Here is a 72,089-nt window from a genome sequence, read left to right as displayed (position 1 = left end):
CTTTGCCCTGGCCCCTAGAAGTAGAATTGCAGCTACAACCCAGCCCCTGAGCCCAAACTGCTAAAGGTGCCTCAGAGTCCCAGATCACGGCTCTCTGGACAACCTACATCCAATAAACACAGAGAGCAAACCTGCACCACAAGATCCAGGTGCCACAATAGGTTTGTGATACACTGAGCCTAGGACCCCAACCCCACAAATGCTCTAAGCACCTTCACCTGGAACCTAGTACCACTGCAGCTGCATGTAGGCCATGTCCGACCTGATACCGAGAAGGATTTTCTCAGCTAAGTCTCCACACTGTGGGGGAAATAAGAATAAGAGGACCCCAAAAGCCCTCGCTCATGAAGACTTTAACAACCTCCACCACTACTGCCACCGCCACAAACTTCTACAACCTAAGTCATTGAGGCACCCACAGTTATTCAGTGAGCCAACAAATGAGGAAGCTGCATAGAGATTATATCACTCAACTTACCCAAAAACAGAGTTGTCCTCACCAACCAGCACACCAAGACCAAACTGCAGGTGAAAGTCTTTCTCTGCAAAGATGATTCTAGAAAGTTTGGAAGAGGTAAATGTTCCATCAGATGCACAGATACAAGAAACATCATGCAGAGACAGAAGAAACATAAACAAGCAAGGAAATACGACACCACTAAAGGAATACAATAACCCTCTAGTAACAGACTCTGCTAAAAATGAAATTTAAAAATTTCTGGAAAAGGAGTTCAAAATAATGATTTTAAGGAAACTCAATGAGATACAAAAAATACAGATAGACAATTTAACAAAATCAGGAAAACAATTCATGATATGAATGAGAAATTTAACAGAAGGTGGATTTTTTAAAAAAATAAACAAACCCTGAAGCTGAAGAATTCAATGAATAAAATAAATAATACAATAGAGAGATTCAACAATAGACTTGATCAAGCAGAAGAAAGAACTCTAAATTCAAAGACAGATCATTTGAAATTATCCAGTCTGAGAAAAAAAAAAGAATGAAAAATAGTGAAGAAAGCCTATAAGACTTATGGGACACCATTAAGTGAACAAATATTCATAGTGTGGCGCTGGAAACACTGGATATCCACATGCAGTAGAATTAAACTAGATCCCTATCTCTTATATACAAAAGTCAACTCTGAATGAATTAATGACTGAAATATAAGACCTTAAACTATGAAACTATTGGAAGAAAACAAAAACATTGTATCAGAACATTGGTGTGGGCAAAGACTTTGTGAAGAGGACCTCAAAAGCACATGGATCAAAAGCAAAACTAGACAAATAGGATTGTATCAAACTAAAAAATTCCTGCACAGTGAAAGAAACAATCATCAGAGTGAAGAGACAACTAGCAGAATGAGAGAAAACATTTGCAAACTATTTATTCAACAAGGGATTACTATCTGGAATATACAAGGAACTCAAACAACTCAAAAGCAAAAACCAACCAAACAAACAAAAAAACCCACCAACAATCCAATTTAAAAATGAGCAAATGAGCTAAATAAACGTCTCTTAAAATAATACATAGGAATAGACAACAGGTATATGAAAAAAATGCTCAAAATCACTAATCATCAGAGAAATGCAAATCAAAACTACAATGAGATATCATATTAATACAGTTAGAATGATTGTTATCAAGAAGACAAAAAGTAAATAAATGCTGGTGGGGATGCAGAGAAAGGGAACTCCTATACACAGTTGGTGGGAATGCAAATTAGTGCAGCCATTATGGAAAACAGTACGGTGCTTCCTCAGAAAGCTACAAATCGAACTACCACATGATCCAGCAATCCCACTACTGGATATATATCTGAAGGGAAGGAAATCAATATGTTGACGAGATGTCTGCACTCTCATGCTTATTGCAGCACTATTCACAATAGTCAAGATATGGACTCAACCTGTGTCCATCAACAGATGAATGGATAAAGACAATGTGGTACATATACACAAGGGAGTACTATTCAGCCACAAAAAAGAAAGAATCTTGTCATTTGCAGCAACGTGAATGAGTCTGGAGGACATTATTTTAAGTGGAATAATTCAGGCACAAAAGGACAGATACCACATGTTCTCACACATGTGAAAGCTGAAAAAGTTGATGTCATAGAAATAGAGAGTAGAATAGAGGTTACTAGAAGCTGGGAAGGATGGACAGATGGATAGCCTAATTTTGGCTAACAGATACAAAATTACAGCTAGATAGGAGAAATAAGTTGTAGAGTCCTAGGGCAATGTAGGGTGATTATAATTAATGACAATTTACTGTATATTTTTAAATAGCTAGAAGAGTATATTTTGAATATTCCCAACACAAAGAAATGATAAATGTTTGTGGTGATGGATATGTTAAGGAACCCAATTTGATCATTATACATTGTATACATATATTGAAATATCACATTGTAAGCCATGGAGAGGGGCCTAGGTTGATGACTTCATCATAGTTATGAAAACTCTGGAAGCCACTAAGGATCTAAAAGATGAGAGTCATCCTGGAATCCAAGTTTGGCCTCAGAGAGAGGCCTATTTGAGCTCTCTACTCTCTTTGGTACTTGGAGGAGAGAAACCTCCATAGGCACCAGAGTTCTCTTAGTTTCAGATTCATCACAACTGTAAGGCATCCCATTTTACAGATGGGGAACTGAGATCAAAAGAGTTGCCATTTATGTTGGAGATCCCACAATCAGTAATTATCAAATTAGAAATAAACCACATATTATAAAACAATATCAATTGTGTATTTTGTATGCATATACTAAAGTATTTATGCAGTTGTTTCCATGTGGAAGTATAACCAGTGATTTATGTTTTCATCTATATTCTATATCTTGTACATTCAGCAGCCTGATAAGACTTTTCTGAAGCACAGACGTGATCAATTCATTTCCTAAATGGTTATCCTTTCTTCTCAGAAGGAGATTCTCATTTCGTATTATGGCTACAAGCTTAAAAGGAATGAAAGAGTTTAGAACAACTCATGGTGGAAAGTCTAACAGGAAAATGTCATGAAAATGCAGGACTTCAAAAGACCGAACCTTTAGTGTATTCTCATTCATGAGAAATACAACTGCCAAGAAACTGCCTGATGCACACTTGGCTCTGGGGAAAACAAAAACAAAAACAACAACAACAACATCAAAAGACAAAACAAAACCAAAACAAAAAGCTCTTCTTGAGAATTTATAACCATAAATCAGTATCACATTGTGATCCAAATTCATACAACCTGTGGTCTTCCTAAAATTTCAAATGACAAATGAGGTTTCTGAGGACAACCTGATACATGAAAGCACATTGGGAAGTTCCTCCAGTCAATTAGAAAAAGAAAACAGAAGACCTCTCTAAAAGAACTCAACTACAATTCAGGCCTTAAAGAATTTCCACAAATAAGCTCCCAAGGCAAGTGGCAACTCACAGTCAAAAATCACAAACAAATCACATGAAAGTGCCAGAAGAAATTACAGACAGTAAAGTCACACACACATAGACTTTAGCACTAGAATTATCAGATAATTATAATATTGCCATGCTTAATAGGATTAAAGACATAAAAGAAAGAATTGACAACACAAGTCAGCATCAAGAAATGAAAAAATGACTATGAAAGTAGAAAAACAAAATATCAAATAGATTAACCTTAAATGTAAATGGGCTAAATGTCCCAATTAAAACATATAGACTGCCAAATTGGATAAAGAGTCAAGACCCATTGGTGTGCTGTATTCAGGAGACCCATCTCATGTGTAAAGACACACATAGGCTCAAAATAAAGGGATGGAGGAATAGAATATTTACCAAGCAAATGGAAAGCAAAAAAAAACAAAAACAAAAACAGGGGTTGCAATCCTAGTCTCTGATAAAACAGACTTTAAACCAACAAAGATCAAAAGAGACAAAGAAGGCCATTATGTAATGCTAAAGGGATCAATTCAATAAGAAGAGCTAACTATCCTAAATATATATGCACCCAATACAGGAGCACACAGATTCATAAAGCAAGTCCTTAGAGACCTACAAAGAGACTTAGACTCCCACACAATAATAGTGGGAGAGCTTAACACCCCACTGTCAATAATAGACAGATCAATGAGACAGAAAATTAACAAGGATATTCAGGACTTGAGCTCAGCTCTGGACCAAGCAGACCTAATAGAAATCTACAGAACTCTCCACCCCACGTCAACAGAATATACATTCTTCTCAGCACCACATTGCGCTTATTCTAAAATTGACCACATAATTAAAAGTAAAACACTCTTCAGCAAAAGCAAAAGAATGGAAATAATAACAGTCTCTCAGACCACAGTGCAATCAAATTAGAACTCATGATTAAAAAACTCACTCAAAACCACACAACTACATGGAAACTGAACAACTTGCTTTTTAATGACTACTGGGTAAATAAAGAAATTAAGGCAGAAATAAATGAGTTCTTTGAAACCAATAAGAACAAAGACACAACATACCAGAATCTCTGGGACACAGCTAAAGCAGTGTTTAGAGGGAAATTTATAGCGCTAAATGCCCACAGAAGAAAGCAGGAAAGATCTAAAATTGACACTCTAACATCACAATGAAAAGAACTAGAAAAGCAAGAGCAAACAAATTGAAAAGCTAGCAGAAGGCAAGAAATAACTAAGATCAGAGCAAAACTGAAGGAGATAGGGAAATGAAAAACCCTTCAAAAAATCAATAAATCCAGCAGCTGGTTTTTGGAAAAGATTAACAAAATACATAGACTGCTAGCAAGACTAATAAAGAAGAAAAAAGAGAAGAATCAAATAGACACAATAAAAAATGATAAAAGGGATATCACCACTGAGCCCACAGAAATACAAACTACCATCAGATAATTCTATAAATGCCTCTATGCAAATAAACCAGAAAATCTAGAAGAAATGCATAAATTCCTGGACACATACACTCTCCCAAGACTAAACCAGGAAGAAGTCGAATCCCTGAATAAACCAATAACAACTTCTGAAACTGAGGCAGTAATTAATAGCCTACCAATCAAAAAAAGCCCAGGACCAGACGGATTCACAGCCAAATTCTACCAGAGGTACAAAGAGGAGCTAATACCATTCCTCCTGAAACTATTCCAAATGATAGAAAAGGAGGGACTCCTCCCTAACTCATTTTATGAGGCCAGCCTCATCCTGATACCAAAACCTGGCAGAGACAAAACAAAAAAAGAAAATTTCAGGCCAATATCCCTGATGAACATTGATGCAAAAATCCTCAATAAAGTACTGTCAAACCGAATCCAGCAGCACATCCAAAAGTTTATCCACCATGATCAAGTCGGCTTCATCCCTGGGATGCAAGTCTGGCTCAAAATACGCAAATCAATAAATGTAATCCATCACATAAGCAGAACCAATGACAAAAACCACATGATTATCTCAATAGATGCAGAAAAGGCTGTCGATAAAATTCAACACCCCTTCATGCTAAAAACTCTCAATAAACTGGGTACTGATGGAACATATCTCAAAATAATAAGAGCTATTTTTTATAAACCCACAGCAAATATCACACTGAATTGGCAAAAGCTGGAAGAATTCCCTTTGAAAATTGCCACAAGACAAGGATGCCCTCTCTCACCACTCCTATTCAACATAGTATTGGAAGTTCTGCACAGAGAAATCAGACAAGAAAAAGAAATAAAGGGTATTCAATTAGGAAAAGAGGACGTCAAATTGTCCCTGTTTGCAGATGACATGATTGTATATTTAGAAAACTCCATTGTCTCAGTCCCAAATCTCCTTAAGCTGATAAGCAACTTCAGCAAAGTCTCAGGATACAAAATCAATGTGCAAAAATCACAAGCATTCCCATACACCAATAATAGACAAACAGAGAGCCAAATCATGAGTGAACTCTCATTTACAATTGCTACAAAGAGAATAAAATACCTAGGAATACAATTTACAAAGGATGTGAAGGACCTCTTCAAGGAGAACTACAAACCACTGCTCAAGGAAATAAGAGAGGATACAAACAAATGGAAAAAAATTCCATGCTCATGGATAGGAAGAATCAATGTCGTGAAAATGGCCATACTGCCCAAAGTAATTTATAGTTTTAATGCTATCCACGTCAGGCTACCATTGACTTTCTTCACAGAAGTAGAAAAAACTACTTTAAATTTCATATGGAAACAAAAGAGATCCTGTATAGCCAGGACAATCCTAAGCAAAAAGAATAAAGCTGGAGGCAACACACTACCTGACTTCAAACTATACTACAAGGCTACAGTAACCAAAACAACATGGTGCTGGTACTAAAACATATATATCGACCAGTGGAACAGAACAGAGGCCTCAGAAATGATGCCACACATGTACAACCATCTGATCTTTGACAAACCTGACAAAAACAAGCAATGGGGAAAGGATTCCTTATTTAATAAATGGTGTTGGGAAAACTGGTTAGCCATATGCAGAAAACTGAAACTGGACCCCTTCCTTACACCTTATACAAAAATTAACTCAAAATGGATTAAAGACTTAAACATAAGACCTAAAACCATAAAACCCTAGAAGAAAACCTAGACAGTACCATTCAGGACATAGGCATGGGCAAAGACCTCATGAATAAAACACCAAAAGCAATGGCAACAAAAGCCAAAATTGACAAATGGGATCTAATTAAACTAAAGAGCTTCTGCACAGCAAAAGAAACTATCATCAGAGTGAACAGGCAACCTACAGAATGAGAGAAAATTTTTGCAATCTATCCATCTGACAAAGGGCTAATATCCAGAATTTACAAGAAACTTAAACAAATTTGTAAGAAAAAATAAACAACTCCATCAAAAAGTGGGTGAAGAATATGAACAGAGACTTCTCAAAAGAAGATATTTATATGGCCAACCAACATGAAAAAATGCTCATCATCACTGGTCATTAGAGGAATGCAAATTAAAACCACAATGAGATACCATCTTACACCAGTTAGAATGGAAATCATTAAAAAGTCAGGAAACAACAGATGCTGGAGAGGATGTGGAGAAATAGGAACGCTTTTACACGGTTGGTGGGAGTGCAAATTAGTTCAACCATTGTGGAAGACAGTGTGGCGATTCCTCAAGGATCTAGAACCAGAAATACCATTTGTCTCAGCAATCCCACTACTGGGTATATACCCAAGAGATTATAAATCATTCTACTATAAAGACACATGCACACATACGTTTATTGCAGCACTATTAACAATAGCAAAGACCTGGAACCAACCCAAATGCCCATCAATGATAGACTGGATAAAGAAAATGTGGTACATATACACCATGGAATTCTATGCAGCCGTAAGAAAAGGATGAGTTTATGTTCTTTGCAGGGACGTGGATGAAGCTGGAAACCATCATTCTCAGCAAACTAACACAGGAACAGAAAACCAAACACTGCATGTTCTCACTCATATGTGGGAGTTGAACAATGAGAACACATGGATACAGGGAGGGGAACATCACACACTGGGGCCTCTCAGGGGGTGGGGAGCTAGGAGAGGGATAGCACTAGGAGAAATACCTAATGTAGATGACGGGTTGATGGATGCAGCAAACCACCACGGCATGTGTATACGTAGGTAACAAACCTGCACGTTCTGCCCATGTATCGCATAACTTAAAGTATAATTTTAAAAAAATAAAATAGAACTTCTAGAAATTAGTAATATAAAAATTGGATTTAAACTTCAGTGGATAGATTAAACAGATGATTAGACACAATGGAAAGAATCTAGTTAACTGGAAGATACATCTGAAGAAATTACCCAGAAAGCAGCCTCAGAGACAGAGACGAGACATAAGGAAAAGGTTAAAGAAATAAGGATGATAGAAGAAGAGGGCTAACATATGTTGAATTAGACTTCCAGAAAGAGATAATACTAAAAGTGATAATGAGAGCTAATAATTTTATAGTACTTACTATGTGCTCCTATTGTAAATCATTTATATACATTAAATTATTAATCTTCACAGCAAACCTATAGATTAATAATGTTATCCCCATTTTACTGATGAGGAAACAAACATAACAGAGTTACAAAATCTGGCTAAGGTCCCATAGGAGAAATGCCAAGTAGCCTGGTCTTGTGTTCTTCACCGTTATGTTAATATTTAAAGAGATTATAGCATTAAATTGTTTAAAAATGTTAAATGATGATAATTTTAAAATCTAGGAAACTCCACAAATCCCAAACATGATTTGAAAAAGAGTCACCAGATACAATTTGGTGAGAATGTATCATAGCAGAGAAAAATAAAAGCTCTTAGAGGAAAAAAAGGCAGATCACCACAAGCAAATGGCAACCTGACTGATGGCCGCAACAGTAACCCTGGCAGTCAGAACATGGATCTTCAATGTGCTGGAAGAAAGAAACTATCACCCTACAATGCCATGCCTGGAAAAACCATCTTTAGAAGACGAGGGTGAAACAATGACATTTTCAGATAGATAAAAGGAGGCATTTACCATGCAGAGACTCTCACAGAAGGAACTCCTGAAGAATGTGTTTTGAGAAATGGAAGATATGAGATGTAAAATGGGAGGATGAGCAAAAGCATTGGTGATTATGTGGATAAATCTGAATAAACACTGACTATTTAAAACAATAATAAGTGTTTCATTTGTTGGAGGGAAACAGAATCAAAATCAAATAATAGAGCACAGTAGGTTAGACAGTAACAGAAGTTAAAGCTTTCTAAGGTCCTGCTGCTGCTCATGAGGAAAGCAGATTTCTGGGGACAAATGCATGGTTTACCCACTGCACCAAAGTATAATACAAGAAAATGCTGAGTCTCAGAACTCGCCTCAATCAACACATGTTCCCTGTCTGAGGTCACCCAGCTGCTCTGGAATGCAAAGGGGCATGATCTTGTATGGTGTTCATCATTGTGTCTTCATTGCCTGGAACGGTACCTGACATATCATAGGCAAACAATAAACAGTGTTGAATGAATGAATAAATGAGTGAATAATTTCTTCTGATTGTCTTAAATGCTTCATAATTGTTACTTATAACTCAATTTGGCTGCAGCATAGGCACATGAAAGGAAGTCATAGGAGATAAGGCTGAAAATATTGGTTGGCTCTAGATGATCTAAAAATAATCTAGCTAATAAATATCATGATGTAGAGGGAGAAACGTGACAGATGGTGCATGTGATGTGCTAAGTCCCCTATATTTTATAAGGAGACTCAATATATCTAGTTGTTAACATCGATAAATCAAAAATAGAAATGTTGTTTTATTACGCAAAGCTTTTTTAAAAAAAAGAATGGAAACTGTATGCAGTGGTTGCTTTTGGGGAATGAGACTTCGAGAGACTTTGCATTTCATTTTATACACCTTAGTGTCATTTGAAATAAACCTGATTTTGAAAGGTCAAGTAAGCCAGGGCCTTGAATGCCAAGCAGAAGAGGGCAGACTATTCTTTAGCTATGAAAGCTCACGTCGCTTGATTGGTCTGCTTCCTGGATGCTCATTGTGGGCAATGAAAGACTTCAGGACGGTGATTCCTTGCAGGGAGTGGGGCCGGAGAGGGTAGGGGAGAAACCAAGATAAGTGATTGGAGTCAGGGCAAATGCTGAGAAACATCTCATGTGGTTTCCTGTGTCATACTCTTATTTTCCAGCACCCTCTGTACAGGAAATCACAGGGTTGTTGAGCATCTTGATAAGCTTCACTCAGTCATCAGGTTTCACTCCAGATCCTGCAGGCATCTCCCCATCCTCAGCTGTTTGCCAGTCCCAGGAAAGCACTTCTCAACTCACCAACTCCAGTAGAAAGAAGGGTGTTAAGGTAAGAGTTTGTTCAAGAACCATCTTCTTTCAAAGGCAGTTTTGGTTTTTACCTTAGTCCACATCCTGATGAATTCATTAGGAAAAGAAGACAGGAAGCTCCTTTGAGGAAGCTTTGGATGCTGGCAGCTTAGATGCTGGGAGATCCGAATGGGGTCAAGCAGGTTCGTCCCACTTCTCTTCTATCTACCAATATTCTCCCCTTCTCTTCGACCATTCAAATCTGAAACTATGGAGAGAAAGATTTTGCTGATTTTAATTTAGGGGCAGGCTAGAATGAAGTCATTACTTCCCTAAGCTAAATTGTTATTTAAAACCTCAGGTTGCACTGATTTTCTTGTTATTCAAAAGGTTTTTCCTTCATATCTGTCATTGTCCCAGCAGAAAACACACATCACACACTCTAAAGGGGTAGTTTAGAGGAGTTTAGTGAAGAGACTGTTTACAACGGCGTGAACAGGGATTAAGGAATGATGAAGCCCTCAAAGGCAAGTGATAGTGGAGGGCTGTTACCGTTGCTAGGTCTGAAGTGATAAGGAGAAAGAGAAGTTCTGAGAACTCAGAATGTGCTGTAGCGGTAACTGTAACTGTAACTATAGCTGTGGCTACAGGAAAGGGCCACCAGGCAGGGCTATGTCCTTAGGTAGAAAAACACTGCCACTGCCAACTCACAGCCCTTCAGGGCGCAGGGAGAGAGCCAGGAAATTTTTAAAAAATCATCCCCCAATCTACTGTCAATGTGTCCCTTTGGCTGAAAAAAAAAGTCACCCTCCAATCTCCTGTCAATGTGTACCCTTTGGAGCCTGAGTGAAAGACAGCCCATTGACGAGGCACAGACATGTCTCCTCCCAGGATGCAAAGGCAGGTAGAGAAGGATGGACATGAGATCCTAATAGCAAATAGGAAAGTCCATTTCTTCCCATAGCCTCTTCTCAGTTTGTCTTTCCTGAGACTTTCTCTATTAATGTGATTGAATCAATTTCTCATTCTATCACCTCCCTTTTTTTTAATTGTTTGACCTTCCCATCTAGTGTCACTTCTTTGGACTAGTCTCTCACTATCATCATAAATGCCTTGAGAATGGAATGTGGTTGGGAAAAAAAGGGATTGGGAGTACATAGGTACTCCCAGCTATAAGTACACAGGTATGTGTAATGTAAGTTTATGATTTTGGCTTCTCTAAAAAGAAACCTATTATAGTGATAATCAAAAAGAATGTTTACTAGACTTGGGCTGATAACTCTAAGACATCAAACATCAAGGCTCCTTCCAATTTCTATTTCCCCATCCCTAAAGCGGTACCCTTACCCTCATGGTCCTACATGGCTCCCAAACACATCAGCATTCCAGCCAGAGAGAAGAGAAAAAAAGAAAGAGTACAGGAGTAGCTGGTTATATCACTTTCTCTCACCTCCCCTTGACCATCACATATGGTTACATGGTGCCATTAGCATAAAGGGAAGCTGAGAAATGGGCCTTTTTCTGATCTAAGACTCAGAATTATTATGTGTGAGAAAAGGAGAATGGCTTTTGGGGCAACAAGCAGTCTCTATAGCCCGATTCTCTTTTAGCATCTGTGCTCACCTGGAGATTTTTCTCAACACTGCCTCACAAATAGTGAATGATGTAGACATGGAACAGAAATAAACCTAGGACAGGGCCCCAGGAGACTGGAGCTGGTATTGGACCTGCTTTTCACCATGTGATTCAGGAAACTCTTTTGTACACGTTAAGCCTGTCTTTCTTTGTTAAATGAGCGTATTACAATAGATGGCCTCCAAGGGATATGTGTTGGAGGCTGGGGATATAATAGTGAACAACCACAACAAAAATGTTGAGCTTAATGAGGGAAGTAAAAGAAAAAACAGACATACACTTAAAAATACAGGTGCAGGGCCGGGCACGGTGGCTCACGCCTGTAATCCTGGCACTTTGGGAGGCCGAGGCGGGCAGATCACAAGGTCAGAAGTTCGAGACCATCCTGGCTAACACAGTGAAACCCCGTCTCTACTGAAAAAAAAAATACAAAAAATTAGCCAGTCGTGGTGGTGGGCACCTGTAGTCCCAGCTACTCGGGAGGCTGAGGCAGGAGAATGGCGTGAGCCCAGGAGGCGGAGCTTGCAGTGAGCCGAGATCGAGCCACTGCACTCCAGCCTGGGTGACAGAGCGAGACTCCATCTCAAAAAAAAAAAAAAATACAGGTGCAAACTGTGTTCAGTGCCACGAATAAAAAGGCCAACCTGCCCTGAGGGAGGACAACAGAAGTGGTTTTCTTCCATATCCTCACAAGGCCAACCAGGGCTACAGGAACTAAGACAGCATGTGATGGATGCATTCAGTCCTTGATGCCAATTCTGCACCCCCATGGAGGACACATTCACTTTCCCCTTGGAGGCCTCCAACCCATGAGAGTTTTCTGCAGTGTGGAGTGATTGACGGCTGTTTTTCTGAAGCAAGAAAGAGCTCTTGCATTCAGTTGCTTATTCTCAGTTGGCTTCTATTCATATCTCTTCTCCTTATTTGATTAATCTCTCTTCCTTACTGTTTCTTAAAGTTGCTTAATCTAGGCTTAAAAAACTGCAATTTCGACATTCCATTTTGGATTTGATATGAGCATTACTTGTTGCTTTTCTCCTTTCTTCATGTGTAGTTGGTATTGAACCCTTGCAATGGGGCTGCAAGGCTGGTTAAGAACAAGCCCTCTGACACAGACCTGTGGGTTCAAATGCAGGCTCTACCACTTGTTTGTGAGACCTGAAGCATATTACTCAATACATTTGTGCTTTAATCTCCTTCTCTGTAAAATGGGACTAATAATAGTACTGACCTCACCAGGCTCTGAAGAAGATTTAAAGAGGCTATACCTGAAGAGCATTCAGCCAGCTGCTATTATTCACCCCATTATGAGTAAGGGCTCCTTCCCAAGTGTAATTTGCATAAGCATCTGCCTTTTCCCCTCAAAGCCCTGCACAGTGTAGACATGGTTCTTTTTTCTAATTTCCCACTCCTTTCCCCAAATAATCCTGTTCACAAATGCTTTAATTTGCAAAGAAAGCTCAAAATCATCTGGGGGAAGTAATGGGTCCACCTTAGATGTATTCATACCACAACACCCTCTAGTTACCTCTAGACACTAGACACTCTCAATTGCTGCCTCTCTCTCCTTTTCCCAAATTGCCCCCTTTTCCTCCAAGATGCAGAGAAATTCAGATAAACCCTGAATCCTCTCCATAAACTGGAAGTTTAAACTCTTTTGGGTGCTGAGCAAAAGCCATATACTAGCCCTTCCTGGATTGAAGATATGACAGTGGCCATTATTCACTATCTGTGTAGGCAGAAGCAATCCCTTCAAATACACCAGAGCTTTCCCAGAAGGAAACATGAAGAATGATGTTTTCTTCATTTCTTTACATGTGTGTTTTTTAGTGACTAATTTCATTTTAAAATGTTGGTGTTCCACTTAGCCCAAATTTTCAACTACTCTTGGCTCCCCATGCATGCATGCATGCATTCATTCATTCATTTATATGTGGTACAAACTTCTTGACCCTCCACTATGCCCTCACATTGAGCTAGGCACTGAGGACACAGAAATGGATAAGAGAAAAACTCTTTCTGTTTTCATAAAGCTGACCCACTGAGCAATTTCTAGTCTGACAGGCCTGGCTGTCCTCAGACCTGTCCTAGCAAGAAGTCACCTCTCCGTTATGACCCTAAATCACAATCTCCATTCTGACTGTTGATGGACTCCTCTCAGTCATTAAGGGTGGCCATGGGTCATGGCCTGGGTCATTTCTTCTGGCCCCTGAGAGGAAATCTGTATGCCAGGATAAAAAGAATCCTGAACTCAGAGTACTGTCTCTTGCTGCCCCACATATTCTGCCTAGACTTTTCTCTTCCTGCCTCCAGGAGACATGACACAGTGACAGTGAGTGGGGGTGTTTGGGCCTTAGAATATTCCCATACCAGCAGAGGATCTACCTTGTAATAGAAAGAGCCCAGGATTTAGAGTCAGCAAGAAATGAGTTTGAATCCAGGTGCTAGGACTCCCTGGCCCTTAATAAATGACTTAATCTCTTCAAGCCTCTGATTTCCTCTCCTGTAAAACAGGGGCGGTAATTACCACATAACAGGCTGGTCATGAAAATCAGTGAACATGCAGCAGGTGCTCAAGTCTTGTTTTTGTTTCCAGGGGCACCAGTGGAGGTTTTCTGAGCATGGATCCAACCACCCCGGCCTGGGGAACAGAAAGTACAACAGTGAATGGAAATGACCAAGCCCTTCTTCTGCTTTGTGGCAAGGAGACCCTGATCCCGGTCTTCCTGATCCTTTTCATTGCCCTGGTCGGGCTGGTAGGAAACGGGTTTGTGCTCTGGCTCCTGGGCTTCCGCATGCGCAGGAACGCCTTCTCTGTCTACGTCCTCAGCCTGGCCGGGGCCGACTTCCTCTTCCTCTGCTTCCAGATTATAAATTGCCTGGTGTACCTCAGTAACTTCTTCTGTTCCATCTCCATCAATTTCCCTAGCTTCTTCACCACTGTGATGACCTGTGCCTACCTTGCAGGCCTGAGCATGCTGAGCACCGTCAGCACCGAGCGCTGCCTGTCCGTCCTGTGGCCCATCTGGTATCGCTGCCGCCGCCCCAGACACCTGTCAGCGGTCGTGTGTGTCCTGCTCTGGGCCCTGTCCCTACTGCTGAGCATCTTGGAAGGGAAGTTCTGTGGCTTCTTATTTAGTGATGGTGACTCTGGTTGGTGTCAGACATTTGATTTCATCACTGCAGCGTGGCTGATTTTTTTATTCATGGTTCTCTGTGGGTCCAGTCTGGCCCTGCTGGTCAGGATCCTCTGTGGCTCCAGGGGTCTGCCACTGACCAGGCTGTACCTGACCATCCTGCTCACAGTGCTGGTGTTCCTCCTCTGCGGCCTGCCCTTTGGCATTCAGTGGTTCCTAATATTATGGATCTGGAAGGATTCTGATGTCTTATTTTGTCATATTCATCCAGTTTCAGTTGTCCTGTCATCTCTTAACAGCAGTGCCAACCCCATCATTTACTTCTTCGTGGGCTCTTTTAGGAAGCAGTGGCGGCTGCAGCAGCCGATCCTCAAGCTGGCTCTCCAGAGGGCTCTGCAGGACATTGCTGAGGTGGATCACAGTGAAGGATGCTTCCGTCAGGGCACCCCGGAGATGTCGAGAAGCAGTCTGGTGTAGAGATGGACAGCCTCTACTTCCATCAGATATATGTGGCTTTGAGAGGCAACTTTGCCCCTGTCTGTCTGATTTGCTGAACTTTCTCAGTCCTGATTTTAAAACAGTTAAGAGAGTCCTTGTGAGGATTAAGTGAGACAGTGCCTATGAAACAAACACTAAGTGCAGTGTCTCTGGAACTGCCTTACTCACAGGCTTCCACCACAGCCCTATGAGAGCTTTGCCAACTCTGCGGTCCATGACTGTTCCCACTTTTAATGAATCCTACCTTTCGCAGAAGGCTGAAAGCAGGGCAGAAAAGATCTACATTTCTTTGGACACTGCACTTGATAGGGACTCAAAGAATGTTATATTTTTAATTAATTTCTTTTTCTCTTCCGTACAATTTCTGTCTCAACAAAATTAGAAGAATTAAATTTAAAACTAGCTCCAAAAGAGCAGTCGTCTTTCATTTTGGCAGACCTTAGAATATCCCCCTAGCTTAATAAATCTTTGTTGAATGGCTTAATGAATGAATAAACTGGTTAATGTTTAAGTTAAACCTCTGAAAAGTCTCCATTTACCAGATTTGAGTCACTAAATTTATTGCTTTCACTACTTTTGAATTTTGCAAACATGAAATTAAGTTTTATAATTAGATAAATCAATGTCAACACATATTTAAAGTTTGAGGTACACTGTCTTCCTGTGGTTTCCTTTCACATGCCATCCCTTAAAATCCCAGCTACACGCCTTCCCATTCCTTCCCCTTTGCCTTTGTTCTAATCTTCCCTCTCTGGGGGCTCTCTAATTCGTCCTGGAAGTTTCCAGTGGTCTTATAGACTCCATGTTCTTGGAGGACAGGCTGTATGTCAGATTTACCTTTTATTCCGAAGAACTCGGAGCATTTATTTTGTTAATTAAATTGCACATATTTTTAAAAGTTACGTGTTCCACAGAATAAAATACTAATTGTAAATGCTGCATCTTTTAATAATTTTTTATTATTTTTAATTAAGGTATAATTAAGAGAATGATATGCACAGATCATAAATGTACAGCTTAATGAGTTTTGTTAAATGAATACACCTATGTGACTCAAACTTCATTCAAGACAAAATATTTTCATCATCTCTAAAAGTTCCCCTGTGCTTCCTCATTCTTCCTGCCCCCAGAGGCAACCATTGTTTCTATTTCAATCAACAAATATTAGCTTTGCCTGACCTTTAACTGTATCTTTTTAGAATCATAATATGTGTATTTTTTGTTTCTAGCTCTTGCACTCAACATAATATTTTGAAGATTTACCTATGTTATTGCATCACATGTATCAGTAGTTTGTTCCTTTCATAAAGCTGAGTACTATTTAATTGTGTGAGTGTACTATGGTGTAACTATTTTCATACTGACAGATATATATGTGATGTGTTATGAATTTTTTGGCTATTATAAATAAAGCTGCTGTGAACGTTCTTATTCAAGTCTTTTTGTAGATATATGTTTACATTTCTTTGTATAGACAACCTGGAATGAAATTGCAGGATCAAGGAAAGATGTATACTTAATTCTATAAGAAAGTACCAAGCTATTTTCTAAAATGTTTGTACCATTTCACATTCCCACCAGCAATGTATGAGAGTTCCAGTTGCTCCACATGTTCCCAACAAACATGGTATTGCCAGTCTTTGAATTTTAGTCATTGTAATGAGTGTTAAATAGTATCTCATTGTGTTTTAATTTGCATTTCCATAATGACTTATTAAATTGAGCATCTTTTAAGTGCTTTTTAGCTACTCTTTTTTTTGGCAGTGTCTGCTTAAGTTTTGCCTATTTTTATTAAGTATTTATCTTTTTCATTATTAATTTGTATACATTTTTTCATATGCTGAACGATTCTTTTGGTAGTTATGTGTATTATACTTATCTGGTTGGTGGTTTGCCTATTCATTTTTACATATTTATTTATTTTTAACAATTACATATATTTATGGGGCACGATGTGATGTTTTGATCAATGTATACCTTGTAGAAAGACTAAATCAAGCTGATTAAAATATCCATCACCTTACCAACTTATTTGTGTGTGTAATGTGAATGTTAAAAATCTATTCTTTAAACCAACACCACATGTTCTCACTTATAAGTGGGAACTGAACAATGAGAACACATGAATACAGGGAGGGGAAGAACACACACTGGGGCCTGTCGGGGGGTGGGGTGAGGGGAGGGAGAGCATTAGGAAAACTAAGTAATGCATGCTCGGCTTAATGCCTAGATGATGGGTTGAGAGGTACAGCAAACCACCATGGCACATATTTACCTGTGTAACAAACCTGCACATCCTGCACATGTACCCCATAACTTAAAATAAAAATAAATTTTAACATCTATTTTTTTTTAGATATAGTCTCACTCTGTCACCCCAGCTGGAATGCAGTGGCACAATCTTGGCTCACTGCAACTTCTGCCTCCTGGGTTCCAGCGATTCTCATGACTCAGCCTCCCAAGTAGCTGGGGCGGGGATTACAGGCGTGCACCACCACGCCTGGCTAATTTTTTAAAAATTTTTAGTAGAGATGGGGTTTCACCTCGTTGACTCTGCTGGTCTTGAACTCCTGGCCTCAAGTACTCCACCTGCCTGAGCCTCCCAAAATGCTGGGATTACAGGCATAAGCCACTGCACATGAACGAATCTCTTCTTCTTCTTTTTTTTTTTTAAACTTTTATTTTAGGTTCAGGGGGTACAGGTTTGGGGGGTACATATTTGTTACATAGGTAAATTCATGTCATGGGGGTTTATTGTACAGATTATTTGAACACCAAGGTATTAAGCTCAGTACCCAATAGCTATCTTTTCTGCTCCTCTCCCTCCTTCCACCCAATGCCCTCGAGTAGATCCTAGTGTCTGTTGATCCCTTTTTCGTGTTGTGAGTTCTCATCATTTAGCTCCCACTTATAAGTGAGAACGTGTGGTATTCGGTTTTCTGTTCCTGCATTAGTTTGCTAAGGATAATAGTCTCCAGCTCCATCCATGTTCCCACAAAAGACATGATCTCATTCTTTTTTATGGTTAAATAGTATTCCATGGTTCATATGTTCCGCATTTTTTTAACTTTTATCTTAGGTTTGGGGGTACATGTGAAGATTTGTTATATAGGTAAACACGTGTCATGGGGATTTGCTGTATAGATCATTTCATCACCCAGGTATTAAGCCCGGTACCCAGTAGTTATCTTTTCTGCTCCCCTCTCTCCTCCCACTCCCCATCAAGTAGACTGTGGTATCTCTTGTTTCCTTCTTTGTGTTCATAAGTTCTCATTATTTAGCTTTCACTTGTAACTGAGAACATGTGGTATTTGTTATCTCTTCCCATGTTCATTTGCTAAGGATGATAGCCTCCAGCTTAATTCACGTTCCCACAAAAGACATGACCTCATTATTTTTTATGGCTGCATAGTATTCCATGGTGTATATGTACCACATTTTCTTTATCCAATGTCATTGATGGGCATGTAGGTTGATTCTATGTCTTTGCTGTTGTGAACAGTGCTGCAATGAACATTTATGTGCATGTGTCTTTATGGTAGAATGCTTTATATTCCTCTGGGTATATACCCAGTAATGGGACTGCTCAGCTGAATGGTAGTTCTGCTTTTAGCTGAGTATTCACCATACTGCTTTCCACAATGGTTGAACTAATTTACACTCCCACCAAGAGTGTACAAGTATTTCCTCTTCTCTGCATCCTCGCTAGTATCTGTTCTTTTTTGACTTTTTAATAGTAACCATTCGGACAGGTGTGAGATTGTATCTCATTATGGTTTTGATTTGAATTTCCTTAATGATCAGTGATATTGAGCTTTTTTCATATGCTAGTTGGCAGCATATATGTCTTCTTTTGAGAAGTGTCTGTAAATGTCCTTTGCCCACTTTTTAATGAGGTTGTTTTTCTCTTGTAAACTTGTCTAAGTTTTTTACAGAAGCTGGATATTAGACCTTTGTCAGATACATAATTTGCAAATATTGTCTCCCATTTTGTAGGTTGTCTGTTTACTCTGTTAGTAGTTTCTTTTGCTGTGCAAAAGCTTAATTAGATTCCATTTGTAAATTTTTGCTTTTGTTGCAATTGCTTTTGGTGTCTTCGTCATGAAATCTTTGCCCTTCCTAGGTCCAGGACAGTATTGCCTAGGCTGTCTTCCAGAGTTTTTATAGTTTTGTGTTTTACACTTAAGTCTTTAATTCATCTTGAGTTGACTTTTGTATGTGGTGTAAGAACAGGGTCCAGCTTCAATCTTCTGCATATGGCTAGTCAGTAATCCCAGCACCATTTATTGAATAGGAAGTCTTTTCCCCATCACTTGTTTTGGTCAGCTTTGTCAAAGATCAGATGGGCTGTAGATGTATGGCCTTATTTCTGGGCTGCCTATTCTGTTCCATTGGTCTATGTGCTTGTTTTTGTACCAGTATCATGCTGTTTTGGTTACTGTAACCTTGTAGCATAGTTTGAAGTCAGGTAATGTGATTCCTCCAGCTTTGTTCTTTTTGCTTAGGATTGCCTTGACTATTTGGGCTCTTTTTTGGTTCCACATGAATTTTTGAACAGTTTTTTCTAGTTCTATGAAGAATGTCACTGGTAGTTTGATAAGAATAGCAAAAAATCTATTCTTATAGCAATGTTGAAATACACAATACATTGTTATCAACTGTGGTTACAATGTAATGCAATAGATCACAAAAACTTATTCCTCCAGTTTAACTGCAACTTTGTACCCTTTGATAATCATCTTCCCTTTTCCATTTCTCTGCCCCTCTGTAGCCTCTGGTTACCACCTTTCTACTCTGAGATTGACGTTTTTACATTCCACACGTAAGTGGGATCATACAGTATTTGGTTTTTTGTGCCTGCCTTATTTCACTTAGGATAATATCCTCCAGTTTCATCTATGTTGTCCAAATGACAAAACTTCTTTTTTAAGGCTGTATAGTATTCCACTGTATATGTAACACTACATTTTCTTTATCTATTCCTTCATTAACAAATGCTTAGTTTGCTTTCATATATTAGCTATTGTGAATAATGCTGAAATAAACATGGGGTTGCTGACATCTCTTCAACATATTGATTTCAATTACTTTGGATATAAACTCAGAAGTGGGATTGCTGGATCATATGGCAATTCTATTTTTAGTATTTTGAGAAACCTCCATTTTATTTTCCAAAATGGTTATACTAATTTACATTCCCACCAACAGTATGCGAGGGTTCTTTTTCTCCACATATTTGTCAACACTTTTTATGTTTCATCTTTTTATAATAGTCATTCTAACAGATGTGAGGTGACATCTTATTGTGGTTTTAATTTGCATTTCCCTGATGATCAGAGATGTTGAGCATTTTTAAATATATCTTTTGGCCATTTGTATGTCCTCCTTTGAGAAATGCCTGTTCAGGCCCTTTCCCCATTTTTATAGTTATATGTTTTCTTGCCAATGAGATGTTTGAGTTCCTTATACATTTTGGCTAAGAAGCCCTTATCATATGCATGGTTTGTAAATATTTTCTTTTTTCAACATATGACTAACACATAATAATTGTACACATTTATGGGATACAACATGATGTTTCAATACTTGTACAAATTGTGTAATGATCAAATCAGGATAATTGGCATATCCATCACCTTAAACACATTTGTGTTTAACACACCTTAAAACACACCTTAAAAACATTCAAAAATCTATCTTCTAGTTATTTTAAAATATACAATACATTATTGTTTACTCTAGTTATCCTACTCTGCAATAGAGAGAGGTTTGCATATATTTGCTTCCATTTCATGGGTTGTCTTTTCACTCTGTTGTTTCCTTTGTTATGCAGCAGCTTTTTGGTATGATGCAATCTCATTTGTATATTTTTGCTTTTGTTGTCTGTGTTTTTTGGGTCCTATCCAATAAATTGTTGTCCAGACTAATGTCATGAAGCTTTCTCCCGTTTTCTTCCAGTAGTTTTACAGAGTCAGGTCTTATATTTAAGTCTTCAATCTATTTTGAGTTAATTTTTGTATGTGGTGAGAGATAAGTGTCTAATTTTATCTTCTGCCTGTGGATATCCAGTATTCCCAAACAATTTATTGAAAAGACTATTTTTCCCCATTGTGTATTATTCACACCTTTATTGAAAATCAATTGACCATGAATACTTGGGTTTATTTCTGGAATTTCTATCCTGTTTCATTGGTTGATGTGTCTATTTTTATGCCAGTACCATGCTGTTTTTTTTACAATAGCATTATAATATATTTTGAAATCAGAGGGTCTGATACCTTCAGCTTTGTTCTTTTTCTCAAGATTTCTTGGGCTATTTGGGGCTTTTGTGGTTTCATAAGAATTTTAAGGTTTTTTTTTCTATTTATGTAACAAATAACATTGGAATTTTGATAGAGATTGTATTGAATTTGTAGATCTCTTTGGATAACATGGACATTTTAACAATATTAATTCTTCTAATCCATGAACATGAGATATCATTCCATTTATGTGTGTTTTCAGTTTCTTTCATCAGTGTTTTATAATTTTCAGTGTACAAATTTTTTACCTCCTTGGTTAAATTTATTTCTAATTATTTTAATTTTGATGCTGTTGTAAATTGAAATTGTTTTCTTATTTTTCAGATAGTTCATTATTAGCGCATAGCATTGCTACTCATTTTAGTATGTTGATTTTGTAACCTGAAACTTTATTGATTTTTGAATCAGTTCTAGCCAGTTTTGGGAGAATCCTTAGTATTTTCTACATTTCACCAGCAAACAGACAATTTCACTCTTTCCTTTCCTATTTAGATGCCTTTTATTTCTTTTTCTTGCCTAACTGCTCTGGCTGGGACTTGCAGTACTATATGGAATAGAAGTGGCAAGAAAGAAATCATTGTCTTGTCCCTGTTCTTAGAGGACAAGCTTTCAATTTTTTACCATTGAGTTTGATGTTAGCTGTGGGCTTGTCATATATGTACTTTATTGTGTTGAGGTGCATTCCTTCTATACCTATCTGACTGGGAACTTTAATCATGAACAGATGTTGAATTTCGTAAAAAATCCTTTCTGCATCTATTCAGGTAATTGTGAGGTTTTGGCCTTCATTTTGTTAATATGGTATCACATTTATAAATTTGCATATGTTGAAGCATCCTTGCATCCTATGGAGAAATCCCACTTGATCGTGGTGAATGATCTCTTTAATATGTTGCTGAATTTGGTTTGCTAGTATTTTGCTGAGAATTTTTCAATCTATGTCCATCAGAGATATTGGCTTGTACTTTTGTTTTCCTGTACTGTCCTTGTCTGGCTATTGTATCTGAGTAATGCAGGCCTTGTAAAATGAGTTTGGAAGTATTCTCTCATCTTTAATTTTTTGGAAAAGTTTGAGAAAGATTAGTGTTGATTCTTTAAATAGTGAGTAGAATTTAGTAGTGAAGTCTTTGGGCTTTGTTGAGAGGTTTAGGTGATTACTGATTCAGTTTTCTTACTCATTATTGGTTTGTTCAGATTTTTCTGTCTTCATGATTCAGTTTTGGTAGATATATGTTTCTAGAAATACATCCATTTCTTTTTTTTTTTTTTTTTTTTTTTTTGAGACAGAGTTTCACTCTTGTCACCCAGGCTGGAGTGCAATGGCACGAACTGGGCTCACTGCAACCTCTGCCTCCCGGGTTCAAGCGATTCTCCTGTTCCAGCCTCCCAAGTAGCTGGGATTACAGGCATGCACCACCATGCCTGGCTAATTTTTGGAAATACATCCATTTCTTTTAGGTTATTCAATGTGTTGATATATCATTGTTTATAGTCGTCTTTGTTCTTTTATATTTTTGTGGTATCTGTTGTAATGTCTACTCTTTTATTTGTGATTTATTTTGATTACTCTTTCCTTTTTTCTTTCAGTCTTGGTAACAATCTGACAATTTTGCTTATCTTTTCAAAAAACTTTAGTTTTTTATCTTTTCTATTGTTTTGTAGTCTATTTTATTTCTGCACTGATCTTTGTTATATCATTCCTTTTGCTAAGTTGGAGCTTACTTTCTTCTTTTTTTAGTTATTTCAGGTATAACATTAGCTTGTTTATTTGAGATCATTCTTCTTTTTTGATAGGTATTTATTTCTGTAAAATTTTCTCTCAAGACTACTTTTGCTGCATCCCATAAGTTTTGGAATATTGTGTTTTCATTTTCATTTGCCTCAAGATATTTTAAATTTTCCTTTTGATTCATTGACCATTCAGAAGCCTGTTAATTTCCACATATTTGTGAATTTTCCAAGGTACTTCCTGTTACAGATTTCTAGTTTCATGCCATTGTAACTGGAAAAGATATTTAATATGATTTCAATCTTCTTAAATTTGCTGATTTTCTTTGTGGCTTAACATACATCATTTATCCTGGGAGAACATTCCTGGCATGCTTGAGAGGGGAATGTATATTCTGCTGCTGTTGGATGAAATGTTCTGTAAATTAATGTTAGGTCCATTTGACCTAAAGTGTAGTTCAAGTCTGCTGTTTCCAGTGATTTTCTGTTTCATCGGTCCAGTGTTGAAAGTGGGGTATTGAAGTTCTCTATTATTGTATTACAGTCTATGTTTCCAATAAGATCCTTTACATTGCTTTATATATTTAGGTGAGCTGATGTTGAATATATAGATATATATAGATATAGATATAGATAAATAAGGACTTATTCCTTCATTTTGTTAATTTTTTAGTTAATTTATAAATTATTTGTATCTCTTTTTCTTTCTTGCTGTCTTCCTTTGTAGTTTGATGATTTTCTGTAGTTGTATGCTTTGACTTCTTTCTTTTTATCTTTTTCTGTATCTAGTAAAGATTTTTGCTTTACTGGTTACCATGAGACTTACGTAAAACATCTTAACTAATAAGAGGTTATTTTAACCTGATAACTACTTAACTTTGATCACTTGCACAATCTGTACACTTTTATTCCTACCACACAATTTATGTTTTTGATATCAAGTTTTACAACTAAATTATTGCAGCTATTGTTTTTAACTGTTTTGTCTTCCAACCTTAGATACAATTGACATGTAGAAGTATTATTGATTTCACATCATCATTACCATATTTGAATGTTTTGAATTTGATTCTTTACTTTTACCAGTGAGCTTCATGTTTTATGTGTTTTCATGTGGCTACTTAGCATCATTTTCCTTCAGCTTGAAGAAATTTCTTTAACATTTCTTTTTTTGTTTATTTGGTTTATTTTGTTTTTTAATATATTATATGTAATACTTTTTCTTTTTTTCTTTTAATTTTTACTTCTGGGGTACATGTGTAGGCTGTGTAGGTTTGTTACATAGGTAAACATATGCCATGATGGTTTGCTATACCTATCAACCCATCACCTACGTATTAAGCCCAGCATGCATTAGCTAGTTTTACTAATGCTCTCCCTTCCACAACTCCATCCCCCAACAGTCCCCAGTGTGTGTTGTTCCCCTCCCTGTGTCCATGTGATCTTGTTGTTCAGCTCCCACTCATAAGTGAGAACATGCAGTGTTTGATTTTCTGTTCCTGCATTAGTTGGCTGAAGATAATGGCTTCCAGCTTCATCCATGTCCCTGCAAAGGATATGATCTCATTCCTTTTTCTAGCTGCATAGTATTCCATGGTGTGTATGTACCACATTTTCTCTATCCAGTCTATCAATGATGGGCATTTGGGTTGATTCCATGTCTATGCTATTGTGCATAGTGCTGCAATGAACATACACATGCATGTATCTTTGTAATACAATGATTTATATTCCTTTGGGTATATACTCAGTATTGGCATTGCTGGGTCAAATGGTATTTCTGGTTCTAGATCTTTGAGTAATTGCCACACCATCTTCCACAATGGTTGAACTAATTTACCTTCCCACCAATAGTGTAAAAGTGTTCCTATTTATCCAGAACCTCACCAGTATCTGTTGTTTCTTGACTTTAATAATGGCTGTTCTGACTGGTGTGAGGTGGTATCTCATTGTGGTTTTGATTTACATTTCTCTAATGATCAGTAATGTTGAGCTTTTTTCATGTTTGTTGGCTGCATGAATGTATTCTTTTGAGAAGTGTCTGTTCATGTCCTTTGCCTACTTTTTAATGGGGTTGTTGGGGTTTTTTTCTTGTAAATTTGAGCTCCTTGTAGATCCTGGAAATTAGACCTTTGTTGGATGGATAGACTGCAAAATTTATCTCTCACTCTGTAGGTTTGCATATCACTCTGATAATAGTTTCTTCGCTGTGCAAAAGCTCTTTAATTAGATCCCACTTGTCAATTTTTGCTTTTGTTGCAATTGCTTTTAGTGATTTTATCATCCTTATCCATGCCAAAGTCCTGAATGGTATTGCCCAGATTTTCTTCTAGGGTTTTTATACTTTACATTTAAGTCTTAATCCATCTTTAATTTTTGTGTAAGGTGGGAGGAAGGGCCTCAGTTTCAATTTTCTGCAAATGGATAGCAAGTTCTCCCAGCACTATTTATTAGATAGGGAATCGTTTCCTCATTGCTTGTTTTTGTCAGGTTTGTTGAAGATCAGATGGTTGTAGATGTGCGATCTGATTTCTGAGTTCTCTATTCTGTTCTATTGGCCTATGTGTCTGTTTTTGTACCGATACCATGCTGTTTTTGTTATTGTAGCCTTATAGTATAGTTTGAAGTCAGTAGCATGATGCCTCCAGCTTTGGTCTTTTTTCTTAGGATTGTCAGCTTTACAAGCTCTTTTTTGGCTCCATATGAATTTTAATATAGTTTTTTCTAATTGTGTGAAGAAATGTCAATGGTAGTTTGATGGGAATAGCATTGAATCTATAAATTACTTTGAGCAGTATGGCTATTTTCACAATATTAATTCTTCCTATCCATGAGCATGGAGTACTTTTCCATTTGTTTATGTCCTCTTTGGTTTCCTTGAGCAGTGGCTTGTAGTTCTCTTTAAGGAGGTCCTTCACTTCTCTTGTTAGCTGTATTCCGAGGTATTTTATTCTCTTTGTAGCAATTGTGAATGGGAATTCATTCATGATTTGGCTTTCTGCTTGCATGTTGTTGCTGTATACAAATGCTTGTGACTTCTGCACATTGATTTTGTATTCTGAGACTTTTCTGAAGTTGCTTACTGGCTTAAGGAGTTTTGGGGCTAAGACAATGAGGTTTTCTAGATATAGGATCATGTCATCTGCAAACAAAGACAATTTGACTTCATTCTTTTCTATTTGAATACCCTTTATTTCTTTCTCTTGCCTTATTGCTGTGGCCAGAACTTCCAATACTATGTTGAATCACAGTGGTGAGAGAAGGCATCCTTGTCTTGTGCTGGTTTTCAAGGGGAATTTTCTAGCTTTTGTTCCTTCAGTATAATATTGGTTGTGGGTTTGTCATAAATGGCTCTTATTATTTTGAGGTATGTTCCTTCAATATCTAGTTTATTGAGAGTTTTTAACATGAAGAGATGTTGAATTTTATCGAGGCCTTTTCTTTGTCTATTGAGATAGTCATGGGGTTTTTGTCTTCAGATCTATTTACGTGATGTATTACGCTTATTGATTTGCATATGTTGAACCAGCCTTGCATCCCAGGAATGAAGGCAACTTGATCATGGTGGATAAGCTTTTTGATGTGCTGCTGGATTTGGTTTGCCAGTATTTTATTGAGAATTTTTGCATTGATGTTCATCAGGGATATTGGCATGAAGTTTTCTTTTCTTTTCTTTTCTTTTGTATCTCTGCCAGGTTTTGGTAGAAGGATAATGCTGGCCTCATAGAATGGGTTAGGGAGGAGTCTCTCCTTTTCAATTATTTGGAATAGTTTCATAAGAAATGGAATCAGCCCCCTTTGTATTTCTGATAGAATTCAGCTGTAAATCTATCTGGTCATTGACTTTTTTTGGTTGGTAGGCCATTTATTACTGCTTCAATTTTGGAACTTGTTATTGGTCTATTCAGGGATTCCACTTCTTCCTGGTTCACTCTTGGGAGGGTATATGTGTCCAGGAATTTATCCATTTCTTCTAGATTTTCTCCTTTATTTGCATAGAGCTGTTAATAGAATTCTGTAATGGTTGTTTGCATATTTTGGGGGTAAGTGGTGATATCTCCTTTACCATTTTTTTATGGTGTGTATTTGATTCTTCTCTCTTTTCTTCATTAGTCTAGCTAGTGGTCTATTTATTAATAAAATAGTTATTTTATTAATATTTTCAAAAAACAGCTCCTGGATTGATTTTTTGAAGGATTTTTCATGTCTCTATCTCCTTCAGTTCCACTCTGATCTTGGTTATTTCTTGTCTTCTTCTAGCTTTGGGGTTTCTTTGCTCTTGGTTCTCTAGTTCTTTCAGTTGTAACACTAGGGTGTCAATTTGAGATCTTTCTACCTTTTTGATGTAGGCATTTAGTGCTATAAATTTCCCTCTCAACACTGCTTAACTGCATCCCAGAGATTCTGGTATGTTATCTCTTTGTTTTCACTGGTTTCAAAGAACGTTTTGATATCTGCCTTAATTTCACTATTTACCCAGTAATCATTCAAAAGCAGATTGTTCAATTTCCATGTAGTTGTGTAGTTTTCAGTTAGTTTCTTACTCCTGAGTTCTAATTTGATTGCGCTGTGGTCTGAGAGACTGTTTGGTATGATTTTAGTTCTTTTTCATATGCCAAAGTGTGATTTACTTTCAATTATGTGATCAACCTTAGAGTAAGTGACATGTGGCACTGAGAAGAATGTATATTCTGTGGCTTTGGGGTGGAAATATCTGTAGATATCTATCAGGTCTACTTGATCCAGAGCTGAGTTCAAGTCCTGAATATCTTTGTTAATTTTTTGTCTTAATGATCTAATATTGATAGTGGGGTGTTAAAGTCTCCCACTATTGTTGTGTGAGATTCTAAGTCTCTTTGTAGGTCTCTAACAAGTTGTTTTATGAATCTGGGTGTGGATGTATTGGGTGCATATATATTTAGGATAGTTAGCTATTTTTGTTGAATTGACCCCTTTAGTGATAGGTAATTCCCTTGTCTTGTTTGATTTTTGTTGGTTTAAAGTCTATTTTGTCAGAAACTAGGATTGCATCTCCTGCTTTTTCTGTAAATTTTGCTACCAAGCAAAATTTGCTTGGTAAATTTTCTTCCATACTTTTATTTTGAGTCTACGTGTGTCTTTGCATGTGAGATGGGTCTCTTGAATACAGCACACTGATGGATTTTTACTCTATCCAGCTTGTCACTGCATGTCTTTTAATTGGGGCATTTAGCCCATTTACATTTAAGGTCAATATTGTTATGTGTGAATTTGATCCTGACATCATGATGCTAGTCAGTTATTTTGCAGACTTGTTTATGTATTTGCTTCATAGTGTCAGTGGTCTGTGTACTTCAGTGTATTTTTTGCAGTGGCTGGTAAGGGTTTTTCCTTTGCATGTTTAGTGCTTCCTTCAGGAGCTCTTGCAAGGCAGGCCTGGTGGTGCCAAATTCCCTCAGCATTTGCTTGTCTTAAAATATTTTATGTTTCCTTCACTTATGAAGCTTAATTTGGCCAGATATGAAATTCTAGGTTGGAAATTATTTTCTTTAAGAATGTTGAAAATTGGCCCCCAATCTCTTCTGGCTTGTAGAGTTCTTGCTTGAAGGTCTGCTGTTAGTCTGATGGGCTCCCTTTATAGGTGACCTGACCCTTCTCTTTGGCTGCCCTTAACATTTTTTTCTTTCATTTTGGCCTTGGAAAGCTGATGATTATGTGTCTTGGGGTTGATCTTCCCATGGCGTATTTTACTGGGGTTCTCTGGATTTCCTGAATTTGACTATTGGGCTATCTTGCTAGGTTAAGGAGGTTCTCCTGGATGATATCCTGAAATATGTTTTCCAACTTGGTTCCATTCTCCCCATCTCTTTCGGGTATCCCTATCAGTCATAGGTTTGGTCTTTTAACGTAATCCCATAGTTCTTGGAGGTTTTGTTCATTCCTTTTCATTCTTTTTTTCTCTAATCTTATCTGCCTGCCTTATTTCAGCAAGACAGTCTTCAAGCTCTGATATCCTTTTTTCCACTTGGTCTATTTGGCTATTGATACTTGTGTTTGCATTATGAAGTTCTTGTGTTGTGTTTTTCAGCTCCATCAGGTCATTTATGTTCCTCTCTAAACTGGTTATTCTGGTTAACAACTCCTGTAATGTTTTATCATGGTTCTTAGCTTCTTTGCAGTGGGTTAGAACATAATCCTTTAGCTTGGTGAAGTTTGTTATTACCCATCTTCTGAAGCCTACTTCTGTCAATTCATCCATCTCAGCCTCAGCCCAGTTCTGTGCCCTTCCTGGAGACATGTTGTGATCTTTTGCAGGAGAAGAGACACTCTGGCTTTTTGAGTTTTCAGCATTTTTGCAATGATTCTTTCTCATCTTCATGGGTTATCTACCATTAATCTTTGAGGCTGCTGACTTTTGGATGGGGTTTTTTGTGATGGGGTTTATTTTTCATTATGTTGTTGCATTCAGTTTGTTTTTCTTTTAGCAGTCAGGCCTCTCTTCTTGTAGGGCTGCTGTGGTTTGCTTGGGGTCCACTCCAGCCCCTATTCACCTGGGTCCCTCCTATCCCTGGAGATATCACCAGTAGAGGCTGCAGACCAGCAAATATGGAAGCCTGTTCCTTCCTCTGAGAGCTCTGTCCCAGGGGGGCACTGGCCTGATGCAGGCAGGAACGCTCTTGTATAAGATGTCCGGAGACTCCTGTTGGGAGGACTCACCCAGTCTGGAGAAGGAGGTTCAGAGACCCACTTAAATAAGCAGTCTATCTGCCCCTTGGCAGGGCGGGCATGCTGCGCTGCGGGGAAGTCTCCCTCACCTGGGCTCCTCTAGCTCTTCAGAGCCAGCAGGCAGAAAAGACTAAGATGGCTGATCCAGAATACCGCAGCTGCTCCTCCTCCTCTTAGGGGCTCTTCTCAGGGGGATCAGTGTTCCATCCAGAAACCCCTGGCTGGGGATGCTGAGATTCCCAAAGGGAGTCCCCACCCAGTGAGAAGGAGTAAATCTGGGTCCCTCCCTACCTCGCTGGCAAAAGTGGCTGACTGGAGCTGCAGTGATGGCGGCCACCCCTCCCCTCGGTAACTCAGTCTCCTTAGGCAGTTTCTAGCTGGGTGCACTGGCCGGCAGCGATGCCCAGCTTGTGGACTTCCGTGGGAGTGAGGCCACTTGGCTCCCTGGCTTCAACCCCCTCCCCACGAGAGTGGACGGATGTCCTGCCTCACGAGAGTTCCCAGAGCCAGAGTATGCAAACACTCTAGGGTCTCAGTGTCTGCTCAAAGCGGCCACCCACCCAAGTAGCCACCATGATTCTTCACAGCTTTATGCTTGGGACCCAAGGCTCTGGTAGCGGGGGCTCAGGAGGGGACCTCCTAATCTGCAGGTTGCAAGGATCCATGGGAAAAGCCTGGTTTTCAGGGAGGGGAAACACAGTCCCTCACTATCTCCCTTGGCTGAGGGAGGGAGTTCCCTTTGCCACCTGCAGCTCCTGGGTAGGGTCTTGCTCCACCCTGTTTTTGCTGGCTCTCCGTGGGTCACGCCAACCATCTAGTCAGTCCCAATAAGAGGACATTGGTACCTCAGTTGAAGATGCAGCATTCACTCCCAGTTTTTGTCCTTCTCGGTGGGAGAAGCAGAGAGGAGCTGCCTTGATTCAGCCATCTCAGCTCCACCCAACATTTCTTATAAGGTAGTTCTCATGGTGATAAATTCCCTCAGCTTTTGTTTGCCTCAGGAAGTTTTTACCTCCTCTTCATTTTCTAATGACAAAATTGCTGAGTGTAGTATTTTTGATTGACAAGGGTATTTTTTTCTTTAAGCTTTTTAAATACATCATCCTACTTCCTTCTGGCCTGCAGTTTCTGCTGAAAAAATCCACTGATAGTCTCACATATGTTCCCTTGTACATAACAAGTGACTTTTTCATTTTTTCCTTTCTGCCCCTCAGATTGGATGATTTATAAGTAGCAGTCTTCAAGTTTGTTAATCTTTTCTTCTGCTTGATCTAGTCTGCTGTTGAATCCTTGTGTTGAAGTTTTGAATTTGGTTATTGTATTCTTTAGCTTGATGATTTCTGTTTGGTACCTTTTTAGGTTTTCTTTTTGTCGAAATTTTCTCTTTGTTCATGCATTGCTCTACCTTAGTAAACATCTTTATGTTTGCTCTTTGGAATTCCCTGCCAGGTAAAGAATATATCTCCATTTCATTAGAGTGGTTTTTGGAGATTCATCTTGTTCTTTTATTTGGAACCTGTATTTCATGTTTCTTCATTTTCCTTGACTTTTTATATCGGTGTCTGCACTTTAGATAAGACAATAACCTTCCTTAGACTTGTTAAACTGGTCTCATGTAGATATTCCCCTCAGTCTTGTTAAACTGTTCCTCCCCAGTAAGCTCTGCCAGAGGATCTAAGTGCCTCTAAACTGTTTGGGATTGTCTAATACACTCTTTGTTCTTAGTGGCCCCAAGAGACTACAAAGTGCCAATGAGTCTATTGCCTTGAGAGAGGTGGGTTAAAATCCAGTCCCTCAGGATGCAGCTGGAGAAGTTAGAGTGTTAGATGTGTGTTCCGGTTCCTTCTTTCCTGTGGAGAAGCTGAGTGCCAGAGTTTATCTTCCACTTGTTCTGCTGTACACCAAAAAGAGGATCCATGGCAGATGCCAATACTCTTCTTCAAAATGCTCACCTTGAACATGGGGAGACAGATGCTGAATGTTTGCAGTTTAGAAATTACCTTTTTGTTCTCTGTAGTCTAGGAGACTGAGTGTGAGCCTCATCAACTCCCAGAGCTAGCTGATTTAGGATCCAGTCCCTTGGTTAGGAGCTATAAAATTTGGGGCACTCAATGCACACAGAAAATACTACCAGAGATAGTCTGAACATTTAGATATTTTGCTGGAGCAAGCCAGGAAGGTGCCATCTCTCTTGTTCCTGCTGGCAGAGACCTCCAGCCTCTTTCTAGGAAGAGGCTGTAGGGCTGGAAGTTATCACTGAAGCAAGTTGGAGAAGAAGGCATAGGGAGTGCTCACTCTCCTGTTTAAGCAAGCAGAAGTCTCCCACCCTCCTTTCAGAGAGAGACTTCTGGATTGCAGTTATTGCTGAAGTAAGCCGAGGAAGAAGACACGAGGGGTTCACACTTTCCTTTTTAGGCATGGGGAGGTTCCCTAGCCTTCTTCCAATGAGAGACTGAAGGGATATATTTCTGGAGCAAGCTGAGGAAGAAAGCACAGGCAGTCCAGTCCTTCCCATTCTTGTTGTCAGAGTCTCTCTTTCCATGGAGAGATTGCAGGGCTGGAATTATTGCTGGAGTAATCCAGGGAAGAAGGTGTGGGGAGTGCCCACTTTCCCCTTAGGCCATGGTGACATTCCCTCTGTCTCCTTACAATGAGAAATTGCAGGGAATTATCACTGAAGCAAGCCAAGGAAGAAGGTACAAGGTGCCATCCTTGCCATTTAGGCTGGAGTACGTGTATTCTTTATTTGCTACATAGTCCCCGAGATACTGGCTTGTCAGAGGCCAGAACCACAGGGAACTACCAGAAAAGTGTGAAGTCAACTCTTTCTAGAGGGATTTTGGAAAATGTGTTGATCCTGGGGACTATCGGTGCTGGGAATGTTTTCACGGTTCAAAACTCTGCTTGTTTTTTGTGTTTGAGGAAAATCTTTCTCCATGCTGTTCCTCAAGCAAGGTGATTTAAAGGTCAAGTCCTTAGGCAGGAACTGTAAAAGTTGTACATCATATGTGTGGTACAACCCCATGCCCCTCAGAAAGAAGCCGAGAGTTGGAGATTCCTTCCTGATTGTAAGGTGCTGTGCTCAAGGTGGGGCTAGTGTACAAGTGTATCTCTGCTTCTCCTACCAAATTTGATGTGGGAATTTTCTCAGTATTCTGGTGCGTAGTAGTCTTTCAACTAAATTCTATCTTTCTCTTGGACTGAACTGATCCATATGTAAGTGTTTACTCAGTATGTCAGTGGGAGGAGGGATAGTCAGGAGCCTCCTATTCCACCATGTTGCATGTTGTTGATGACTTTTTTTTTTTTTTTTTTTTTTTTTTTTCAAAAGGTCCAGCTCTGTGGCCCAGGCTGTAGTGCAGTGGCACAATCTTGGCTCAATGCAACCTTTGCCTCCTGGGCTCAAACCATCCTCCCACCTAAGCCTCCCAAGTAGCTGGGATTACTGGGATTACAGGTGAATGCTACCACACCAGGTTAATTTTTCTTTTTTTTTTTTTTTGTAGAGATGGAGTCTCACCTCATTGCCCAGGCTGGTCTCAAACTCCTGAGCTCAAGTGATCTGGCTGCATTGGCCTCATAAAGTGCTGGGATTATAGCAGTGAGCCACTGCACCTGGCCACCCTTTATTTTTAATGCAGTATTTTTTATAGTACTTTTAGGTTTTCAAAAAAATGCACAGAAAATACAAATGGTTTCCATAAACTCTCTCTTCCTATCCCCACCCCCATACATTCTTCTATATTTAATATCTTGAGTTAGTGTGGTACATTTGTTAAAATTGATAAACCAAGACTGATGTATTACTATAAATTAAAATCCATAGTTTACATTATGGATTATTCTTTATATTGTACAGTTTGATGGGTTTTGACAAATCCAGAATGTCATGCATCTACTATTACAGTAATGTACATAATAGTTTCACTGCCCTAAAAACAACTTTTATTCCACTTATTCATTCTTCCCCACCACCCCATCCTCAAACCACTGGCAATCATTGTCCTATTTACTATTTCCATAGTTTTGCCTTTTCTAGATGTCATATAGCTGGAATTACACAGTATGTAGCTCTTTCAAACTAGCTTCTTTCACTTATCAATAGGCATTTAAAGTGCTTCCTTATGTTTTCATAGCTTGATAGCTTTTTTCTTTCTATTGAATAACACTTCATTTATAAACATTCCACAGTTTGTTTTTCTATTCACTATTAAATGATATCTTGATTGCTCCTAAGTTTTGGTAATTATGACTAAAGTTGCCATAAACATTTTTGTGTAGGTTTTTGTGTGGATATAAGCTTTCAACTCATTTGAATAAATATCTAGGAGCATGATTGCTAGGTCTTATAACAAGCCTATCTTTGTCTTTATTAAAAGCTTGTAGACTGTTTTCCTAAGTGACTTTACTATTTTGTATTCCAACCAGCTATGCGTAAAAATGTCTCTTGCACCACATCTCCCCCAGAATTTAGTGTTGTCAGTGTTTTAAATTTCAGGTTCAAACACTAATAGGTATGTAGTAGTGTCTCATTTTTTTGTTTGTTTATAACTGTAATGACATAACCCAGTAAGTATTTTTTCACATGCTTGTTTGCCATCTTTGTAACTTCTTTGGTAAAAAAATCTATTGAGATCTTTTGCCCATTTTTAATTGTGTTGTCTGTTTTCTTATTGTTGAATTTTAAATGTTATTTGTATATCTGGATACTAGTCCTTTTCAGATATGTATTTTGCAAACAGTTTCCTCCAGTTCATGGCTTACCTTTTCATTCTGTTAAGAGTGTAGTGTCTTTTGCAGAGCAAATATTTTAGTTTTAGTAATGTTGTCCAATATCTGGACTTGGTTGATTAGGGCAGAAGAATATTGGCTTGAGGGTGGGAGCTTCTTAAAGGAGATGGTTGGGGATACAGGCTTAGGATTGGTTGGTTTACAAATAAAAATAATGCTCTCATGGGAGTAGTTTTCTATACGTAAGAATTACCTAACCTGGGGAGGGGCAGTATCTCCCAGGTCTGCATGGTTTTGAGATGTCAACGTGTAATAAAGTAAAGAAAAAAATTTAAAACATGGTTAATCAGCAACTAACATCACACATAAAGATGAAAAGCCAGATGCTCTTTCTAGTAATGTCTCTTTCGGGTTTTGGTATTCAGGTAATGCTGACCTCACAGAATGAGATAGGAAATACTCTGTTTCTATTTTCTGGGAGAGATTGTAGAGAATAGTATCATTTCTTCTTTCAATATTTAATAGAATTAACCAGCGAAAACATCTGGGCCTGGGGCTTTATGTTTTGGAAGGTTATTATTGAGTCAATTTTTAAAATAGATATAGGTCTACTCAGAGTATCTATTTCTTCTGTGTGAATGTTAGTAGATGCATGTTTCATGAATTATTATATTTCATCCAAGTTATCAAATTTGTGGGCATAAAGTTATTCATAGTATTCCTTTATTGTCCTTTTAATGTCCATGGGATCACTTGTGATACTCTCCTCTTTCTGATATTAATAATCTGTGTCTTTTTTTTCCCTTTGGTTATGCTGGCCAAAGGTATATCAATTTTATTGATAGGTTCAAAGAAAAGCTTTTGGTTACATTGATTTTCTCTATTAATTTCCTATCTTTAATTTCACTAATTTCTGATCTGTTTTTTCTTCATCTGCTTACTTTGCACTTAATTTGCTCTCTCTTTTTTTTTAAAGTTTCCTAAGGTAGAAGCTCATTGATTTTAGTTTTTTCTTCTTTTGTAATTACATGATTTCACTGCTATTAATTTTACTCATTAACTGCTTTTGCTGCATTCCACACATTTTGATGTTTTATTTTTATATAGTTAATATTTTAAAATTTTTCTTGAGATTCCTTCAACCCACGTGATTTTTATTATTTTTGTATTTTTATTTTTTGAGACAGAGTCTCACTCTGTCCCCCAGGTTGGAGTCCAGTGGTGCAATCTCAGCTCACTGCAACCTCTGCCTCCTGAGTTCAAGTGATTCTCCTGCCTCAGCTTCCCGAGTAGCTGGGATTACAGGCTCACACCACCACGCCCAGCTAATTTTTGTATTTTTAGTAGAGACAGAGTTTCGCCCTGTTGATCAGGGTGGTCTCAAACTCCTCATCTCAGGTGATCCGCCCGCCTTAGCCTCCCAAAGTGCCGGGATTACAGGCATGAGCCACTGTGCCCGGCCACCCATGTGATTTTTAGAAGTGTGTTGTTTAATCTCAAATCCTCCAAATTTGAGGATTTTCTGTCTTTCTGCTATTGATCTCTGGGTTAACTGTATCATTGTATGAAAACATATGCTGTATGATTTATATTTATATTAATTTTGTTAAGGTGTGTTTCATAGCTTAGGATATGATTTATCTTGAAAGTTCCATGTAAACTTGAGACTATGCATTCTACTGTTATTGGATCAATCTGTTGGAAATCAACAAGATCCAGTTGATTGATGGTGCTGTTCAATTCAATTACATATATACTTAAAGATTTTCTGCCTGCTGGATCTCTCAATTACTGAAAGAGAGGTGTTAAGGCTCCAGTGCTAATAGTGGATGTATCTATTTTCCCTTACCTTCCTATTGGTTTTTTGCCACAGATATTTTGGTGCTATGCTGTTAGGCACATATGAATTTAGGATTATTATATCTTATTGGAAGATTGACCCCTTTATTATGGGGCCATTGCCCTTATTTATCCCTGATAGTTTTCCTTGCTGTGAAGTCTTCGTCTGAAATAAATATAGCTACTATAACCTTCTTTTAATTAGTATTAGTATGACATCACTTTCTTCATCTTTTATTTTAATCCACTGTGTCATTATATTTGAAGTTGGTTTCTGTACACAACATAGAGTTAGGTGTTGCCCTTTTACTACTCTTATAGACCCTTTCTTTAAATTGATATTTAAACCATTCACATTTAAAGTGATTATTGATACAGTTGGATTGATATCTACCAGATATGTAATTGAATTCTATTCATTGCTCCTGTTCTCTCTTTCTCTCCTCACTTCTTTTTCTGCCCTCTCTTGTTTTAACTGAGCAATTTATGATTCCTTTTTCTTTTCTCTCTCGGTGTATCAATTACACTTCTTTTAAAAGTTTATTTTAGTGATTGCCTTAGAATTTATAATATACATTCACAACTACTCTAAGTCCACTTTTGCTTCATGAATAGTGTGGGTACCATATGATATTTTCAATTCCTCTCTCTGCTGTCTTCTAACATTGCTGTCATACATTTTTCACTTACATACTATATAAACTACAATCATCCAATATTGTTACTATTATTATTTTGAACAAACTGTTACTTGCTAGTTAAGAACAAGATATAAAAAATATTTTACCTTCATTTATTCCTTCTTGAAAGTTCTTTCTTCATGTAGGGCTGAGTTTCTGATCAGTATCAGTTTCCTTTTCTCTGAAGAATTACTTTAACCTTTCTTGCACGGCAGGTCTACTGAAACAAACGTCATCAATTTTTGTTTGTTTGAAACAGCCCTTTTTATTCCTCTAAAGGATGACTTCACTAGGTACAGTTTTAAGTTGGTGGTTGTTTTCTTTCAACACTTTAAATATTTCATGCCATGCCCTTTTTGCATGCAAGAATTCTGAAGAGAAGTCTAGTGTTATTCTTATCCTTGCTCCTCTGTAGGTAAGGTATTTCCTCTCTGCCTTCATTCAAGATTTTCTTTGTCTTAAGAAATGGGGAAAGGACTCTTTATTTAATAAATGGTGCTGGGAAAACTGGCTAGCCATATGTAGAAAGCTGAAACTGGATCCCTTCCTTACACCTTATACAAAAATTAATTCAAGATGGATTAAAGACTTAAATTTTAGACCTAAAACCATAAAAACCCTAGAAGAAAACCTAGGCAATACCATTCAGGACATAGATATGGGCAAGGACTTCATGACTAAAACAAGAAAATCAATGGCAACAAAAGCCAAAATTGACCAATGAGATCTAATTAAACTAAAGAGCTTCTGCACAGCAAAAGAAACTACCATCAGAGTAAACAGGCAACCTACAGAATGGGAGAAAAGTTTTACAATCTACCCATCTGACAAAGGGCTAATATCCAGAATCTACAAAGAACTACAAATTTACAAGAAAAAATCAAACAACCCCATCAAAAAGTGGACAAAGGATATGAACAGACACTTCTCAAAAGAAGACATTTATGCAGCCAAAAGACACATGAAAAAATGCTCATCATCACTGGCCATCAGAGAAATGCAAATCAAAACCACAATGAGATACCATCTCACACCAGTTAGAATGGTGATCATTAAAAAGTCAGGAAACAACAGATGCTGGAGAGCATGTGGAGAAATAGGAACATTTTTACACTGTTGGTGGGACTGTAAACTAGTTCAACCATTGTGGAAGTCAGTGTGGCGATTCCTCAAGGATCTAGAACTAGAAATACCATTTGACCCAGCCATCCCATTACTGGGTATATACCCAAAGGATTGTAAATCATGCTACTATAAAGACACATGCACACGTATGTTTCTTGTGGCACTATTCACAATAGCAAAGACTTGGAACCAACCCAAATGTCCATCAATGATAGACTGGATTAAGAAAATGTGGCACATAGATACCATGGAATACTATACAGCCATAAAAAAGGATGAGTTCATGTCCTTTGTAGGGACATGGATGAAGCTGGAAACCATCATTCTGAGCAAACTATCACAAGGACAGAAAACCAAACACCACATGTTCTCACTCATAGGTGGGAACTGAACAATGAGAACACTTGGACACAGGGTGGGGAACATCACACACCGGGGCCTGTCGTGGGTGGGGGCAGGGGGGAGGGATAGCATTAGGAGATATACCTAATATAAATGATGAGTTAATGGGTGCAGCCCACCAACTTGGCACATGTATACATATGCAACAAACCTGCATGTTGTGTACATGTATCCCAGAACTTAAAGTATAATAATAATAAAAGATTTTCTTGTCTTTGATTTTCTGCAGTTTGAATACCATATGCTGAGGTATAGATTGTTTGGTATTTATCCTGCTTGGTGTTTTCTGAGCTTCCTGATCTGTGATTTGGTGTCTGTCAATAATTTTAGAAAATCTTTGGAGATTATTACTTCATATATTTTATCTGTTCTTTCTTTCTTCTTCAGTATTTCTATTATATGTGTGTTGCTATCCTTTTTTAATATTTGTCCCCCACTTGTGAACATTCTGTTTCACTTTCGGTTTTTTTGTTTTTTCCTCTTTTTCATTTTCGGGAAGTTTCTATTGACCTGTCTTCAGGCTCACTCTTTTTTATGTTGGGTCCAGTCTACTGATGAGCCCATCAAAGACATTCTACATTTCTAATACAGTGTTTTTTTTTTTTAATTTCTAGCATTTCCTCTTAGAATTTTCTTCACTCTGCTAATATTATTCGTCTGCTCTCGCATAATGTTCACTTTCCCTTAGCATCCTTAGCACATTAATCAGTTATTTTAAATTTCCAATCCGATAATTCAAAATTCTCTGTCATATCCTAAACACTTTACATCTTATATAGGGAGTCAGTTGATCCTGTTATTAATGCTGATAAACTTTAAAAATAGAAATAAAAAGTTTACTGCTCAAATTTATAATTATGTTTACATAACCTATATTAACAATCTACACAAATATTTATAATATTAACTAGTAAAATATACGTTAACATATAATACAACATTAATATATAACATTAATCTATAATCAGAATTAATAAAACAGTTTAACATAATAACTAATAAAAGAACAACTGAAGCAAGTTGTTGGTTCTGGAGACTAGAATTCAATAAGACTTTCACCTTGTGAGTGAATTAACAGCATTTGCAGTGACCTGAATGAGACTATTATCCTAAGTGAAGTAACTCAGGAATGGAAAACCAAACATTGTATGTTCTCACTGATATGTGGGAGCTAAGCTATGAGGATGCCAAGGCATAAGAATGATACAATAGACTTTGGGGACTTGCGGGGAAGAGTTGGGGGGGCGAGGGATAAAAGACAACAAATATGGTGCAGTGTATACTGCTTGGGTGATGGGTGCACCAGGATCTCACAAATCACCATTAAAGAACTTACTAATGTAACCAAATACCACCTGTATCCGAATAACTTATGGAAAGATAAACCAAAAGACTTTCACCTTTTGACACACATCTGTGTCAATTGGAAAGAAAATGAAAACTAGCATAGAGAGACTTCCTCTTTCCTGCTGCCAGATTTTAGATTCCCTGCTGAAACTCATCAGCTCCTTCCACCCCATCTCCATCTCCATCCCCTACTTCTGTATCACTATGATAACTTATTTTTACATTACGAGTCTAGGCATGCTCAGTGCCATTAGCACCAAGCACTGCAGTCCGTACTGTGGTGCATCTGGTATACTGTTACCACCACCTGAGACAGAAGTCAGCTGTCATATGTGGCATCTTGGTCCTGTCCCTGCTGCTGAGCATCCTTGAAAGGAACTACTGTAGCTTCTTTTGGGGTACTCTAATTTTGCTTGGTTTCTGGCACTTTATTTCATTACCATGTGTTCTCTCTGGGTCCAGCCTGTCCCTACTGGTCAGACTCCTGTGTGGCTGCAGGTGCTGCAGCTGACCAGGCTCTTATGTGACAACCTGCTTCTGGTCCTAGTCTTCCACTTCTGCAGCCTACCTGCTGGTGTTCAATTGTTTCTTGGGTTGTGGGTTCAAATTGACTACAATTCATTCTTTTGTCTTGATTGCATTGTGTTTATCTTGACTTGCTAGCAGCTGCACCAACCCTATTATTTGCTTTCTTTGTTGGCTCCTTTAGGTAGTATCAATATGGGAAGATCCTCAAGCTGGTTCTCCAGAGGGCTCTGCAGGACACTGCTGAAGTATATGAAGGTGGAGGCAGACTTGTTCAGGAAACCCTGAAGCTGTCGGGAAGCAGACTGAGGCAGTGAGGAAAAGCCTCTGCCTTGGTCAGTCAGATGTGACTTTGACAGTAAACACTGCCCTGCCAGACTTGACAATTACCTGCTCTTCTCTCAGCCTCATGCCGCCAAAGTGCCTCAGTTATTCTTCAATGTCTTCAAATAGATATATTTAATGTGGCTTTTCTAGTTTTTCTCAGAGAAATCATTAGTCCCAAAGTAGAATATCTCTATGATACGAATAAATTTCTTATATTATCTCCTCTGGATCTTTTACTTTTTTCAATCTACTTAAATTTTAATTATTTTGGCTACATAAGAGTTGTACATATAATGGGGCATATGTGATATTTTAATATAAACATACAATGTATTATGATCAAATGGGGTAATTGAGGTATCTACCTCAAGCATCTAACTTTTTGTGTTAGGGACATTCCAATTCCACTCCATTATTTTGAAAAATACAATAAAATTTTGTTAACTATAGTCACCCTATTGTACTACCAAACACTAGATCTTATTCCTTCTAACCATATATTTATACCCATTAGCCAACCCCTCTTCATCCACCACTTCCCACTACCCCTCCCAGCCTCTGGTAATCATCATTCTACTCCCTCTGCCTCCCCGCTGCCCCCTGCCGCCAATGATAGCATGCTCATGTCCCAGATGGATCCCCACTTCACATTGGCCCTGTGAGGCATGCAGCCCTCTTCTCTCTGGGATCTGGAAGTAATAAATGACCTCTGTTATTGTAGGTGTTTTGTTGAGTTACCTCCTCTGTCTTACCTGACCAATACACTTGAACCTAACTCCTTTCCTGGTCAGGGCTGTCCTAGAGAGTGGCTATCTTGGCTGAGAGCGGTGGCTCACACCTGTAATCCCAGCACTGTGGGAGGCCGAGGCAGGTGGATTACCTGAGGTCAGGAGTTCAAGACCAGCCTGGCCAACATGGTGAAACCCCATTTCTACTAAAAATACAAAAATTAGCTGGGCATGGTAGCACACGCCTGTAATCCCAGCTACTTGGGAGGCCGAGGCAGAAGAATTGCTTGAGCCTGGGAGGCGGAGGTTGCAGTGAGCCAAGATTATGCCACCGCACTCCAGCCTGGCCAACAGAGCAAGACTCTGTCTCAAAAAAAGAAAAAAAAAAAAGAGAGAGAGTGACTATCTTGGAAAAAGTAAACTGGACACAGATAATACAAAAGCCACAAGGGTGTCTGCCAGTATAAACAAGTTTCCTGTGCGAGGAATACCTGGTTGTGGGTCAGACACTTAGTCATTAGGCCATCTGCCAGGATAAAGAAGCATTACTTGAAAGGCACACTGTAAACAGCCATGACCACAGTCCCTGAGTCACATCAGGGCAGGACTAGAGTTCATTACCACTCTCTTCAGAGAGAGATTTCAAGGCCAGGCTAAAAAGAAAAAAAACACAATATCAGTTTTCTGACTCCAGATTTGATATTCTTCCAGGTTCAGTACTCTGTTGACTCTGTATCCTATACATACACCCTTGACTTCCAAATGCTGTCGTAGGTCTTGGCTATAGGTGAGGGCTTCCTACAGGAGGGAAGAAGTAGGAAGACAGTGTTTGTAGCCCATGCAGTAGGCATGGTGCCTTGATGTGATGTCACCAGTTCAGACTAAGAATTATTATGAGTCAGCCCTGGGAATCTACCATCAATTGTACAGCTGTGGCTGAAGATGTTGTCCATCATAAAGAATCCTGTAATGCAAGGCCAAAATGAGAGAGGGAGAGATGACTCATTTTATTTTAAATACAACATTTTTCTCCTACCATAAAAATTCAACTCTTAATCTTTTTATACCCTGATGTAGATGATGTCTTGAGAGTTGGGTAACCAATTTTAAAATAAGAATTTTAAAAAGAATTTTTAAGGTAAGAATTTTAAAATAAATTAGCAACTTTATTTTAAAATTGTACATGTCATACAGCACTGCTTTTGAAATATATTTTTGATAGTATCTTCACATTAGATAAAATGGGATTGTTAACTTCCAGTTATCAAAACTGGATTAACTTCCACTATCTTCTTATTTAGATGAAATTGGATTGTTAACTTCCATTATTCTGATGGGCAGAATAATGCCCATCAATTTCAAAATCTTTGAAGAGCCACAGAGAGAAGCAATGCAAGGTTGGAGCATCTGTTGTATCTGTAGTTTTATTTATTCATTTTTAAAGAGAAATTGGTGACAAATATGACACATTTTTAATATATGCTTAATAATTTGCAGGGTGGGTATGTGAACGTTTATATTTTCTGTCCTAAGTAGCCAGTTTATAGACTTCTCCAGCATCACCCTGTCCTCATTCGTGATGACTCCAATGTCCTTGTAGATGGCAATCCAACATCCTAAGCTTTCCATCTCCTAAACACCTCCTTCCTTTAATCTTGTCACCTACCCCATTCTAACCATCCAGGCTTAGATCTTGTCATAACCCCCAATGGCATCACCTCCACAATCTCAGTTTCAAAATCGCACTGCCTTCCCCTCAACTCTAATCTGTACAACTTATTTTCCCGAATGCCTCAACTCTTGCACACCATCTCAGCCTCCAGTATCTTCACCCAACATGACTCATTGACCTTGGCTTCCCCACTGTCACCATTGCTAACTTTAGATTTCACACCCCATTTTTGTAATCACTACCTTGCACATACCCTCCACCTCCTTGCCACACTTTCCTCTGCCAACTTGCCAGACAAAACTCCATCTGGTTGAATTCATCTTTCACTCACTCTATGCTTGTTCCTAGAGAGCTGAGTGTGACTAGTGTGTGGTTAACTTCCTTACATCTCACAAGGGGTGACAATTTATCCAACTGTTAACACAGATAAATGTTAAACAGAGTAATAAAATTTACTGTTCAAAGCTATATTCATAACTAATGAAAGATTTAACAACAAAAACTAACAAGTTGTTGCTTCTAGAGAACAGGATTTAGGAAGACTTTGACCTTGTATTTGATACACTTCTGATATGGATTGGGTGTGTGTCCCTGCTCAAATCTCATGTCAAATTGTAATCCCCAGTGTTGGAGGTGGGACCTGGTGGCTAGTGATTAGATCATGGGAGCAGATTTTCCCTTTGGAGCTGTTCTCTTGATAGTGAGCAAGTTATCACAAGATCTGGTTATTTAAAAGTGTGTAGCACCTAGCCCTCCTCTCTTCCTCCTGCTCCGGCCATGAAAGAAGTGCCCGCTTCACCTTCCACCATTATTGAAAATGTCCTGAAGCTTCCTCAGTCATGCTTCCTGTACAGCCTGAGGAACCATAAACCAATTAAACCTCTTTTCTTTATAAATTACCTCCCTCAGGTAGTTATTTATAGCAGTGCAGGAATGAATTAATACAATTTCTGTGCTCTGGAAAGACAGAGTAAACATGGACACGTTACTACTTTGATAAAGAAAAAGGGTGGGACAGGCCACAGAGGGCCTTGAGTGACAAATGAGGAGGGTGTGCTTTATTCTTAGTTATAAACTCTCCCAGCACAGGCTCACATTGCTTGGCATTGCTGGTCATGCACACAGTTAGCAGCAAAAGACTCCAAAACAACCATCATTTACAGCAACAGGAATTGGATGCAGGCAGGGATTGGCAGAAGTTCAAAGACAAGAATAGAGTGAGACTAAATGGTGAGACACATCTCGTGAGAGGTCATGACTCAAACGACTCTGCACTCTCATTTGCCAGCAGATCCCTGCACAGGAAATCACAGGGCTGTCCAGTACTTTGATAAGCACCAGGCTTCCCTTCAACTACTGCAGGCACCTCCGTAGGTCAGAGAAGTGCCCTCTAGCAACTGTCAATTGCAGTTTGTCACTGTCTTGAACACAGATCAGCCTGCCACCTCCAGCAAGGAGAATAAAGGAGATGTTAGAATTTATTGAGCTTATTTCCAAAGCCATTATTATGTTTTTCCTCTTAGTGAACATTCACATAACTCTACCTTGGCATGGCATATTCAGGGAGCAATAGGGGCTCCAGTAGGAAAAGACAGGAGACATGACGCTCACTCCTGGCAACTTTGGGAGCTGGCAGGCTTGACAGTGGGAGAGCTGAATGCTCAAAAACAGGACTGTGCCCCCTTATTGCACACTCTCACCATTCTCTTCATCAAACCACACTAATTTGCTGTCATGGTGATGAATCTGATGTTTTCCTTAATTTAAAGAGGCAAGCTGGGGCACATGCATGTTTCTCAAAGCTAAAACGCTGTTAATAACCCAGATTTCACTGATTTCCTTGCTTTTCAAAAGTTTTCCTTTTTGTATATCTGGCAGTGCCCTGGCATGAAATGCAGGGTCCAAACTGAAATAAATGAAAAGAGTTTAATTAAAGCACTATTTACAAAAATGGACTGGTCAAGCACCTCTTAAGAGAGATAAAAACCCAAAGGCAATTAATTGGGAGGAGTTTTACTACAAGACTGAAGAAATAAGAAGAAGGAGCAGCTATCAAGAATTCAGAGGGCTGTAGCTGTGACTGTAGATATAGCTGTAGCTATAGAAAGTGACAACAGGCAGGGACTATGCCATGAGGTAAAGTAACACTGCCACTGTCAATTCATAGCCTAGCAGGGAGAGAGCCAGGAGATAGATGAACAATCCCCATATACCTCACATCCTGCCCTCCAATCTCATCAGTGTTCGCCTTTAACTGAACTTTACAAGGAGCCACAGGGAAAGGAAGCCCATTGATGAGGTACGGAAATGTGTCCCACTGGGTTGTTAATTGTGCTAGAGAAGAACAGCAAATAGACCTTAAGGGTGAATGAAGAACATCCATCACCTTCTTATATCCATCATAAAGTTTGTACTTCCTGGAACTAAAAGAAAGAGTCAAACTCTTATAAACAGAGTATAATTGTGGTTACCAGAGGTTGGGGCTTGGGGGGCAGAAATGGGGAGATTTTGGTCAAAGTGTACAAAGTTTCAGTAAGATGGGATAAATTCTAGAGACCTATTGTTTTGTAAAAAAAATTCCCTAAATTTTCTTACATAAATGATTTATTCAAGGGGTAATGTCAGTAAAATGTGGGAGTAGAAGCCCCAAGCTTACCTTCACAGAAACATCAAAAAGCAAGCAAGAACTGTCCAAAACAACTTTTTTGGAACTCTAGAAACTAGTCAAATGTTTACAGCAACCAAGAGAATGCTGAATCAAGAAAAAGGAAACATGAAAATGCTAGGAACGCTTTGTGGCTTTCTTACTCATCTGCTCCACATCCTTCCCATCACAGCACAGTTTGAAGTGACAGCAGCCCCTGTTTCATTGTGGCACCTAAGACCCTGTTCCAAAGACAGCAGTGCAGACTCCATTTGAAAATTAATATGAATGTGTGATCTAACTTGTGTAGGAGCTACCCAAAGCAAGGTACTCGTCTCTTTCTTACCCCTCATTGATCTCACTCGTCTCTTTCTTACCCATCATTGAACTCAAGCCAAAAAAGCTGCAGATATTGCTCAAAAATGCTGCAAGGTGAACCAGTAATCCCAGGACATTTGGAGCAAAGGACTGTGGGTCAAGACATGCAATAAATCACCTAAAACCCAGGAGGAAAAGCTGGGGGAACATTCCTTGGGAAATTAGGACATTCAAAAGCACTCAGGTTTATAGAGAAATTTCAAAAGTCATGTTCATGTTCAGGGCAAGATTCATGCTCAGAAAACATCTGAGAAGACTGTAAGCCTTCACTTCAGTCTGAATCCATAGGCTCAATGCAAGTCTTGCTAAAGGTTGAAGAAGAACACAACACAGGGCCAATCTGCAAAAACTAGAAGAGGTGTTCTTTTCGCAGGGTTGGGTTGGGAGAGACATTGCTTTCTTTTGTTCCAATTTTGTTGCTTTTCTTTTTTTTAACCTCCTGCATTCAAGGAAATCTGTTATTTAAGATTAGCTGAAGTACAAGCTAAAGGAATAGCAAGACTGTTTATTTTTGCATAGACTATATTCCCTGTGTGTGTTCACTGAACTGCATTCCTTCACTGAACACACACAGGAATACAGTGTATGCAAAAATAAATGTAAAAATTATCCAATGAATGACTACATCCTTCAAAATAAAGAAGCCCAGTAAACCATGAAAAGGGAAGAATCATCTTTTTCTCAATTACCTCAATTACTCGAATGCCCTGATTTCAACATTTGGCAACCATTAGAATAACAGTTAATTCAGGCAAGAAAAATCAATGCATGCTAAAACCAGTGGGTTGAAATGGGGGTGAGGAATGGTATCTATTATAGTCTCAAAGTACTTCCTTGCAAAATTCGTACTTACAAAGTAGGGGTGGAGGGAAATAACAATAGTGGAGAAACACGGCAGATACCGTTTTCATCAAGTGATGAAGTTAATGCCACTGATGGTGGGATGAATTCACATCATGTAGCATGCAATGAGAACACAGCATCATTTTTGTGGTATTCTAGCCAAAATGTATAACCCAGGTCTAGCCATGAGGAAATACTGGACATAACCAGGTTGAGGGACATTCTACAAAATGACTGGCTTATAATTTTCAACAAAATATCAAGGTCATGAAAATTAAGGAAACACTGACGAGCTGCTGCAGATTGAAGAAGACCATAGGGACACAAAAAGTGAATGCAATATGTGATTCTGGACCAGATCTTTAAGTTATAAAGGATATTCTTGAAATCTGAATGGGGTTTTTGAGAGAAAGGTGTACAAGATTTTTTAGAACTATTGTTGTAACTTTTCTGTAACTTTGAAATCATTTCAAAAGAAAAAAGTTTAAAATAATCTACATTTTATTTTAGAGAAAGAGAAGCTAAGTCCACTTAAGGAAGGGCCCTGAAATACCACTGTGTAATAGTGATTCCTCTAGTCCTTCCCTGAAGAGACCTATTGCCAGTATTTTGGTAACTATAGTGCCAGTATTTGGATAAAGGAGAATACCTAGATCTAATGAGGGCTATTATTTCTCATTTGAGCTGACACAGAAACCTAGGGACACAAAGCACCATCATCACCCTGTTAGTGAAGTGGCACATGGAATTAAGAAACAAATTGAGTCTTGGGTCAGATCTGTCTGAGCCACTAGGTCCACAAATCTACTAGTGGTCATCTCTCCAGTTCTGAAATGTATCATTGGTATGGACTTACTTAGCAGTCAGCAAAAGCTTCATATTGGTTCCTTGACCATGAAATGAATACTACTATAGTGTGAAAGACTAAGTGGAAGCCCCTGAATTTATACCCTCTTCTGGTCAAAGTAGTAAAAAATAACATTGCATTCCAGGGGTAGTGACTGATATTGGTACTACCTGCAACAATTTAAATGATGCACCAGTTGTTGTCTCAATGACATGCTATTTTCACTGGTCTGACTCTTGTAAAAAGCAAATGGATATTGCAGATGACAGTGGTCTACTGACAACTACCAAATCATAGTAACAACCACAGCTGCTGACCATAGTAACAACCATAGCAACATGACCTTGGGTGTATGGTATTGCTTCTGATCTGGCAAACGTATTACTTAAAAATACATCAGGAAGGAGGTTCAGAAGCAGTTTGCTTCAGTTTACTTTTACTTTGAGGTCTTCTTCAAAGTAAAAGACAAGATATGGCACCTTGTACCCCCTACCGCCAAGAAAAAAACTCAAGGTTTGGTCAGTCTCTTTGGAGTTTGAAGGCAGAATAGTTCACACTGGAAAATACTGAGATGACTCATTTATTGAGTGATGTGCAAGGATGCCAGTTTTGAGGGGAACCCGAAGCAAGAAAAAGGCCCTGTAGCAGGTTTAGTCTGCAGTACAAACAACTCTGTCACTTGAGCCACATGACCCAAAGATCCCATGGTACTAGAGGCATCTGGGGTAGAAAAAGAAGATATATGGAGCGCTCGTAAATGCCTGGCAGGAATGCAAAATGGTACAAACACTGTGGAAACGTTTGTCAGTTCCTCAAACACCAAACAGAGTTACCACATGATCCAGCAATTTCACACCTAAGCAGATACTCAAGAGAAATATCTGAAATATGAAAATACGTGTGTACATAAATCTCGTGCAGAAATGTTCATAGCAGCATTATCCGTAATAGACAAAACTGGAAGCAACCTAAATATATATCAATTAATGAATGGATAAACAAAATGTGGATAAAAATAAGGTATTAATTATTATGCTACAACATAAATAAATCTTGAGAGCATTTTGCTCAGTGAAAGATACCAGACACCACATATTACATGATTCCAATTCTATGAAATGCCCAGAGTAGACAAATCCATAGGGACAGAAAGTAAATTAGTGGTTGCTTGGTGCTGAGGCAGAACAAGGGGAAGAGAAGCAGGTATTGGAAATAATTACTAAAGGGTACAAAGTTTCTTTCTAGAATGAAAATGTTCTAAAATTAAAGTGTGATGATATTTGCACAAATCCGTGAATATCTTAAGAACCACTGAACTGTGCCCTTTGTATCACAGTAATACCCACTAGAGAGCATCCACTGCAGAAGAGGCAGGAAACAATCACATGAATAGAATCCAGTAGATGTCAGCTAGATGCTGTTGGTGACCCCTTCCCCAGGGATTCCTTTTTTCCAGTTTGGTACACTTACCCCCAGCTGCCAACTGAATTTCTGCTAACAACTCATGCTTGTAACCTCACCAGTGAATTGTCCTTGGGTGATTGGAGAGATCTCACAGTTCACATTACCCCCAACCCAGGCTGCCTAGAGCTAATGACTGACCAATATGTGCAGTGTACAGAAGCCCAGCTCACCTGACTCAAACTGGACAAATCTACAGTGCAGTCTATACTCAGGGCTGCCTACAGGAGCCAGCTGAAGCTAGACTTTTCTGAAATCATATTTCTGCCCAGTTTTTGTCCCCTTCCCTGTCCTCTTTTCCCCACTCCCTTACAGGCTTCCCCTGAGGGCACTCCTTAACAAGTCACATGCATATGATTCCTCACCTTGGATTCTGCTTCTGGAGCACCTGACCTGAAATTACAAAAGTGATCTCAACATCGACATCGACACAAAGTCTAAGTGAAGTTTAAATTGAAGTAATGAACATTTGAAAGTCTTCCTCTCAACCAGTGGTTCCCAGATCTATCTGGGATGGAAATCACATAGCAGTTTTTAAATGCCATTTCCCAGGTCCTGTCTTAAATCTCCTTAACCAAAACTCCAGAAGTGTGACTTAGGAGTCTCTTTTTTTCAAGTTCTGGTATTTCTGATGATCAAGGCTTTGGAATCCATTGGTTTAGACAATGGCTAAACCATATTGGCTGGTTTAGATATACCTCTATATGAACTTATAAGGTGTGCAAAAAGAAATTTTGAGGTCCCTTCCAATATTACAAGTCTATAATTCAGTTATCTGTGCATCACAAATCAGTATTTGTTAACTGAAACAATTGATCTTCATTGTAAAACAATCTTAGAATAATGATTAATTACAAATGTGTTTTTTCTGAAATTCTAACAAAGTTTTCTGCATATGGTACATCTTTAGTTGATTATATTTTATAAAATGGTAGTAATTTTTTAGTACAAAAGATATATGTGTTACTTTATTAGTCAGAATAGACTAGGTTAGGCTGTGGCAAAAACCAACACCAAAATCTCAGTGACTTAACACAGCAAATGTTTATTTCCTATTCATACAAAGTATAAAGCATGTCTGGGAACCTCTCCAGGGCAGCTGTCTTTCAGGTTTACTGCTTAGCAGTGCAAGCAGCTTCTATCTTGAGGTATATCCATCTCAACAGGAGGCTTCAAGTCTACTGTTTCTAGAAAGATTTGCACTGGAAATTAAATGCTGTGGCCCTGAGGCAAATTTGACTACTTCTATTGATCATGCAGGCCACACCTATTGACAAGAATTAGTCATATTACCCTTCCTTGCTCCAAAAGTGCAAGAGCAAGGAGGGGTAATTCTACTGTATGCCCCAAGTGAAAGGATGACTTCATACTGGGTAGACTAGCAATGTCAGTAGTTATTAAATACAATGTGGAAATTCATGAAAGTAGAAAAAAGGTAAAGATATATACACAAGCACACACACACATCACCACTGCTGTTGGTATTTGGTTTATTTCCTTTGAATCATTGAAAATACAAGTTCTTTTGAATAATGTTTCTTTTTCAGTTATGTATTCTCACTGTAGAACATTTTTCAATACATCAATGTATACCAAAGAAAATTAAAAATCCTTGCAATCTCACCTCCAAAAGATAACCACATATGATTTTCAATCAAAAGTGGAGTCATACTATTTACACTTATATGTATGATGTTTCTTCTTATCAATATTTAATAAGGTTAATTTTAATTCCAATTTGCTATTGAGCATTGTGATTTCATGCAAGGCGCTTCCCTCTAGGTCTAAGTTACTCCATCTCTGAAAGAAAGATATAGAAGTTATCATCTCTAAGATGTATTCCTGGTGATTTGTGGATATATACAACACCTGATGCCTGTACATGTTCCTCTCCAACTCTCTCTTTCACAAGCTACACTCTGGACCATTTGTACCTTGGAAATACAAACTTTGAATCAACCTCTCCCGACTCTGACTCCATTTTCAGGACCCAGAACAGCTCCCAGTGGTCGGGTTTCTACCTGTCAAGGTACTGTCCAGAGGCCCCTATTGCTTTCACTGTGAGGTGCAAATATCGTTAGGGCCCTGAATCCCTGGCCAAAAATCACTGTTAAATATTTGTGCCAAAATTTCTATATAATTTTTTTAAAAATTCTTGGCAAATTTTTGCCATCATTACTTGGAACTGATGAATCTTGGAATCTCTGGTTAGAAAAGAACATTGGAGGTTATTTCCCCCTATAAAATATAAGCTCCTAAAACAAGGACTACGTTTTATTCACAAGTCACCTAGGAAAATTTCTGGAACATAGCAGGTACTCAGCAATTTACTCATTTGAATCTAATCTTATCCCTCTGTTTCCCAGCATTCTCGAGAAGGACTCATGAACATCTGCTTCTACATCTCCAGAAACTGAGAGTTATCTCCCAAAACAGCCCACTCCATTGTTTCATTAAGAGATAGGCAGAGGAGCGTGGTGTTGAGCTCCCTATATCCCCTAACCCTGCTAAGTCAAGAACCTGGGTGGCAGAAGGGTGCCATGACAAATGGGCAAAATTCATCTGTGAAAGAGAAAATACAAGCTCGGACACAATAGCTTTCCCACTGGTAGGCTGTATTTTACTTTGTAAGACATTTAGGTACATTTTATCCTACCTTGAGGGTTAGGCCAAGACAGAGTTGGTTAAATGGCAGAGCCATTTCTGTAATTTTTACATAGGTTACCAGGGAGTGAACATGTTGCTTAAATCATCACTTCATCATCCCTGAAGCTGAGCACCTGAAGAATCTGAAGGTGATTCTGGACTTGAATAATAAATAATCAAAGACATTTAGGTCTTGTCATTAGCCCTTTCTACAACACAGGAACTAACTTAAAAGAAATATTACCAAGCAAAGCTGATACTTAGGGAACATCACATACAGTGAGAAAGGTAGAAAGCAAGCCCCTCCTTTACCATTTATTAGATAGCCAGCAGAGAGTCAGAGGAGAGAAAGCCAAAGACCTAGAGTTGTGTATTATGGCTACCAGGTGAAGGGGTCCCAGGACCTGGCTTACCTGGTTTCAGAGTTGTAGAGAAGTTACCCTGTGGTGCCACCTCACTCTCTAAATCTCTGGCAGTTTCCTTACAAAATGTTAGGGCTAGAAGGAGCTGCAAGAGCATCCAGCCATTCCGGTACTCTTCTATTTTACACAGGGGAAATTAAGGCCCAGAGAAAAATTAATTACTTGCCCAAGGTCAAATGACTATCTAGTGACAGAGCCAAAATTAAAACCAAGGAGATTATTTTACTATTTGTTTGGCTGCTTGGGAGTTGTCTTTAGAATTGAATTTTGTGGATTCAAGACAACTTAAACTACTCTTGACTAAGACTTGTCTTTGTAGAAAAGGTTGATACCTTTGAGAGAGACAGAAAGAAAGAGAGAAGGGGGAGAGGAGGCAGGAAGTAAAGTAAGAGTTTTCTGATGGTCTTGTTCCCAGGCAGCCTCTGTTGCTGTTCCGTCTTCTTAGCAACTGCAGCTATGCTGCATTTTTGAAGTACTCATTTTATTCAAAGATTAACAATAAACCTCCCAAAAAAACAAGAGGACATTTTCTTTCAAGGAATGAGATAAATCATAATTATAGGACAAAAGAGTCAAGGGTTAGACTCTTTTAATGGTTAGAGCCCTCAAATGGTTAGATCTCTCAAAAACCATCTGCAGAACAATTAAGTATTGTCAACATCACAACACATTTCTGAAGTGTAGACCTGGAAAGCCCTGGAAGCCAGAACCAGAAGAGGCCTTGGAATCATCACGTTTATATTCCTCACTTTGCAAATGAGAAATGCATGGTTCAGAGGGGAAGGGATAGGATAATAACTCAATTGCTTACAGGTTCCAGGTAAATGAAGCAAGCTGGGACCAGGTAAGAGATACTTTAATATGTTACAGGAAATGTGTGACTTTCCCTTTTAAGAGAAAGAACTGAGCAAACATTTGATAAATGGCAAACAATACATGCCTTTAGTAATGGGGATAAGAGCAAGGACTGTGGCAACCTGGACATGCCCTGCCTCAAGGAGGCAACTGCTCTCCATCTCTATTTGGTCACTGTCATGTAGGGATATGAGCCTGAGGTTGCCAAGTATTCTGTTATTTTTAAAAATATGAAATGCCCCAATGTTTTAAAATGACAAAAACTAATTTGAATTAATTGCAGGCCAAACAGAACCCAATTGGAATCTGAATTCAGCCTCAGGTTTCTGCTTTGTGCCTTCTAGCCTAAAAGACAGTGGGATGGTTGGGAACGGAACATCTGGGAAGCCCTGAGCTTTGGTTTCAGTTCAGTCATCCACTTGGTTTGTGATCTTCCAGAAATCATTTCTTACACATTTTTAAAATATACACTTAGAACTATACACTTAAAAAATAGAGCTGCAAACTGTGTTCACTTCCATGAATAAAAAGCCTAATGTGCCCTAAAGGAACATGATGAAGTTGTGATTTTCCTCCATATTCTTATGAGGACAATCAGGGCTGGAAGGACTAAGAAATCACGTGATAGATGCAGTCAGTCCTTGATGTCCAGAGGTTGCTGCTCTCTGCCATTCAGGTCATCCTGTACTGTGCCAGTACTGGGCAGTCTGAATGAACTGGGGTCTTTTTAAAGATAGGAAGGGTCTGCTAAGTTACAGGATTTGTTTTCCATTGTTATCCACCCACCTTTTGTGTGTTCCATACTTCAAGAGTTTTTTTTCCTTGCTATTTCCAAAATTTGCCTACTCTACTTTGCTAAAAAAAAAAAAAAAGTGTGAGTTGCTATTTTTCAATCCCCAAGAGTAAAAGTTTCACTGTTTATTTTCCTTCCATGTGGTGCAGCAGAATGGGTAACGGGTGAGGACCGTAATCCGGACCTGTGGGCTCAAATCCAATCTCTACCAATTTGGAGGGAGAACTGGAACAAATTACCCAATATCCTTGTTTCTCTGTTTTCTCATATGAAGGAGAGGAATAATAATAGTACTTACTTCACATGACTAATTAGAGGATTAAAAGAGGTACTATCAATTAACTCTTCAACCAACTGCTGCTGACACCCAGTTGACAGTCCTTGCTTTACTCCTGAAATGTGTATGACCATCTCTCTCTTCATGCAAAGTTGTGGGTAAAATGGAAATCCACAGTATTTTAAAGTTTCTTCCCTGATCCAACTATGTGCTGCTTAAAAGAGAATTACTTTAGCTTCAAGTACACACAAAGACTGAAATTAAAGGAATGGAAAATGATATCCCACTCAAATGGGAAGCAAGACAGTAGAGGTAGCTGTATTTATGTTAGACAAAATATAGATGGTCATAAATTGCCATAAGAGATGAAGAAGGTTATTATATAATGATAAAGAGGTCAATACATCAAGATGATATAACAATTGTAAATATATATGCACCCAACATAGGAACACTGTTAATAGAACAGAAGGGAGAAACAAAAAGCAATATAATAATAGGGAACTTCAATACCCCAGTTTCAATAAGGGATAGATCATCCAGATAGAAAAATCAATAAGGAAATAGCAGACTTGAACAATGCTATAGACCAAATAGTCCTAGGAAATATACACAGAACATTCCATCCAAAAGCAGCCAAGCTCACATGGATTATCCTCCAGGATACATCATGTGGTAGGCTGTAAAAAAGGTCTTAACAAATTGAAGATGAATGAGATCATACCAAATATCATTTCTGACCACAACTGTATGAAGCAAGAAATCAAAGAGATGTCAAAAATTGGAAAATTCTCAAATATATGTGGAAATTTTACAGCAAATTCCTGAAAGCCAATGGGTCAAAGAAGATATCAAAAAGGAAACAAAAAATATCTTGAGACAAATGAAAATGAAGACATTTCAAAATGAGAGAAATGAAAATGAAAACACAATGTAACAAACTTAATGGATGCAGCTAAAGCAGTGCAAAGAAGAAAGTTTATAGTGATAAACACCTACATTAAGATAAAAGATATTAAATAACTAAAGGGTACTAGACTTATTACCTGGTGGTGAAATCATCTGTACAACAACCCCCATGACATGAGTTTACCTGTATAACAAACCTGCACATGCACCCCTGAATTTAAAATAAAATTTAAAAAACTAAAGGAAAAAAGATATTAGATAAACAACCTAACTTTACATCTCGAGGAAGTAGGAAAAGAAAAACAAAGTTAAGCCCAAAATCCACAGAAAGGGGGAAATAATCAATACCAGAGAAAATAATAAACTAAATAGGAATACAAAAACAATAGAAAAGATCAATAAACAAGAGTTGGTTTATTGGAAAGATAAACAAAATCGACAACCTGTAGCTACACTAAGAAAAGAGAGAAGACTCAAATATCATAAATGAAAGTGAAAACATTACAACTAATACCACAGTAATACTAATAATCATAAGAGACTACTGTAAACATTTTTACACCAAGTTGAATTACCTAGAAAAATAAATACATTCCTGGAAATATACAACCCACCAACACTGAATCAAAAATGGAAAATCTTCACAAAAATTCAGTCAAAATAGATCATAGACATAAATATAAAAATGCAAAAGTATAAAACCCCTAGAAGATAACATAGGAGAAACCCTAGATGATCTTGGGTATGATGACTTTTTAGATACAACACCAAAGAAATAATATAGGAAATAAATAATTAATAAGTTAGACCATATTAAAATTAAAAACATCTGTTCTGCAAAAGACAACATCAAGATGACAAGAAAACAAGTCACCAACTTGGAGTAAATTTTGTTTGATACAGCTGACAAAGGACAGTTATCTAAGATACTAAAAAATCTCTTAAAAATCAACAATAAGGAAACAGGGAGGCAGGACTAGACTGCAGCTCTGGACAGAGCAGCATGTGGAGGCTCACACTGTGAATTTTAGCTCCAGATCTGTGGCAAGAACAAACCAACAATCCCAAGAGGACCCACAGACCATTTGAAGGAAGCAGACTGCTCCTGAAGGACCTGGGAGAAACCCCAAATACTGTGAGTACCCCAACTGCAGAAGTGGGAAAGGGAGACTCTCCTCTCCTGAACACACACCCCCACTGCTAAAGCAAAAGGTCTGTTTGCAGGAGAAGTTTGGGACTTTACCAGGAGCTGAGTCAATTTGGGGAGCTGAGTCAATTTGGAGAGCTGAGTGTAATACCGGGGTAGAGGAAGCAGCAGAAAGGCCCTGGGAGTGCACTGGGTCCCCTAGCAGGCCATTCCTGCCTGGCACCACAGGTATCCATCCAAAGGGTGCCAGAGGAGCAGGGGATAAAACTCCACAGAGAGAAGGAAATCTCCAGCTGAACTTTGTAACAATTTGAACAGGGTAAGAAGCCTCCTGGCCAGAACTTGGGGGAGAGTTGGGTGAGGCCTGTGCTTGCTGACTTTCCCCCACTTCCCTGACAACCTGCATGACTCAGCAGAGGCAGCCATAATCCTCCTAGGTACACAACTCCAGTGACCTGGGAATCTCACCCACATCCCCCACAGCAGCCACAGCAAGTCCTGCCCAAGGAGAGTCTGAGCTCAGACACACCTAACCCCACCCTCTCCTGATGGTCCTTCCCTACCCACTCTGGCAGTGGAAGGCAAAAGACATATAATCTTGGGAGTTCTAGAGTGATGCCCACCACAAGTTCCTCACCATACTACCACAGCTGATGTTCTCTGGAAAGCGCCACCTCCTGGCAGGATACCAACCAGCACAAAAATAGAGCATAAACCACCAAAGCTAAGAACGCTTATGGAGTCCATTGCACCCCAAGCCCTGCCACCTCCACTGGAACAGGCGCTGGTATCCAAGGCTGAGAGACCCACAGATGGTTCACATCACAGAACACTGTGCAGACAACCACCAATACCAGCCCAGAGCTGGGTGGCTAGATAGAGAAGAGACAACAATCACAGCAGTTCAGCTTCCAGGAAGCCACATCCATAGCAAAAGGGAGAGAGTGCTACATCAAGAAAACACCCTGTGGAACAAAAGAATCTGAAAAACTGCCTTCAGCCCTAGACCTTCCCTGTGACAGAGCCTACCCAAATCAGAAGGAATCAGAAAACCAATGCTGGTTATATAGCAAAGTGAAGCTCTTCAGCACCCTCAGAAAATCACACTAGTTCACCAGCAATGGATCCAAACCAAGAAGAAATTCCTGAAAAAGAATTCAGGAGGTTAGTTATTACCTGAAAAAGAATCCAGGTTATTTATTAAGCTAATCAGGGAGGAACCAGAGAAAGGCAAAGCCAAATGCAAGGAAATCCAAAGAATGATACAAGAAGTAAAGGGAGAAGTATTCAAGGAAATAGATAGCTGAAAGAAAAAAAAAACAATTCAGGAAACTTTAACACACTTTTAGGAATGTGAAATGCTAGGCTGGGCATAGTGTCTCATGCCTGTAATCCCAGAACTTTGGGAGGCCTAGGTGGGTGGATCACAAGTTCAAGAGATTGAGACCATCCTGGCCAACATGGTGAAACCCCGTCTCTACTAAAAATACAAAAATTAGCTGGGTGTGGTGGTACACACCTGTAGTCCCAGCTACTTGGGAGGCTGAGGCAGGAGAATTGCTTGAACCCAGGAAGTGGAGGTTGCAGTGAACTGAGGTCACGCCACTGCACTCCAGCCTGGTGGCAGAGAAAGACTCCATCTCAAAAAAAAAAAAAAAATGGTGAAATGCTCTGGAAAGTCTTACCAATGGAATTGAACAAGTAGAAGAAAGAAATTTAGAGATGGAAAACAAGGTCTTTGAATTACCCCAATCCAACAAAGACAAAGAAAAAAGAAGAAAATAGAAACAAAGCCTCCAAGAATTGTGGGTTATGTTAAACAACCAAACCTAAGAATAATTGATGTTCCCAAGAAATAAGACAATTCTAAAAGCTTGGAGAACATATTTGGGGAACTAATTGAGGAAAACTTCCCTGGCCTTGCTAGAGACCTAGACATCCAAATCCAAGAAGCACAAAGAACACCTGGGAAACTCATCACAAAAAGATCTTCACTAGGCACACTGTCATCAGGTTATCCAAAGTTAAGATGAAGGAAAGAATCTTAAGAACTATGAGACAAAAGCACCAGGTAACCTATAAAGGAAAACCTATCAGATTAACAGCACATTTCTCAGCAGAAACCCTACAAGCTAGAAGGGTTTGGGGTTGGGGCCGTATCTTCAGCCTCTTCAAACAAAACAATTATCAGCCAAGAATTTTGTATTCAGCAAACTAAGAATCATATATGAAGGAAAGATGGTCTTTTTCAGACAAACAAATGCTGACAGAATTCACCATTACCAAGCCACCACCACTATTAACTGCTGAAAGGAGCACTAAATCTTGAAACAAATCCCAGAAACACAACAAAACAGAACCTCTTTAAAGAATAAATCACGCAGGACCCATAAAACTGAAATAAAAGTTAAAAAGCAAAAACAAAAAAGAAAAAAAACAAAGTATACGGGCAACAAAGAGCATGATGAATGCTACTGTATCTCACATGTCAATACTAACATTGAATGTAAATGGCCTATACGTTCCACTTAAAAGGTACAAAACCACAGAATGGATAAGAGCTCACCAATCAACAATGTGCTCCCTTCGGGGGACTCACCTAACACATAAGGACTCACATAAACTTAAAGTAAAAGGGTGGAAAAAGGCATTTCATGCAAATGGACATCAAAAGTGAGCAGGGGTAGCTATTCTTATATCAGACAAAACACACTTTAAAATGGTTAAAAGAGACAAAGAGGGACATTATATAATGGTAAAACGCCTTGTCCAACAGGAAAATATCATAATCCTAAACATATATGCACCTAACACTGGAGCTCCCAAATTTATAAAACAATTTCTAGTAGACCTAAGAAATGAGATAGACAGTAATGCCATAATAGTGGGGGACTTCAATACTCCACTGACAGCACTACACATGTCATCAAGACAGAAAGTCAACAAAGAAACAATGGATTTAAACTACACCTTGAAACAAATGGACTTAACAGATATATAGAAAATATTTCATCTGACAACCAAAGAATATACATTCTATTCAACAGGGCATGGAACTTTCTCCAAGACAGCCCATATGATAGGCCATAAAATGAGCCTCAATAAATTTAAGAAAATTGAAATTATATCAAGCACTCTCTCAGACCACAGTGGAATAGAACTGGAAATCAACACCAAGAGGAACCTTCAAAACCATGCAAATACATGGAAATTAAATAACCTGCTCCTAAATGAGCATTGGGTAAAAAACAAAATCAAGATGGAAATTTAAAAATTATTTGAACTGAAAGACAATGACACAACCTATCAAAACCTCTGGGATAGAACAAAGGCGCTGCTAAGAGGAAAGTTCATAGTCCTAAACGCCTGCATCAGAAAGACTGAAGGAGCACAAACTGACATTCTGAGGTCATACCTCGAGGAACTAGAGAAACAAGAACAAACCAAACCCAAATCCAGCAGAAGAAAGGAAATAACCAAGATCAGAGCAGAACTAAATGAAATTGAAACAATAAAAAAATACAAAAGATAAATGAAACAAAAAACTGGTGCCTTGAAAAGATAAATAATACTGATAGACCATTAGCAAGATTAACCAAGAAAAGAAGACAGAAAATTCAAATAAACTCACTAAGAAATGAAACAGGAGACATTGCAACTGACACCACTGAAATACAAAAGATCATTCAGGCTACTATGAACACCTTTACACACATAAACTAGAAAACCTAGAAGAGATGGATAAATTCCTGAAAAAATACAACCTCCTAGCTTAAATCAGGAAGAATTAGATAACCTGAACAGACCAATAACAAGCAGCAAGATTGAAATGGTAATCTAAAAATTATCAACAAAAAAAAGTCCAGGACCCGAGAGATTCAAGCAGAATTCTACCAGACATTCAAAGAAGAATTGGTATCAATCCTTTTGACAGCATTTCACAAGATAAAGAAAGAAGGAACCCTCCCTAGTTCATTCTATGAAGCCAGCATCACCCTAATACCAAAACCAGGAAAGGACACAACCAAAAAAGAAAACTACAGACTGATATCCTTGATAAACATAGATGCTAAAATCCTTAACAAAATACTAGCTAACTGAATCCAACAATATATCAAAAAGATAATCCACCATGATCAAGTGGATTTCATACCAGGGATGCAGGGATGGTTCAAAATACAAAAGTCAATAAATGTAATACATCATCTAAACAAAATTAAAAACAAAAATCACATGATCATCTCAATAGATGCAGAAAAGCATTTGACAAAATCCAGCATCCCTCTATGAATAAAACTCTCGGCAAAATTGGCATACAAGAGACATACCTTAATGTAATAAAAGCCATCTATGACAAACCCACAGCCAACATTATACTGAATGAGGAAAAGTTTAATGCATTCCCTCTGAGAATGGGAACAAGACAAAGATGTCCATTCTCACCACTCCTCTTCAACATAGTACTGGAAGTTCTAGACAGAGCAATCAGACAAGAAAAAGAAAAGGGCATCCAAATCAGTAGAGTGGAAGTCAAACTGTCACTGTTTACAGAAGAAAACTTCAGTCCCTGAAAACTCTAAGGACTCCTCCAGAAAGCTCATAAAACTGATAAAAGAATTCAGCAAAGTTCCTGGATACAAGATTAATGTACACAAATTAGTAGCTCTGTTATACACTGACAGCAACCAAGTGGAGAATCAAATAAAGATCTCAACCCCTATTATAATAGCTGAAAAAAAAAAAAAAAGCAAGCTTAGGAATATACCTAACCAAGGAGTTAAAAGACCTCTGCAAGGAAAACTACAAAACATTGCTGAAAGTAATCACAGATGACATGAACAAATGGAAATACATCCCATGCTCATCGATGTGTAGAATCAATATTGTGAAAATGACTATACTGCCGAAAGCAATCCACAAATTCAATGCAATTCCCATCAAAATACCACCATCATTCCTCACAGAATTAGAAAAAACAATTCTAAAATTCACATGGAACCAAAAAAGAACCCACATGGCCAAAGCAAGACTAAGCAAAAAGAACAAATCTGGAGGTATCACAATATCTGATTTCAAACTGTACGGCCATAGTCACCAAAAACATTGTGGTACTGGTATAAAAATAGGCATATAGACCAATGAAACAAAATAGAGAACCCAGAAATAAACCCAAATACTTACAGCCAACTGATCTTTGACAAAGCAAAAACATAAAGTGAGGAAAGAACACCCTTTCCAACAAATGGTGCTGAGATAATTGGCTAGCCACATATAGGAGAAAAACTAGATCCTCGTCTCTCACCTTATACAAAGATCAACTCAAGATGGATTAAAGACTCAAACTTAAGACCTGAAACTATGAAAATTCTAAAAGATAACATTGGAAAAACCCTTCCAGACATTGGCTTAGGCAAGTATTTCATGATCAAGAACCCAAAAGAAAATGCAGTAAAAACAAAGATAAATTGCTGGGGCCTAATTAAACTGAAGAGCTTTTGCACAGCAAAAGGAACAGTCAGCAGAGTAAACAGACAATCCTCAGTCAGAGAAAATCTTCACAGTCTATACACCTGACAAAGGACTAATATCCAGAATCTATAATAACTCAAATCGGTAAGAAAATAACAAAATCACATCAAAAAGTGGGCTAAGGACACGAATAGACAATCCTCAAAAGAAGACATACAATTGGCCAACAAACATATGAAAAAATGCTCAACATCACTAATGATCAGGGAAATGCAAATCAAAACCACAACGCAATACCACCTTACTCCTGCTAGAATTGCCGTAATCAAAAGATCAAAAAACAGTAGATGTTGGTGAGGATGTGGTGAACAGGGAACACTTCTACACTGGTGGTAGGAATGCAAACTAGTACAGCCACTATAAAAAACAATATGAAGATTCCTTAAAGAACTGAAAGTAGAATTACCATTTGACCCAGGAATTCCACTACTGGGTATCTACCCAGAGGAAAAAAAAGTCATTACTCAAACAAGATACTTGCACACACATGTTTATAGCAGCACAATTCACATTCACAAAATTGTGGAACCAACTCAAATGCCCATCAATCAATGAGTAGATGAAGAAACTTGGTATATATACAGATGGAATACTACACAGCCATAAAAAGGAATGAATTAACAGCATTTGCAGTGACCTGGATGAGATTGGAGACTATTATTCTAACTTAAGTAACTCAGGAATGAGAAAACCAAATGTTGTATGTTCTCACTGATATGTGGGATCTAAGCTATGAGGATGCAAAGGCATAAGAATGATACAATGGAATTTGGGGAGTTGGGGGAATTAGTGGGAGGGGGCGAAAGATAAGACTACAAATATGGTGCAATGTATACTGCTCGGGTGATGGGTGCACCAGGATCTCACAAATCACCACTAAAGTACTTACTCATGTAACCAAATGCCACCTGTACCCCAATAATTTATGGAAAAATTTTAAAAAGATGCACAAAAATATATTTATACTATCCCATCATCTATTGAGTGCAATGGCATGATGTCTAAAGAAAAGTACATACCTTAATTAAAGAATACTTTATTGCTAAGAAATGCTAACGATCATCTGAGCCTTCAATGAGTCATAAACTTTTTTACTGTTGGAGGGTCTTGCCTCAATGTTGATCACTGCCTACTGATCAGGGTAGTGGTTGTTGAAGGTTAGAGTGGCTGTGGCAAAATCTTAAAATAATGCAACAGGGCCAGGCACAGTGGTTCACACCTGTAAACCCAGCACTTTGGGAGGCCAAGTCAGGAGGATCACCTGAGCTCAGGAGTTCAAGACCAGCCTGGACAACATGGCAAAGCCCATCTCTACAAAAAATACAAAAATTAGCTGGATGCAGCGGCACCTGCCTGTAGTCCCAGCTACTTGGGAGGCTGAGGCAGGAGAATGACTTGAGCCTGGGAGGTGGAATTTGCAGTGAGTCATGATTGCATGACTGCACTCCAGTATGGGCAACAGTGAGACACTGTCTCAAAACTAGTAGTAGTAGTAGTGGTAGTAGTAGTAATAATAATAATAATAATAATAATAATAATAATAACAATGCAATAGTTTAGTTTGTCACACTGGTTGACTCTTCCTTTTATAAAAGATTTTACTGCAGCGTGCAATGTTATTTGATAGCATTTTACCCACAGTAGAACTTCTTTTAAAATTGGGGTTAAAAACAACATGGTACTTGTATTAATTCATTTTCATACTGCTATAAAGAAATGCCTGAGACTGGGTAATTTATAAAGGGAAGTTTTAATCAACTCACAGTCCCATAGGCTTAACAGGAAGCATGGCTGGGAAGCCTCAGGAAACGTACAATTATGGCAGAAGGTGAAGAGGAGGCAAAAGCATCTCTTATATGACTGCAGGTGAAAGAAGAGTTGCAAAGGGAGAACTTTCAAACACTTTTAAAACCATCAGCTCTCATGAGAACTCCCTCACTATCATGAGAACAGAATGCAGGAAACCACGCCCATGATCCAATCACCTTCCACTGGGTCCCTCCTTCCACATGTCGGGATTACAATTCAAGATGAGATTTTGGTGGGGAACACAGAGCCAAACCATATGATTCCACCCCCAGCCCCTCCCAAATCTCACGTCCCTTTCACATTTCAAAACCAATTATGCCTTTCCAACATTCCCCCAGAGTCTTAACTCATTACAGCATTAACACAAATGTCCAAGTCCAATGTCTCATCCGAGACAAGTTTTTCCCACCTATGACCCTGTAAAATAAAAAACAAGTTAGTTACATCTAAGATACAATGACGGTACAGTCATTGCATAAATGTTCCCATTTCCAAATGAAAGAAATTAGCCAAAACAAAGGGGCTATAGTCCCCATGCAAGTCTGAAATCCAATGAGGCAGTCTTTAAATGTTAAATCTCCAAAATGATCTCCAAAATGATTTCCATGTCTCACATCCAGGGCACACTGATGCATGGGGTGGGCTCCCCCAGTCTTGAGCAGCTCTGCCCCTGTAGCTTAGCAGGGTACAGCCCCTACAGCTGCTTTTACAGTCTGGCATTGAGTGTCTGCAACTTTTCCAGGTGTACAATATAAGCTGTCAGTGGATCTGCCATTCTGGGGTCTGGAGGATGGTGGCCCTTTTTTCACAGCTCCAGCAGGCAGTGCCCCAGTGTGGACTCTGTGTGGGGGCTCCAACACCACATTTCCCTTCTGCACTGCCCTAGAAGAGGTTCTCCATGAGGGGTCCACTGCTGCAACAGACTTCTGCCTGGACATCTGGGCATTTCCATACATCCTTTGAAATCTAGGCAGAAATTCCCAAAGCTCAGCTCTTGTATTCTGTGCACCCACAGGCTCAATACCACTTGGAAGCTGCCAAGGCTAAGCAACGGCCCAAGCTATACCTTTTAGCCATGACTGGAGCTGGAGAAACTGGGATGCAGGGCACTAAGTCCTAAGGCTGCAGAGCAGAGGAGCCCTGAGCCTGGCACATAAAGCCATTTTTCCCTCCTAGGCCTCTGGGCCTGTGATGTGAGGGGCTTCCTCAAAGGTCTCTAACATGCCCTGGAGACATTTTCCCCATTGTCTCTGATATTAACATTCAGCTCCTCATTACTTATGTAAGTTTCTGCAGCCTGCTTAAATTCCTCCCCAGAAAATTAGTTTTTCTTTCCCATCACATGGTCAGGCTGCAAATTTTCCAAACCTTTATGCTCTGCTTCCCTTTTAAACATAAGTTCCAATTTCAAACCATCTCTTTGTGAACACATAAAACTGAATGCTTTCAGAGTAATCCAAGTCACCTCTTGGATGCTTTGCTGCTTAAAAATTTCTTCTGCCAGATACCCTAAATCATCTCTCTCAAGTTTAAAGTTCCACAAATCTCTAGGGCAGGGGCAAAATGCTGCCAGTCTCTTTGCTAAAGCATAGCAAGAGTCACCTTTACTCTAGTTCCCAACAAGTTCCTCATCTCCATCTGAGACCACCTCCACCTGGAATTCATTGTCCATATCACTATCAGCATTTTGGTCAAAGCCATTCATCAAGTCTCTAGGAAGTTCCAAACTTTCCCACACCATCCTGACTTCTTCTGAGCCCTCCAAACTATTCCAACCTCTGCCTCTTACCCAGTTGCAAAGTCACTTCCACATTTTTGGTTATCTTTATAGCAGTACCCCACTCTACTGGTATCAATTCTCTGTATTAGTGTGTTTTCACACTACTATAAAGAAATGCTTGAGACAGGGTAATTTATAAAGGAAAGAATTTTAATTGACTCACAGTTCCACAGGCTTAAGAAGAAGCACAGCTAGGAGGCCTCAGGAATCTCACAATCATGGTGGAAGGCAAAGGGAAAACAAAGCATGTCCTACATGGTAGCAAGCAAGAGAGAAAAGCTGGGAAGGGGGAACTTGCAAACACTTTTAAAACCATCAGCTCTCACAAGAACTCCCTCACTATAATGAAAACAGCCTGAGAAACTGCTCCCCATGATCCAATCACTTCCCACCAGGTCTTTCTTGTGCTGTTCTTCTGATAGTGAATGAGTCTCATGAGATCTGATGGTTTTAAAAATGGGAGCTTCCCTGCACAAGCTCTCTTTTTGCCTATCACCATCCATGTAAGATGTGACTTGCTTCTCCTTGTCTTCTGCCATGATTGTGAGGCCTCCCCAGCCACATGGAAATGTAAGTCCATGAAACCTCTTTTTCTTCCCAGTCTCAAGTATGTCTTTATCAGCAGTGTGAAAATGGACTAATACATAGAGATTGGGCAATTTATAAGAAAAGAAGTTCAATTGACTCACAGTTCTGCATGGCTGGGGAGGCCTCAGGAAGCTCACAATTATGGCAGAAGGCACCTCTTCACAGGTCAGCAAGAGAGAGAATGAGTGCCAAGCAAACAGGGAAAAGCCCCTTATAAAGCCATCAGATTTCATAAGAACCCATTCACTGTAACAAGAACAGCGTGGGGGTAACCACCCCCATGATGCAATTACCTCCTACTTGGTCAACATGTAGGGATTATAGGAACTACAATTCAAGATGAGATTTGGGTGGGGACAGAGCCAAACTATATCAAACAGAAAACCAAATACCTCATGTTCTCACTTATAAGTGGGAGCTTGTTGCGGGAAGTCACGGACACCAAATGGAGGGACCGGCTGAAGCCATGGCAGAAGAACGTGAATTGTGAAGATTTCATGGACATTTATTAGTTCCCCAAATTAATACTTCTATAATTTCTTACACCTGTCTTTACTGCAATCTCTAAACATAAATTGTAAAGATTACATGGAAACTTATCACTTCCCCAATCAATACCCTTGTGATTTCCTATGCCTGTCTTTACTTTAATCTCTTAATCCTATCAGCTGAGGACGTATATCACCTCAGGACCCTGTAATAATTGCATTAACTGCACAAATTGTACAGCATGTGTGTTTGAGCAATATGAAATCTGGGCACCTTGAAAAAAAGAACAGGATAACAGCAATGTTCAGGAAACAAGAGAGATAACCTTAAACTCTGACCGCCAGTGAGCCAGGTGGAACAGAGCCATATTCCTCATCTTTCAAAAGCAAAGGGGAGAAATATCGCTGAATTCTTTTTCTCAGCAAGGAACATCCCTGAGAAAGAGAATGTGCACCTGGGGGTGGGTCTCTGAACTGGCACCCCCAGGCATGACCATCTCTTATGGTTGAGACTGCAGGGGTGAAATAGACCCCAGTCTCCCATAGCACTCCCAGGTTTATTGGGAAGAGGAAATTCCCACCTAATAAATTTTGGTCAGACCGGTTGATCTCAAAACCCTGTCTCCTGATAAGATGTTATCAATGACAATGGTGCCTGAAACTTCATTAGCAATTTTAATTTTGCCCCGGTCTTGTGGTCCTGTGATCTCGCCCTGCCTCCATTTGCCTTGTGATATTCTATTACCTTGTAAAGTACTTGATGTCTGTTACCCACACCTATTTGCACACTCCCTCCCCTTTTGAAACTCTCTAATAAAAACTTGCTGGTTTGTGCAGCTTGTGGGGCATCACGGAACCTACCAACATGTGCTGTCTCCCCCACATGCCCAGCTTTAAATTTTCTCTCTTTTGTACTCTGTTCCTTTATTTCTCAAGCCGGCTGACACTTAAGGAAAATAGAAAAGAACCTATGTGACTATCAGGGCAGGTTCCCCGATAGGAGCTAAATAATAGGAACTTATGAACACGAAGAAGGATACAACAGACGCTAGAGTCTACTTGAGTGGGGAGAGTGGGAGGAGGGGCAGAACAGATAATTATTGGGTACTGAGCTTAATACTTGTGTGATGTAATAATATGGACAACAAACCACCATGACACGTTTATCTGTATAACAAACTTTCACATGTACCCTCAAACCTAAAATTTAAAAATCAATGAATAAATAAAACTGAGGTCAATTCTCTCAAACTCTGCCACTGCTTTATCAACTAAACTTATGCTATAGTCTAAATCCTTTGTAGTCACTTCAATGTTGTTCATAGGATCTTCACCCATCTCAAGAAACCACTTGCTTTGTGCATCTGCAAGAAGCAACTCCTCATTCACTTGAGTTTTATGAGATTTGAAACAATTTATTCACATCTCCAGCTCTTCTTCCAATTCTAGTTCTCTTGTTGTTTCTACCACATATGCAGTTACTTCCTCCACTGAAGTCTTGCACCTCTTGAAATCATCCATGAGAGTTTGAATCAACTTCTAAATTTCTGATAATATTGATGTTTTGTCCTCCTCCCATGAATCACAAATGTTCTTAATGGCATCTGGAGTGGTGAATCCTTTCCAGAAGATTTTCAATTTACCCAGATCCATCAGAGGAATCACTATATATTGCAGCTATAGCCTTCTCAAATATATTTCTAAAATAACAAAGCTTAAAAGTCAAGACTATTTCTTGGTCCAAGGGCACAGATGGATATTGTGTTAGGAGGCATGAAAAAAATATTCACTTCCTGCACATCTCTATCACAGTTAATGGGTGACCAGGTGAATTGCCCATGAGCAGTAATTTTTTGAAGGGAATCTTTTTTCTGAGTACAAGATCTCAACAGCGGGCTTAAAACATTCAGTAATTGATGCTGTAAACAGATGTGCTGTCATCCAGGCTTTGTTGTTGCATGTATAGAGGATTGGTGAGATCTGTTTACCTTAGTTTTTAAGGGCTGTGGTGTTTTTAGAATGGTAAATGACCATTGGCTTCAAGTTAAAGTCACCAGCTGCATTCGCCTCTAATAAGAGAGTCAGCCTGTTCTTTGAAGCCAGGCATTGAGTCTCTTCTTTAGCTATGAAGGTTTTAGATGGCATCTTCTTCCAATAGAAGGCTGTTTAGTCTACATTGAAAATCGTTGTTTAATGTAGCCACCTTCATCGATTATCTTAGCAGGACCTTCTGCATAACATACTGCAGCTTCTCCATCAGCACTTGCTGCTTTACCTGGAACTTTTATGTTTTTTACTTAAACCTCATGAACTAAATTTTTCTTCTGGAGCTTCCTCACCTCTCTCACCCTTCATAGACTTGAAGAGAGGAAGGGCCTTGCTCTGGATGAGGCTTTGGTTTGAGGGAATGTTGCAGCTGGTTTTATTGAGCCAGACCACTAAAACTCTCTTCATATCATCAATAAGGATGTTTCTCTTTCTCATAATTCATGTGTTCACTGGAGTAGCACTTTCATTTCTTTCATGAACTTTTCCTTTGCATTTACAACTTTGTGAACTATTTGGCAAAAGAAGCCTCACTTTCTGCCTATTTTAGCTTTCAGCTTTCATGCATTCCCCACTGAGTTTAATCATTTCTAACTTTTGATCTAAAGTGTGAGGTATGGGACTCTTCCTTTCCCTTGAACACTTATTCCCCATTGTGGCATTGTTAGTTGACTTAATTTCAATATTTTAGTGTCCCAAGGAATAGGGACACCCAAGAAGGGAGATGGGGGAATGCCCTGTCAGTGGAGCAGTCAGAACACACACAATGTTTATCAACTAAGCTCACGGTCTTTTATGGGCATAGTTTGTGGTGTCCCAAGACAGTTACAATAAGTAACATCTAAGGTCACTGATTACAAGTTACTATAACAGATAGAACAATAATTTTAAATTTTGAAATATTGTGAAAATTACCAAAATGTGACACACAGACCTGAAGTGAGCATATGTTGCTGGAAAAATTTTGCTGACAGACAGGGTTGCCACTAACTTTAAACTTCTGTAAATGCAGTATGTGTGAAGCCCAATAAAGTGAAGCAAGATAAAATGATATGCAGGAGGGAGGCAGAGCAAGGTGGTGGGATACAAAGCTTCCCCAGTTGTCCCCCAAGCAAGGAGACAAAGTTAACAACTATCTACATGGACAAAAATACCTTCATAAGAACCAAAAATCAGGTAAGCACTCATAATACCTACTTTAAACTTCATATTCCTGAAAGAGGCACTGAAGAGATAGAAAAGAAACAGCCCTGAATCACAGACACCACCCCTCCCTGACCCCTAGCAGAGGCAGTGTGGTGCTGACAGCATCTCTGGGTGCTGGGGGAGGGAGGATACAGCAATTGTAAGGCATTGAACTCTGCTGACCCCCACCCACAGAGGGAGCATTTAAAGCAGCCCCAGCCAGAGGGGAATTTCCAATACCAGCAGTCTGAACTTGAGTGCCTGCAAACCTTGCCACCTAGGGCCAAAGTGTTCTGGGTGTCTCATCTTGAAAGTCAGTCTAGGCCATAAGAACTGTAATGCATAGGCCAGTCCTAGGGCTCAACTAGGCCCAGAGGCAGTGAACTGGGGAACAGGAGACACCACCCACCGACATACTAGCTGGAGTGGCTAAAGTAGTGCTGGAATCAACAACCCTCCCCTAACCCAGGCTGCACAGCTTATGGCTCCCTTTCTTCTGCTTGAGGAGAGGAGAGGAGAGGGAAGCCTGGGGAGAACTTTGTCTTGCATCTTGGATACCAGCTCAGCCACAGCAAGATAAAGCACAGGTCAGTCCTGAGTCCCCCATTCTAGGCCCTAGCTCCCAGACAACATTTCTAGACATATCCTGGGCTAGAGAGAACCCACTTCCTTAAAGGAAACAACCCAGCCCTTCCAGCACTCATAACCTGCAAACTTAAAAGCCCTTGGGCCCTAAATAACCAGCAGCAACACCCAGGTTTAGCAGCAGTACTACATCAAGGGCCTTGGTGAAGCTGAGACTTGCTGGCTTCAGGTACCAACAATGCCATATGGGGGTAGAGCACCAAGGAGGCTCTTTGGGATCCCCATTTCTAGGACTTGACTCTGGAACAGCATTTCTGGACCTGCTCTGGGCTAGAGGGAAGTCTACCTTTCTGAAGGGTGAGTCCCAGGCCAGGCAGCATTCACCACAAGCTGACTTAAGAGACCTTGGGCCTTAAGGGAATATTGGTGGTAGTCTGAGAGGACTTCTTGTGACCCGGCGTGGTGGTGGCTACAGAGTGAGGCTCTTCTGCCTTTGTGAGGGGGAGGGAAGAGTGGTAAGGACTGTGTCTTGTGGTTTGAGTGTCAGCCTAACTGCAATGCAATAGAATACCAGGTAGACTCCTAAGGTTTTTGACTTTAGACTCTGATTCCCAGATGGTACTTCTGGATCCACCCAGGGCCTGGGGGGCCCCATCATCCTGAAGGGAAAGACATAGACCTGGGTGAATTTGCCACATACTGATAATAGAGGCCTAGGACCTTGAGGGAACATAAACAGTAGCCAGGGAGTGGCTACAGCAGGCCTTTGGATGAGACCCAGCATTGTGCTGGGACCCAGCACAGTCATAGTAGTGGTGGCCACAGGGGTGCTTGTTTCACTCCACCCCCAGGTTTAGGTGGCTCAGAACACAGCAAGAGAGAGACTCTGTATGTTTGGGAAAAAGTAAGGAAAGGCTACAATAGTCTCTGCCTGGTAATCTAGAGAATTCTTCCAGATTTTGTCCAACACCATCAAGGTGGTATGTCTACAAGTCTGCAAGAACCACAGCATTAAATGGCCTGGGGTGCCCCCTAAAGCAGAAACAGCTTAGATAACAACACCCAAGTCCTTTTGAAAGCCTTCCCAAGAAGTATGGGTACAAATAAGTCCAGACAGTGAAGACTGCAATAAATACCTAACCCTTCAATGTTTAGACACTGAAGAACATCTACTAGCATGAACAACTTTAAAGAAAACATGACTTCACCAAATGAAATAGACAAGGCACCAGGAACAAATCCTGGAGAAACGGATATGTGACCTTACAGAGAATTCAAAATAGCTGTGTTGAGGAAACTCAAAGATATTCAGGATAACACAGAGGAAGAATTCAGAGTTTCATCAGATAAATTTAACAAAGAGATTGAAATAATTTTAAAAACTCAAGCAGAAATTCTGGAACTGAAAAATGCAATTGGCTTACTGAAGAATGCATGACAGTCATTTAACAGCAAAATGGGTCAAACAGAGGAAAGCATTAGTGAGCTTGAAGAAAGGCTATTTGAAAATACACAGAGAAGACAAAAATAAACAATGAAGCACAGCTGCAGGATCTAGAAAATAGCTGCAAAAAAGCAAATCTAAGAATTATTGGCCTTAAAGAAGAGACAGAGAAAGAGATGGTGTAAAGAGTTTATTCAAAGGGTTAATAACAGAGAACTTCCCAAACCTAGAGAAAGATATT

General features: G+C 39.0%; 1 protein-coding gene and 1 pseudogene across 2 annotated transcripts; both read left to right on the top strand.

Annotated features, from left to right (window-relative positions):
• The first annotated feature begins 9,732 nt into the window (after window positions 1-9,732).
• On the top strand, window positions 9,733-15,995 carry MRGPRX2 (MAS related GPR family member X2). 2 transcript variants are annotated; one of them, NM_001303615.2, is made up of 3 exons: window positions 10,433-10,691; window positions 10,862-10,975; window positions 14,023-15,995. In NM_001303615.2, the coding sequence occupies exon 3, from the start codon at window positions 14,048-14,050 to the stop codon at window positions 15,038-15,040; it is 993 nt and encodes a 330-aa protein (NP_001290544.1). In that variant the 5' UTR covers window positions 10,433-10,691; window positions 10,862-10,975; window positions 14,023-14,047; the 3' UTR covers window positions 15,041-15,995. The 2 variants fall into 2 exon arrangements, with proteins under 2 accessions (NP_473371.1, NP_001290544.1); NM_054030.4 differs by lacking the exons at window positions 10,433-10,691; window positions 10,862-10,975 and adding an exon at window positions 9,733-9,831.
• On the top strand, window positions 40,015-40,759 carry MRGPRX9P (MAS related GPR family member X9, pseudogene; annotated as a pseudogene).

The sequence above is a fragment of the Homo sapiens genome, chromosome 11, assembly GCF_000001405.40.
Source record: "Homo sapiens chromosome 11, GRCh38.p14 Primary Assembly".
In the NCBI taxonomy this organism is placed as follows: domain Eukaryota; kingdom Metazoa; phylum Chordata; class Mammalia; order Primates; family Hominidae; genus Homo; species Homo sapiens.
This window is presented reverse-complemented; position numbering and strand designations above follow the sequence as displayed.

Coding starts and splice junctions, on each gene's coding strand:
- MRGPRX2 (NM_054030.4), top strand. CDS start 14,048: ATGGATCCAACCACCCCGGCCTGGGGAACAGAAAGTACAACAGTGAAT.